The following is a 68,255-nucleotide window of genomic DNA, read 5'->3' on the forward strand; positions in this document are numbered from 1 at the left end:
CGCAGGATTGAAGAGGAAGAACTTCACTAATCATTAAACTATCCAGCAAGATCATTACAGCAGTCATGAGTTTCTAACCTTAGACTCTGTGGTCAGAACAACCTCCAACCCTTAACCAACCTTGCAACCCTTGACCAACAGCATTGCCCTCCTACAGCGAACAAACCTCCAACCCACCTGTCCTCGTTACCTCGTTTCATCCACATCCTGCTGTCTCCAGAAGCATCATCTCTGTCTCTCCTAACACCCCTGTGTTCTGTGTCCCCTGGGAGGGCTCCCCCACCTCCTGGGACTGGGACACACCTGTCACAGTGTCCCCCACCTCCTGGGACTGGGACACACCTGTCACAGTGTCCCCCACCTCCTGGGACTGGGACACACCTGTCACAGTGTCCCCCACCTCCTGGGACTGGGACACACCTGTCACAGTGTCCCCCACCTCCTGGGACTGGGACACACCTGTCACAGTGTCCCCCACCTCCTGAGACTGGGACACACCTGTCACAGTGTCTCCCATACCGAGTCCGCAGACATGAGGAGAAAAGGAGGTCTGGCTCGCTCTCATGAAGAACTAAACACTACAGCTCGTACTTCAGAAGAACTGAATGAAGCCCTAACAAAGCCCCCGATACAAAGCACGCCGTGCAAACACAAATAACTACAGATATGCGATGTCCAAGTTAAATAGACAATCGTCATGACACCGCCGCCGACCCCTGATGAGAGCCACAGCCTGGGGAGCGGTTAGGTCACATGACCCCAGCCGGGACACCTGTTCCTACCTGACTTCTTGGCTTCAGGCATGTCTGTGTCTGTCGGTCTCTGTCTCTTTCTCCGACTGTGGATCCCTCCCTCCTTGTCCGTAGGTCTGTCCGCTTCCTCTCCTTCATCCCTTTTTATCCGCCCCCCCCCCTCACCGGCCACCTCGCCCCCTCCCTGGAGAGAGAGAGAGGGGGGGGGTGTGACAGAGGGACTGTCACATGAACTCTTGAGGGAATCCGGGCGCTCTGAGGAGAGAGGGAAGGAAGGGGTGGAAGAGGGGGGAGGAGGAAGACACCAGAGGTGAAAGAGGTGTAATGCAGTAACGAAGAGAGAGTGGCCCTCTGGCAGACTTGTTAATTGGTTAACTCGTTAGGCCCAGGAACTGGACCGTTAGCTAATTGATTGACAGACTGATCAAGTTCACCTTTTTCACTATTACCTGACTGAAGCTCTCGGCTCTTCGGAGGATCATTACTGGAAGTCCTGACCGCGACCCTGAGCACGTGCTGACAGGAGGGAGCAAAGGGAGAATCTACAAGACCAGAAACTGGGACTTTAGTGTACGCAACAGTTTTATGTTCTTGGGCAATGACAATCAGTGTTTAGCCCCATAGGCAGCTCTCATTGTGAGGTGACACGGATGCAGTCACAGATGGTGGAAAAAGTCGCTTAACACTTGACACACTCCTCTCCCACACAGATAGGCTACGCACTCTCACTCTCTCTCTCTCTTTCACACACACACACACACACACACGCACATACACACACAATGACACAAATGATCAGAAAGCTAAAGTGACAGCTAAACGACCAGTTCTGTGTTTTCACAGGCTACCAAGGTAAACAGTATGCTTGCATGTGCCTCTCGAACACCGTGTTGTGTCAACACTGTTCACCACCACTTGTGATATCTTTCAAGTTTTAACTCGTGCCCCAACTTGTCTGAGCAGCGTAACCTTTCCATACCAATAAACACTCTTTTGAACTTTAATTTGGGAGAGAGAACTTAAGTCAGAAAGATGGACAGAGCTTGAAGACCAGCTATTAATAGCTGCAGCTATTTGAGAATCAGACGTCCAAGGAGAGAGAGAGAGAGAGAGAGAGAGAGAGAGAGAGAGAGAGAGAGAGAGAGAGAGAGAGAGAGAGAGAGAGAGAGAGAGAGAGCGTATGAACAAGCCACACACCGATCTCGGGTGGTCTACCGTACACTTTCTCTAAAAGGCCTACCGTGTTATAGTAGCCTGTGTTGCCTTAACATACCTCGCTCAGTCACAATTACTATACCGAGAGGCAGTTTAACAGAACTCCAAAACTAGGCTAAAGAGTCCGAAAATGAAGCAAAGCAGAGCGTCCGCGAGGACCCAGTAGAGGTTGACACCTGACTCTGCTCCCCCTTGCGTTTGTCTGCGTTCGATACGAAGCACGTTCTAATTTGAGCCGCAGGTTAAGAATGCTAATCCGACCGCTGCACCCGCACACTCCATCTTCCAAGGTTTGGCGCCTGTCGCTATCGGCTCACAAGTTATTAACAGTTTATTCTTTCCAATTGAAGGTCATCCTGCAGTCTCAAAAGAAGAGATGTGCCTTCTGTGGGTGGGGTGTGTGTCTGTGTGTGTGTGTGTGTGTGTGTGCGTGTGTGTGTGTGTGTGTGTGTGTGTGTGGGTGGGTGTGGATGTGTGTGTGTGTGTGTGTGTGTGTGTGTGTGTGTGTGTGTGTGTGTGTGTGTGTGTGTGTGTGTGTGTGTGTGTGTGTGTGTGTGTGTGTGTGTGTGTAGAGCCTGTGATGTACAGAGAAGTGGATTATGCTTACAGTAATAAAGCAAGCAAGACGGTACTTTTGTCCGGGTGGAGATAGTCTGGTGGGTTGTCCTAGCTAGGGGGTGAAAAGTATATTTCCAATCTGGGAATCAGTGTGTATTACATGGCACGAAATCACTCCAAACAAACTCCCTGGCTGTACCCCTCTGTCTTAATATCTCTCTGCCTATAGCCTAGCCTACCTATCACTATATATATCGAAAACACAATAATTTTGCTATAAAGTCTCAACAACCACTTGAGGAGCACTCCATTATTTCCACTTATTTTCGCTCGCGCTTTCTCTACGTTACAACATTACAACATCGCCACCTGTTGTCTATTTTGAGTTACTGCTCGTTCTTTCCATGGTGCAACGTTGTGGTAGAGATGGTAGTTGTAGTTTTTAGCGGTTTCCTTAATACAGTCAACATGGCCCCTTCACGTTTGTTGCCTGTAATACTGTCAATTCTTCCAGCAACTGTCATTTTATTGTGCACAGACTTAGCATGCGGAAATACCGGCAGGAGGGTAAGTTGACATGTTCTGGTATATCATATAATTGGTAAATTCGACACCTTTCTATGATTCTTTGCAAAAGCAAGAAATTGATCTGACTGTATTGCTAGCTCTAGCTAGCTAGCACTGAAGCTAATACTAACTAGCTAGATGTAAACTAGCTAGGAAATCTTGACTTAGTACGCAAACTAAATAATCGAATGACAACAAATTGGTTACGCGTTTGTTTATAGGATGAACACTATCCCAACTTTTGATAATGGGTTTAATGTTTTCAAATTTAGAGGTTTGAACAGCTTATGTGTCATTTGTTCATTCGGTGCGTTCGTTTAAAGGGACACTCGGGAAATATCAGTTCCTTCCTGCGCAACCAGTAAAATTAAATTAATGAACAGTTTCATGTGTGAATGCCTTACAGTGCTGTTTGTATATTACTGTAGACTGGCGATGTGCAGGACACAGACTTCAGTGGTTTCTCCGTGCCTCTAGAGCACTCATTCGAAGTTGGTAAGTTGGTTCCACACCCTAGGTGAGTTCGACTTCATGCAGCGCCGGCGCCGCCTGCAGCCGCCTGCAGCCCGGCTGACTTGAAGCAGCCAATGGCATTCTCAGCTTTAAGTCGCTGCATGAAGTCGAATACACCTATCATTTACATCCAGTCTGATCTCCAGTTCAACACCGCGACATTTGCGGATGAAATATCTTAGAGTTTTCTCGTCTTTTCAGATGACATGCCTCTGTTCCGGACGCGTGGAGCGCTGCTGTTAAAAGCTGCGAGGGAACCCAGTGTGTCCCTCTCTCAGAACCAGCTGTCTGAGGAGGACAGGACCAAACTGAAGGTGCTGTTTAACAGGCGGATACGATTTGTACGACATATTTCTTGGGTCTTTTCAAGGCCTTGATCTTCCGTTTGTGATTTACATTTACATTTAGTCATTTAGCAGACGCTCTTATCCAGAGCGACTTACAGTAAGTACAGGGACATTCCCCCGAGGCAAGTAGGGTGAAGTGCCTTGACCAAGGACACAACGTCATTTGTGCACGGCCGAGAATCTAACCAGCGACCTTCTGATTACTAGCCCGATTCTTTAACCGCTCCGCCACCTGACTCCCCTCTGATTTGCAGGAGGTGGCAGCTGTGAATGGTCTGTACAGGATCAGGGTCCCCAGAGTGTCTCTGCAGGTCGACAGGCAGACAGACAGACAGATGGAAGGATACCTCACAGCATTCGTCAGAGCAGTACGTCGCTCCTGTTCTTACAGACAAACATTGCGTTAAACAGTCATTGTACGACATGATTATGCCTGTAACTGCTGTAACTCTCTCTCTCTCAGTGTTCCTTGGTTGAGTCCCACCTCAGTGACGTCATAAGCCTTCACACCGACGTGTCTGGATACTTGATTGGGGTTTCCATAGTGACCATCCCGGGGGCGTGTCGGGGGGCAGAGGTGGAGGAGGAAGTGGACCTGGAGTCTTTTAATACAACACTGAGTGTCCTGGGACCAGTTAACGCTCCTCCGTGAGTCTGCCCCAGGACTACAGGCCCCTGTCTCCTCTCCTGTCTCCTCTCCTGTCTCCTCTCCTGCCTCCTCTCCTGTCTCCTCTCCTGTCTCCTCTCCTGTCTCCTGTCTCCTCTCCTGTAATACATTCTTTTTATGACAAGCAGTGTCACAGAGGGCTTCTCATACACTCATAGAACAAACCCTCCTGTGTAATAAGTGATGTTTCACGTTATTGTGACATACTATTTCACTGTCTCTTCAGTGCACTCTTACTTGGCTTTATTTTCTCTCTCTCCCTCCCTCCCTCTCTCCCCCTCCCTCCTTCCCTCCCTCTCTCTCTCTCTCTCTCTCTCTCTCTCTCTCTCTCCCTCCCTCTCTCCCCCTCCCTCCCTCTCTCCCTCCCTCTCTCTCTCCCTCCCTCTCTCTCCCTCCCTCTCTCCCTCCCTCTCTCCCCCTCCCTCCCTCCCTCCCTCCCTCTCTCTCTCTCCCCCTCCCTCCCTCCCTCCCTCTCCCCCAGGCCAGAGACCGATCTCTTTATCAAGCGCTTGGACCAGGAAATGGAGAAGAGAGGGAAAACCCCCCAGGAGCAGAAGTCCTTCTTTGCCAAATATGTAAGAGAACCCACCGTCACACCCTTTCCAGTCTGTCCTCTCTATTCTCCTGTGTCCCGTGCTGCCCAGCAGGTTAGGGATGCGTGGGGGTGAACAGCTGTGTAGACTGTTCAGCCTGTCGCCTCTCTCTCCTGTCCTCTGGCATGTTTAGAGACTCTCCGGTTGGTTCATCCTCACTCGAGTGTCTCCCTCTGTTTGTTCCTGAGTGTATGTGGCTGGCTGTGCGCTCGTGGCGCTCCTCTCGTCTCTGAGCGGGTGTGTTTCTGCGTGCTGACTGTGGAAGGGAGTTCTGTCTGTCTCCACTACAACCAACGGGACTCAGGTTCTGGGTTAAAAGTGTCCGACAACCGGCTGACTGGAGAGAGAGTTTAACAAACACTTTGACATCAAAATGACTAGTTCAGACACAGAGGTGCTAGCGGAGTCTCTCTAAGAAAGGATGGTGTTCATTCGAGGAAATCCTTAATAACACACAGACAATCGATTCGTTTTTATTGGCCGGCAGACGCTGCGACAGTCACAGTGAGAACACAGTATGTGAAGATTAACAGCACAGAGGACATGACCAGAGAATTACACACTAGCTGATCTACTGGTTGTGATCACCACAAGCACAGAAGAACCCCAGATGTCTTCCACATCCCATGCACACTGTTCTAGTAGATTTGCACGTCTGTCCTGAAGACCAGTCCATGTATTTTCCTGCTGTTTAGTACTCATGCTGTGCATGCAAGTGCTGTGTGTTGACTGTCCTGTGCGTGTGCTGTGCTGTGTGTTGACTCTGTGCTGTGCTGTGTACTGACTCTGTGCTGTGTGTTGACTCTGTGCTGTGCTGTGTACTGACTCTGTGCTGTGTGCTGACTGTGCTGTGTATGTGTTGTGTGCTGATTTGTGCTGTGTGCTGACTCTGTGCAGTGCGTGTGCTGTGCTGTGTGTTGACTGTGCTGTGTGCTGACTCTGTGCTGTGTGTGTGCTGTGCTGTGTGTTGACTCTGTGCTGTGCGTGTGCTGTGTGCTGACTGCTGTGTATGTGCTGTGTGCTGATTCTGTGCTGTGTGTGTGCTGTGTTCCAGTGGTATTTGATTCTTGGAGGCGCAGTGTTCCTCATGGCCACCAGTGCAGCACAGCCCCCAGCAGGGGGAGACAGGGAGCAGAGCTGATTCACTCAAGTACTGTTCTCCTTCAGTCTGTTTAGCTTAATCACCAGGACACCAGTCCATGCTGCCTTCTGGGCCTCCTTCTGTGTGTGTGTGTGTGTGTTGTGAATGTTTTCCACTGAAATCCTCATCTTGGATTAACCCCTGCCCCGCCCTCGTGACGGCCGTGTCACGGCGTGCTCCGTCCTTCACCAGCTTTCTTCCTTCTCTGTCGCTCCTCCAAGCTGCGACCGCGTTCCTCCGGTCAGCGCTGACGCCTGCTCCCGCTCCCCGTCTAACCACCTCCTCTCTCAGCTAACATCTCTGTCGTCCTGGGGTGGAAATGATCTAGGATGAAAGAATGGTGTCAGTGAGCCTGTTGGACCAGAGACCCTGTAATCACAGCTGGTTTAGCCGTGTGGTTGTGTGACAGTCTGCCTCACAGTAGATGCTGTTCCTGGGGGGGGGGGGTCGCCGAGGCGATGCTAATCTCTTCTTCTTCTGCAGTGGATGTACATCGTGCCACTGGTCCTCTTCCTGATGATGTCAGGAGCCCAGGACCAGTCCGGGGGCGGAGCCGGGGGCGGGGCAGCCAATGGAGGAGGCCGATGATCACCATGCCAACCTGCATTTCTACATGTACATGTTAATGTTGAGATACATGCTCACTGTCCTGAATTAGACTGGTCCCAGACAAGCTGGTGAATAAGCTTCTGTACTGATGTCATTGCATTGCTGTTTTTAAAACTTAAAAGTAAAGTATTTATTACTATCTGGGATTTGTTGATTTGACTGCTTCTTGTCATTTTGCTTCTGTATTAGTTCAGTGTGCTGAATAGCTGGGCGTTACTCAGTATAATGTCACCAGGACAGCATACCGCATTGTCACTGTGTTTGTTGACTGTGTGTGTGTGTTTGGGAGGGGGGGGGGTGTGAAGTGTGACTTAGAGGTTCTGTCACATCGACCGCACACCCTTTCCTGCCTCGTACAAGTCGGGATGATTTGCAGCGTGACTGGACCCCAGGGTGTTCAGGCACGTTAAGCTGGGTCCACACAGATGCATCCTAGCGGAGAGAGAGAGCAGAGCTAACAGAGACGTGAAGAGAGCCCAGCGTGACTCGACCCTCCCCTGAGCATCACATCCCTCCTCCGCTCTCTCTCTCCGCGCTCGGGTCTCTCTGGAGGCTGCCCTCTCTGGCCTCCTGACTCCATGTCCTGTCTCTGTATTTATAAGTGTGAGTCAGTAGGATCATTGATTCCCTGCTGTTTAACTATAGCTTTAGTTACAGAATGTTCAGAACCCCTGTGTCAACAAAGCGCCCTGCGTCTCCACCCACAGCCTCTCGTCCGTCTGTTTTTAGTCGCTGCGACCAACTGTGAGAAATAGTCCCTTATTTTCAGAGGCTCAGTGTCGAGCTTCATCACTGCAATGACCTCTAGCCCTCCCCATCACCAGCTACCACTTTCTCAAAATATCTGGCTGGTTGGACAAACGCACAGCCTTCTCTCGTGCGATTCTTACCCCCCTCCTCGCTCCTGTCCTCTCGTCTCACTTGAGAAAGTAGAGGATGACACGAGAACAGCTGGGCGAAAGAGGAGAGTTTCAATGGAAGAAGGGCGAGAGAGAGAGAGTCATTTGTTTGTAAAGAGATAGTCTCGTCTGTCAGATGACTTCAGGGTAGAAGAGGAGCGAGGAGGAGAGGGAGGGCGGGTGATTCCATGTGTTAATCATTCGTCATCAAGCAACCAAACCAGATGGGACGTTAGAAACGATGTTAGGAAGATCTGACTTTCAGGATTCTCACCTCAAACCAGACCAAAACCTGGAGCCAAATCCCAACTATCCTAATTCCTTGTTTACCAACCTGTAGCCTTGGAGGATTAGGTCACATTCTACTTTCCCCACAAATAGCAGTCAGTCAGAACAGGCTTATCAGCGCCTCGGCTGACGGATGTCCATCTACCAAGAAGGTGCAAGCGGACACTGAGCAGACTGTTGCAAAGTTCAGGAATGCAGTCTTAGTGTCCTCTCACAGGGCCTGTGGTGAATCACACAGGTAAACAGGACCTCCCACCGGCTCAAGATCAAACCCTGTCAACAGAGGGATTTTGCAGCATTACTACGGTGGTGAGATAAGTGGTTGCGTACACCTCGCTGCGTGCATTTCCTGTTTCTTTGCAGGGGGCGGGTCGCGGTGTGTCAGGTGGTCTGCAGGGGGTGGGTCGCGGTGTGTCAGGTGGTCTGCAGGGGGCGGGTCGCGGTGTGTCAGGTGGTCTGCGGGGGGGCGGGTCACGGTGTGTCAGGTGGTCTGCAGGGGGCGGGTCGCGGTGTGTCAGGTGGTCTGCGGGGGGCGGGTCGCGGTGTGTCAGGTGGTCTGCGGGGGGCGGGTCGCGGTGTGTCAGGTGGTCTGCGGGGGGCGGGTCACGGTGTGTCAGGTGGTCTGCGGGGGGCGGGTGGCGGTGTGTCAGGTGGTCTGCGGGGGGCGGGTCACGGTGTGTCAGGTGGTCTGCGGGGGGCGGGTCACGGTGTGTCAGGTGGTCTGCGGGGGGGCGGGTCACGGTGTGTCAGGTGGTCTGCGGGGGGCGGGTCGCGGTGTGTCAGGTGGTCTGCGGGGGGCGGGTCACGGTGTGTCAGGTGGTCTGCGGGGGGCGGGTCGCGGTGTGTCAGGTGGTCTGCGGGGGGGCGGGTCGCGGTGTGTCAGGTGGTCTGCAGGTAGCACACACACGTGGAGGAGGGAGCAGCTGAAACAGGAACGTCACGGAATATCAGTAAACAGGAAGCCAGAGGATCAGGAAAACAGGAAGCCAGAGGATCCGGTAAACAGGAAAACAGGAAGCCAGAGGATCCGGTAAACAGGAAAACAGGAAGTCAGAGGATCTGGATGAAGAAATGAGAAATGAAAAGATGAAGATGTTAGAGAGGAGATCTCTGGCCTTGCTTGCTACAGCGACACGATCTTAGTTCCCTCTTCCATAGTATTATTAAACAAAACAAAAGAACGGTAACTAGCAAGTGGAAAAAAATTGTCAAGCCAAAAGGTTTTAAGAAAGAATTAAATGAGAAGACTAAAACAAGATATGTCGCAACAATGCACTTCTACACTGCCACACAAACACAGAGGACAACAAATACATATTTGAGGAAAGAATCTTGGGTGCCCTAACACTTTTGCACTGTAGTGTAAGTGTGCTGTCATGCAGTCATGTTGTGTTATGTGTTTATTGTATCTATGTGGCCCTGAACTGATCGTGGCAACACATTTCCTTGGATACGGGAAACATAGAATCTCTATGTAAGAAACCATACAGACCAAACAGGCTGCTGTGTGCATGCCGGTGGTCAACCATAAATCTATGAGCTCTCCTGTCACTAAGAGACCAGCAAGGTCGCCATGACACCAGGGGCAGGCCGCAGGAGTGCTTTGAATCCAGGAGTATTATGGGGGATTATGATGGTCTGGGGCTACTAGGCCTAGCAGGTTTATTGCCACTGTTTTCACACTGTAAATTGCAACAATCCGACAGGAGAGTCTTGATCTGACAGCTTCAGCACGCACAGACAGGAGTGCTTTCTCTTCCTCCGTGAAAACACGTCCACACACACCTCCTCACTCCACACACACCTCCTCACTCCACACACCTCCTCACTCCACACACACCTCCTCACTCCACACACCTCCTCACTCCACACACACCTCCTCACTCCACACACACCTCCTCACTCCACACACCTCCTCACTCCACACACACCTCCTCACTCCACACACCTCCTCACTCCACACACCTCCTCACTCCACACACCTCCTCACTCCACACACCTCCTCACTCCACACACACCTCCTCACTCCACACACCTCCTCACTCCACACACCTCCTCACTCCACACACCTCCTCACTCCACACACCTCCTCACTCCACACACACCTCCTCACTCCACACACCTCCTCACTCCACACACACCTCCTCACTCCACACACCTCCTCACTCCACACACCTCCTCACTCCACACACCTCCTCACTCCACACACACCTCCTCACTCCACACACACCTCCTCACTCCACACACCTCCTCACTCCACACACACCTCCTCACTCCACACACCTCCTCACTCCACACACACCTCCTCACTCCACACACCTCCTCACTCCACACACCTCCTCACTCCACACACACCTCCTCACTCCACACACCTCCTCACTCCACACACACCTCCTCACTCCACACACCTCCTCACTCCACACACCTCCTCACTCCACACACCTCCTCACTCCACACACACCTCCTCACTCCACACACCTCCTCACTCCACACACCTCCTCACTCCACACACACCTCCTCACTCCACACACCTCCTCACTCCACACACACCTCCTCACTCCACACACCTCCTCACTCCACACACACCTCCTCACTCCACACACCTCCTCACTCCACACACCTCCTCACTCCACACACACCTCCTCACTCCACACACCTCCTCACTCCACACACCTCCTCACTCCCCACACACCTCCTCACTCCACACACCTCCTCACTCCACACACCTCCTCACTCCCCACACACCTCCTCACTCCGCCGGCGCTGACCTGTCTACACACACAGCAAAACACCCAGGTTGAGGCCAGGGAGTGGCCAGGGAGAGGCCAGGGAGAGGCCAGGGAGAGGCCAGGGAGAGGCCAGGGAGAGTCCAGGGAGAGGCCAGGGAGAGGCCAGGGAGAGTCCAGGGAGAGGCCAGGGAGAGGCCGGGGGGGGGGGGGGGGGGGGGGGGGGGGGGGGCATTTGGCTTGTCAATCAGCTGGCGACAGGCACCCAGGTGGGTGTCAAAGCCACCAGGAGGGTCGGGGTCACTGGGGCCTGGGAAGCATCACAGCAGATCCCGGCTGAAGGACATGGATATTCTGCTATGCGTACTGTACTAGCATGAGGCTAACTAGGAGTTCAAATTTCTGATTCAGTTCCTTGATGAGCTGTTGATTGGGTGTCCTCAGAGCAGTGTGGCGTGGTAGTGACTCCCACAGCACTGCACTTAGACCCCCACCACTGCACTGAAAGGTCGCGGCATCATTTACTTGAGCCTGCACTCTGACAGTCTTAAGCTGCCACAGGGAATTTAGTAGCATCCTGCACGCTAAACACAGGACAGTGCCTTGGTGGGACAGGGTTCCGTGACAGGAAGCTATTTCCTGTGAAACATAAATATACACCTGGTCAGCTCTGGGCCCTGCTGTGGATCAGGACGCAGGTAGGCCTGATTTACCCTGGTTACAGGGGCCCTGGTTCACTGGCCCCCTGGTTAAAGGGGCCCTGGTTCCCTGGCCCCCTGTTTCACTGGCCCCCTGGTTCACTGGCCCCCTGGTTCACTGGCCCCTGGTTTACTGGCCCCCTGGTTCACTGGCCCCCTGGTTCACTGGCCCCCTGGTTCACTGGTTCACTGGCCCCTGGTTCACTGGCCCCCTGGTTCACTGGCTCCTGGTTCACTGGCCCCTGGTTCACTGGCCCCCTGGTTCACTGGCCCCTGGTTCACTGGCCCCCTGGTTCACTGGCCCCCTGGTTCACTGGCCCCCTGGTTCACTGGCCCCTGTTTCAGCTGTGAGGCAGGGCTGTTGCCTCACGTTGAAGAGAACTACAGCATTCCTGTTCCGTGAGTTACAGTACAGCTTAGTTTAGCTCCTTCACACTGAGCCTGGACTCTGAGGACGTCCAGGTGACACGCTGGACACGACCACGACCCCACCACGTCCCTGTGGTGGGGTCGTTCACTGTCACGTCCCTGTGGTGGGGTCGTTCACTGTCACGTCCCTGTGCTGGGGTCGTTCACTGTCACGTCCCTGTGGTGGGGTCGTTCACAGTCACGTCCCTGTGCTGGGGGTCGTTCACAGTCACGTCCCTGTGGTGGGGTCGTTCACAGTCACGTCCCTGTGGTGGGGTCGTTCACAGTCACGTCCCTGTGGTGGGGTCGTTCACAGTCACGTCCCTGTGGTGGGGTCGTTCACAGTCACGTCCCTGTGCTGGGGGTCGTTCAAAGTCATGTTAACGTCACTGTTCATACAAAGTCGAGTGCTAACCCCAAGGTTAGGAAAGATTTGTTGGATCAGATGTTTGTTTATTTCCTCCAGGAACACAATGACACATTGAGGGACTTGTTGCACTTGTTGGTTAGTTGTAACTGAGTTAACTACTTGTACTCGCTGTGAATTATATGATTGTTGCTTGCTTTCCTACAGGTACACTCTTGTACTTTGGAGGATCATGTTGTTTAATTGTAACTTGTTTAACTACATGCTCTTCTGGTTCTTCCCATTGGCTCTTATCAGCCTTTCACAACGTATGCTTCATGTTTTGGGTCTCTCGTTGGCATCTTGTTGATTATGATCATTGACCTATGCACCTTTTTCTCTTTCTTGTAAGTCGCTTTGGATAAATGCATCTGCTAAATGACTAAATGTAAATGTAACTTTATCCCCTTCTAAGTATTTTGGTGTTGCCTCGGTTACGTAACATGGGCTGGAGTGTGGGTGTGGTGTATTACGAAAGCCGTGTAGGAATTTCATGTGGAAGATTCTGGAAACCCGTCAGAGCCGTCTCTGGCCCCCGACGCCGTGGAGACAGCCAAGTGTGGTCTCTCTCTCCTCCATCCCTCTCTCCTCCTCTCTCTCTCTTTCATTTCAAAGATTTCTTCAGTTAACCTCAAGCTGGCGTGCGTGTGTGCGTGCGTGCGTGCGTGTGCGTGCGTGCGTGCGTGTGCGTGTGTGCGTGCGTGTGCGTGTGTGCGTGTGTGCGTGTGTGTGTGTGTGTGTGTGTGTGTGTGTGTGTGTGTGTGTGTGTGTGACCCGTCCCCGAAGTGTGTGCATGCCTCAAGTTCATCTTTGTGCTCTGAGAGAGGATCACTAGTTACAGACAGATAGGAGTATCCGGTGTCAGAGTCAGTCCTTTCGTCATCATTACCCCCTCGCCCCCCGCCCCCCCCCCCCCCCCCCTGCCCCCCCACCCTTACCTCCCTCGGGGCCCCCCTGGCCTTGCCCCCTAAACCCCTCCCCACTTTTTTAAAGGACATAAGAGCGTTCCTTCATCGGGGTAGAAGTCCCAGTCTTGGTTGGAAACGCCTGAGCACGATGCCGAACACCACTCCCACCACCAACGGAGTCCCGCTCGGGGCCAGGAAAGCAGGTAGAGCCTCATCCCTCCACGCTGCATGTCTAGCATGTTCACCCATGTGTGTTCACAGCATCACAACATCTGTGATCTGTGACAAGATCAGCCGAGCGGTTAGGGAATCGGGCTAGTAATCCGAAGGTTGCCGGTTCGATTCCCGGCCATGCAAAAATCTGTTGTGTCCTTGGGCAAGGTACTTCACCCTACTTACCTCGGGGGGGAATGTCCCTGTACTTACTGTAAGTCGCTCTGGATAAGAGCGTCTGCTAAATGTAAATGTGAGATCAAGACAACGTGTTGATTGTAAATGCATGCAACTGATTCACGTGTGTGCTGTCAACTGTGTTCTTATTAGACTAGCTGTTAGACTGTCTGGTGGGTTTAAATCTCCATGTATTTCATGCCTTGTTTTAAACTGATCCGGTTTTTTTTATCACAAATGTGTTTTTCTTGGTATCCTGGGAAGTACTTGTAGTCTAGAAGCACTACTTGTAGTCTAGAAGCAGTGCTTGTATGTTTGTTGCCTGTTTACTACATGTCAAAACACTTCAGCTGTCAACATGTTCTGAGACAGTTTTCACATTGTAAACCCATACCAATGCCACCCACATGGAAACTCAGTCTACAAGATTCCCCTGGTACACATGCATACTTTCATGATTGAATGCTACATAAATAATCACATACTTTGTACATACAGGGCAAATAGTACAGTGCACACCTACATACACGCATACATACCTACATACACACCTACATACATGGATACCTACAAAAATCTTTACTGTCATACATCACATAAGAAACCTCAGTGCTCATCACAGAGTCATTTATGATCAGTGTAGGACGTGTCCAACATGCTGTTTATAGTCCCTCATTAAAGCTTTCTCAATACTTCATTCCTTTGAGGGCTCCTTTGAGCCAAAAGTCAGCTGCCAGGTGTCTCTGCCGCCCATCAGTCATCTAAATATCCCAACGAGACTCTCTCTTTCTCTCTCTCTCTCTCTCTCTCTCTCTCTCTCTCTCTCTCTCTCTCTCTCTCTCCGTGTCTCGTGTCAAACAGCGTGCCAGCCCGCCTCCTCCTCCTCTCTCCCTGCTCCTCCTCTCTCCCTCCTCCTCCTCTCTCCCTGCTCCTCCTCCTCTCCCTCCTCCTCTCTCCCTGCTCCTCCTCCCCTCCCTCCTCCTCCTCTCCCTCCTCTCTCCCTGCTCCTCCTCTCTCCCTCCCGGTGGAACCTCACACACACGGCCCGATGACCGTCTGTCTCCTCCTGACTTGATCTCGTTCTTCACCCCCTCCACCTACCCTCCTCCCTCCCCTTACCCCTCCATCTCCTCCTGCCGCTCCCCCCCCCCCTCATCACCTCCATCTCCCCCTCACCTTTCCCCTCCACCTCCACCTCCCCTGCCCTTCTCTCTCCACCTCCACCTTCAGACTTCCTTTCTCTGGGTCTGGAACTTTCCTGTTCTCTGTCCTCCCAAAGTCCTCGTCTGGCTCGGACAGTAATGAAGTGTGAAGCTTTGCTTGGTAATTCAAGTCCCTGGCTGTGAAACTCCTACTTTATTTATGGCTGTTCGACTCTGCCATTAAGCCCCTCGAAGATGATAGATAAGATTGACTGCCAGTTCTAATGTACACTGATCATGCTGTCACTTGCTTAAAATCCTCACCTGCTTAAAAGTCAGCAAGTTTAATAGTTTATATCTGAGGATATTTTTTAACTACTCTACTTGTACGAGGCCTTAATCTTTTAATATCTTTGTATAATAGTAACTGACAACAAAGTTGAAAAGCATTTGACTCCAGTACTTTGATTCTAGATTCCTCATAAGGATGCAACAGATCCCCTCCTTTTTATCTGTTCTTCTGTCACTCTGGGCTGTTTATCTGTTCTTCTGTCACCCTGGGCTGTTTATCTGTTCTTCTGTCACCCTGGGCTGTTTATCTGTTCTTCTGTCACTCTGGGCTGTTTCCCTCCATCTCTATTACATGTCCACACTTGGTGTTGGCAGGACTCACAGCCAGGGGTTTGACACACCACCTAACAGGGCTGGAAGGGTGGTTCATCTCTGGCCAACCTCCCCCTCCCCTCCCCACCTATCCTCCCCTCCCCTCCCTCCCCTCCCCGCCCAGATCTCTGTCTCTGATGTTCTGAACCTGATCTGTGCAGACGGCTCCGCCCCCTGCTGGGGTGCTCCGCCTCCCAGCAGGGGGCAGAGCACCCCAGCCACGCTCCACCCTCCAAAACAAACAGCTTCTTTTCCATGGAGTCATGGAGGCCTTGCAGCGCTGGCCTCCGACTGACATCCCCGGCCCGGCCCGGCCCGGCCCGGCCCGGCCGCACGCCAGGACCCCTGAGGAGAGAGAGAGAAGATCGTTTTCTCCCTCTCCCAGCTCACTCCCCTGTTGACACACACTGCAGGGAGAGAGGGTGATCAGCATGGACATGGCAGAACACGTGGGAATCTTTCCCTGGATTTCCTGGGATGGTGTTGCTCCTCCACATAGCCCCCCCTCCCCCCCCCTCACAGCCCCGACCCCCCTCTCTCCCTCGCCTCCCTCAAACCATCAATCTTTCTGAGTGTCTGTTTGTCCATCTGCCGATCTGCATGCGGCTCTGCTGTTGATCCCGGAGAGCGTGGATGGGATTCAGCCAGAGGGCTTATCTTCCACGGGACAGGGAGTGTTCTGGGCTACCCCCTGGGTCCTACACCCCCACCCCCACTCCGCCCTCCGCCTGGCTGGTGATGTCTCACTCCAAGGTGACTGTGGAGGTGTTTACACTAACGACCTGACAGACCACCACCGACCTCAAAATCCTCCACATTTCACGATTTCTATCACACAGAAGCTTCAGAAGCTTTGCTTCTCTGAGAGGGACTCCCTCCTGTCTGGCCTGGAACCCCTCGACCACCCCTTGACTCCCTCCTGCCTCGAACCCCTCGACCACCCCCTGACTCCCTCCTGCCTCGAACCCCTCGACCACCCCCTGACTCCCTCCTGTCTGGCCTGGAACCCCTCGACCACTCCCCTGACTCCCTCCTGTCTGGCCTGGAACCCCTCGACCACCCCCCTGACTCCCTCCTGTCTGGCCTGGAACCCCTCGACCACCCCCTGACTCCCTCCTGTCTGGCCTGGAACCCCTCGACCACTCCCTGACTCCCTCCTGTCTGGAACCCCTCGACCACCCCCTGACTCCCTCCTGTCTGGCCTCGAACCCCTCGACCACTCCCTGACTCCCTCCTGTCTGGAACCCCTCGACCACCCCCTGACTCCCTCCTGTCTGGAACCCCTCGACCACCCCCTGACTCCCTCCTGTCTGGCCTGGAACCCCTTGACCATCGCCTTCATGTCGACCTGCCCTGCTCCATACAGCTCCAGTTCAGCTGGTGTGGTCATCAAAGTCATCCTCCCTTTCTGTGAATGTCCCTCCCTGTCCTTATAAGGCCGTGTCCTGGGAGAGCGTGGGTGGAGGGGGGGTGGGGGGGATGACTGATGGAGTGACCTGTCACCATCTTATTTTCTTCCTGCAGCACATGTTACAGGTTACCTGATGACTCCTGCCTCTTGCCAAGCACCTCCTCACACAGCCAGCCTACATCTGTGGTCCAGGACAGTCTGAATCAGAGCAAGTTGTTTGTGATTTATTTAGGTGAAAAAGCTTTTAGTACACATGGAGGTACCAGGACGTATAGAACGGAGCCAAGCTGAAATATGTGCTGTAACCAGACCCTAAGCTCCAGTAGTGTCCGGTTAATTGTTCTGCATACCGAGAGAATTATCTCATTTACTTGTCTTAGCGACCGCAGTAAATGTAAAGTCCGTTCAGCCCCACACAGCTTTTAGGTAAATTGAGATTCTATAATTACACGTCCTAATGACACTGGGTAAGTCAGGATGAACAGCCCACATTCAGAGCACGGCTCTTAGCCAGCCTTTCAGCCAGCCAGCCAGCCAGCCTGCCATCCAGCCATCCATCCAGCCATCCAGCCTGCCATCCATCCATCCAGCCATCCAGCCATCCAGCCATCCAGCCAGCCATCCATCCATCCAACCTGCCATCCATCCAGCCATCCAGCCATCCATCCAGCCATCCAGCCAGCCAGCCATCCATCCAGCCTGCCATCCAGCCATCCAGCCATCCATCCAACCATCCAGCCTGCCATCCAGCCTGCCATCCAGCCTGCCATCCAGCCATCCAGCCTGCCATCCAGCCTGCCATCCATCCAGCCATCCAGCCATCCAGCCAGCCAGCCTCCGTCCATCAGCCTGGTTCTGGTCTGACATCTCGTCCTCCTCGTCCTGCTTGCTTCTCTGCCGTACCTTCCTCCAGCAGGGAGCCCAGGGAGAAAGGCCAGGGCAGGCAGGTCGGGGCAGGTTGGGGCAGGCAGGCAGGAGGTGATCAGTGACCAGCCGTCCTCTGGTGTCAGCGGCCGGCCGGGCTCCCTGGAATGGAGCACTCCGTCAGGAAGAGGCTGATCTCACGGCCTCTCCTCTCTTCCATCACCACGAGCTATCGAGTGACACGCTCCAACACTCACCCTGCAGAAGGACGTGGAGATATTTCCGGGGGAACGGGGAACATTCCCTTCACGGCTGCTGCTCACATGGTCCGGTGTGTGTGGGGACCATGTGTGTGTGTCTTTGGGGACCATGTGTGTGTGTCTTTGGGGACCATGTGTGTGTGTCCCCTCACCAGGGGCACCAAGACGTCCTTATATGGATCTGGTGTGTGTCTGGGTATCACCAGGTCCATGAGGCTGGTATGTTGTGTTATGCTGTTATGATGAAATGTTAAGGCCGGTACATGCAACACTTCCATAAAGAATCAACATTTGTCCAGTCACATTGCAAACGCAGTATTTAGCTCCTAACCCAACATGGATGACATCCACGTCAGTGTCATGGCCCCAGCAGAGGCACGGATGCAGCAAACCTGTCGTGTCACGTCTGGACCAGAACGGGGGGGGGGGCTTCGCTCAGCTTGTGTTCGGAGCTGGAATCAGAGTCCTGTCCCCCCTGCACGCTGACGGCATGAGCCAGAGAGGGGAGGATTCTGGGAAATCTGGAAATCTGGCTGAGAAAGGGAGGGGCGAGAGCGAAGCATGGATTCACTAGAAGAAGACGGAGACAGAGACACAGCATCCTGCCAGCGGTGGTGGGAAATAACAGACACAAATGTATTCTCGGAATAGGGTGCCCCCCCACCCTCAACCCCCCCCCCCCCACCCCCACACCCACCCCCCCACCCCCACCCTTGACCCCTGTCAGTAAATGTGATGTGAGTCCTTAGCCAGTGTATGTTTAGTCCAGGCATGCTTTTAAGCTGTAACCAAACCTGGGTTGGCATGGACAAACTACATGAATCAGTTCAGGGAGAAAAAAAGACTCAGCATAGCAGACATGCAGCGATGAGAGGGGAGGACAGGGGGGCAGGGGTGGGTGGTGTAGGGGGCTGGGGGGGCGGGGGGACAGGGGGGCCGGGGGACAGGGGGGACAGGGGGGCCGGGGGGATAGAGGGACCGGAGGGACAATGATCGTGGGCCACAAGATCTGTGATCCTCCATTAGCTCCACAGGCTGGTTTGTCACATCGGGTAACAATCTTTCACAACAACCCCAAACGATCCATCCGATGACTGAATGTCTGAGACTCCTTTACTGACAGGATGTCTCTCTCTGAGAATCCTTTGCTGACAGGATGTGTCTCTCTCTAATACTCTTTTACTGACAGGATATGTCACTTTCTGAGAATCCTTTATTGACAAGATGTGTCTCTCTGAGACTCCTTTACTGACAGGATGTGTCTCTCTGAGAATCCTTTATTGAAAAGATGTGTCTCTCTGAGACTCCTTTACTGACAGGATGTGTCTCTCTGAGACTCCTTTACTGACAGGATGTGTCTCTCTCTGGGACTCCTTTTACTGACAGGATGTGTCTCTCTGAGAATCCTTTACTGACAGGATGTGTCTCTCTCTGAGACTCCTTTACTGACAGGATGTGTCTCTCGTTCACAGGGAGGAAGACCAAGACGGCTCCAGCAGGTAAGAACACCAGGCTCACAGACTTACTGTACCACACAGGCTTTAAAGCAGGGCCCGGGTTCGATTCCAGCCCGGGCCATTGTCCTGGCATGTCCTCCCCTCTCTCCCCTATATTTCCTGTCTCTCTCCACTGTCTCATGAAAGTTGAAAATAAAGTCTTTAAAAAACGTGTTCTGTCCAGGGGGAAGCCATGGAAGATTCTGGAATGACAGTAGACAGGTGGTGTCATGATGTGGTTTAACAGGGATTATCCAATCAGCAGATCATTATTGGATTTTTCTCTTCTTCTCCACCTCCCTACCTCTCTCTCTCATCTCTCTCTCTCTCTCTCTCCTCTCTCTCTCTCTCTCTCTCCTCTCTCTCTCTCTCTCTCTCTCTCTCTCTCTCTCATCTCTCTCTACCCTCCCTCCTCTCTCTTTCTCTACCTCTCCCTCCTCTCCTCTCTCTACCTCCCTCCCTCCCTCTCTCTCTCTCTCTCTCCCTCTCTGTCTCTCTACCTCCCTCCCTCTCTCTCTCTCTACCTCCCCTCTCTCTCTCTCTACCTCCCTCCCTCTCTCTCTCTACCTCCCTCCCTCTCTCTCTCTACCTCCCTCCTCTCTCTCTCTACCTCCCTCCCCTCTCTCTACCCTCCCTCCCTCCCTCTCTCTCTCTCTACCTCCCTCCTCTCTCTCTCTACCTCCCTCCCTCTCTCTCTCTACCTCCCTCTCTCTCTCTACCTCCCTACCTCTCTCTCTCTACCTCCCTCTCTCTCTCTCTACCTCCCTCCCCTCTCTCTCTCTACCTCCCTCCCTCTCTCTCTCTCTACCTCCCTCTCTCTCTCTCTACCTCCCTCGCCTCCCCTCTTTTCATCACAGAAAAGCCTCCAATGTACGAGCCTGGTATTCCAGAACCTACCACCAGGGCAGAGCTCATGAAATGTAAGGCTGCGGATACCTCTATCACTTGAGGGCTCTCCCTCTGAGCTGGGGTTCGTGCTAGATCCTGCTCTTCAGACACCGTGGGGCTCTCTTGGTGTCTCCAGATACTGCACATATCTCTCTCCCCCTCCTTGTGTCCCCCCAGACTGGCTGCCCCTCACCCTGGACGATAAGACGGCCCAGAAGCTGCTGTGGCTGTCGGAGGGTGGCTCCAAGGTGTCCCGCATGTCGGAGGAGGTGTGTCCGTACCCCAACAGACCCGAGCGCTACGAGCACTCGCCTCAGGTGGGACAGCACACACACACACACACACACACACGCACACACACACACACACACACAGCACACACACACACACAGCACACACACGCACACACAGCACAGCACACACACACACACAGCACACACACACACACAGCCACACACACACAGCACAGCACACACAACACAACACACCAGCACACACACACACAGCACAGCACACACACACAGTACACACACACACACACACAGCACACACACACACAGCACACACACACAGCACAGCACACACACACACACACACAGCACACACACACACAGCACAGCACACACACACAGTACACACACACACACACAGCACACACACAGCACACACACACACACACACACAGCACAACACACAGCACACACACACACACACACACAGCACACACACACACACAGCACACACACACACACACAGCACACACACACACATACAGCACACACACACACACAGCACACACACACACACACACTTTCTCACGTTCGAAGTAAAGCAAAGACACTTTCAGAAATAAGGACATGAAAAGACACAACGAAGATGTTTCACTATTTATAGTGCCCCACAGAAGACAATAAATATTTAAGATGATATTTATATGAAAATAAATCGTGGGTGCCTAAGAGTTACGCACAGTACTGCATGTGTGTAGACTTCATGATGATTCGACACTTCTTCATCCTGACCCATCAACAATCCACCCTCCTCTTCTCCTCCACCCTCCTCCTCCTCCCAGGTGCTGTGTAAGGAGGGTGTGCTGCAGGCTCGAGGGTACTGGGAGGTGGACTACGAGGGCTGGGTGGTGATCGGCGCCACCTATGAGAGCGTGTGCCACAAGGGGCTGACGGGGCCCTGTGGCCTGGGGGAAAACGCCACGTCCTGGGGCGTGGGCTGGGCAGGTTCCTGCTACCACGTGTGGCACGACAGCACCAACGTGGAGGTGCAGCTGCCGCAGTGCCGGACCCTGGGCGTGTACGCCGACCAGCCCGCCGGCGTGCTGCGCTTCTACCTGGTGGAGGGAGACGGGGAGAGGGAGGTGCGCCCGCTGCACCGGTTCAAAACCACCCTGAAGGAGAAGATCATGCCCGGGTTCTGGATCGGAACCAACTCCTCCTGCTCCATCAGGAAGAAGGACTGTTAGGAGGGGCGAGGGAGGGAGGGAGACCGTTAGCAGGGATAAGAGAGAGATGAGGGAAGGAGAGAGATTGTTAGGAGGGATGAGAGAAGGACTGTTCGGAGGGGTGAGGGAGGGACAGAGCTAACAGGGAGGACCGAGGGAGGGCAGCAGAACCAGGGGAAGGTGTGTCGGGTACAGAGGCAGAGAGAAGGGGTAAAGGAGACAGCGGAAGAGGAGAGTTTTGCAATTATTGTTGATTCGGTTTCTAGTATCTCTTGCATGAGAACTGACATGTAGTTTTTCCTTCCAAATCTTATCCATTAGGATGTTTAATAATTGATCACTATTAAGTGTCCTTTTAGTTTTAAAGTAGTTCAGCTGGTGGCTGCTTACAGCACTTCAATGTGTTAGATTACTTTTGTGTTTTTAGAACTCATTTTGTATTTAATTGACCTTTGTTATGAATCTGAATGTAGTGAATAAATACTAATATACACAATAGCCGTTGGTCTGCCTGCTTTAATCCCAACCCCTTCAATTAACTTTCTATTTGCTACTTAGAGGATTAGCACATACATGGTGATGCTGTCATCTGAATGGTGGCTGTTTACAGACAACCACAAAGGGAACAAAAACAAACCTCAAGCCATCCAAACCTGCAGCACCCTGCCTTCTGCAGGACCAGCACAGTACTGCCCTCTGCAGGACCAGCACAGTACTGCCCTCTGCAGGACCAGCACAGTACTGCCCTCTGCAGGACCAGCACAGTACTGCCCTCTGCAGGACCAGCACAGTACTGCATCTACACCTGCTATTTCTAACTCAACCAAATCAAATCTAATTTATTTTATAGCCCTTTTTACACGCAAGCATGTCACAGAGGGCTTCACATATGCCCATATAACTGCCCCTCAACCAACCTAAACCCTCAAGGAAGACAAGGAAAAACTCCCAAAAAACTCTCAACAGGAGAAAAAAATGGAAGAAACCTTGGGAGGAGCAATTCAGAGAGGGATCCCCTCCTCCAGAGACGGTTGGTGAGAGAGAGGAGCAGAACACAGGCTAAACATAGTCATACAGTGTTGATGGGTTTTTAAAACACCAAAATCCATTGTTCAACTTTATAGATGTAGGACAGGACCGGGAGACTCGCGACCAGGTCCAGCGTTGGCTGACCGACGACCAGGCAGGTGCTGACAACTCAAACCCCCCACACCACAAGGGATGTGTGTGTGTGGGGGGGGGGGGGGGACAGAGAGAGGAGAGCAGGGATTAGAGCATGCCAGGAGCAGCTAACAGTTACAGTCATAATAGAATGAGATCCCCACCGGTCAAGTGTGGACTGGTGCAGCAATTTAACAGAGCAAAAAAGGGGAATTTGATGCAGCCCCACACACCAAGACAGCGACAGCCCCCCTCATTTGGAACATGAAATCTGTTCCAGGGGAAGAGAACTCTAAAATAAGTTATACTTATAGAATATGGATGGAAACAACCCGTCCCCCGTTGCCTCCAACTAGTAACATACTTACCTTTAACAGTCGTAGAATTGACTAAACAATAACGTTTTTAACCTAATTTTAAATGTCAAAACAGTATCAGACTCCTTAATTGAGACAGGTAATTTGTTCCAGAGAAGAGGTGCTCTATATGAGAACGCCCTACCTCCAGCTGTTTTTTTCTTAACTTTGGGAACCACCAGATAGCCGGCATCTTGAGATCTAAGTGTCCTTGCGGGGCAATAGGGTGCAAGGAGACCGGAGAGAAACCCTACCCAAGAAAACAAGTGGGCGCAGACAACATAGTCCTCAATTCTCTCCTTTATTTCAAACAAAAATAGTAACTTAAACATTGTTTAAGATGCACGCATCTCTGTTCCACCACTTCCCACGTCGAACTCTCTCGTGCTCATTCATTCAGTCAATATTTGGAACATAATATAGTACTGTCACTCAGATAGTATCCACGTCCTTTTAGCAGTCATTCATTCATTGGCAAAGTAGAAGTACAAATAGGCATGTTTGTAGAGGCATGGGCCTGTCCACTCCCATTCTGAAAAGCTACAAGCACAACATTAGCTTAGTTTCCTTCCTTTAGTCTTCTCTACGCAGTTTCACTCCACAAAGTACTAAAAGCTACCAACTGTATAAGTGAGAACATGTCCTGTGTTAGTGTTGTACCGGGGCGGTGCAGCGCGCCGGTAGCGTTTCTGGTGACGGTGTGTGAGGAGGTGTCGTGGCAGAGCTGATGATGTCAGTGTCAGTTAGTCGTCTCCCAGCGGCTGCTGTTACTGATAAAGCAACTAGAGGAGCTCATCACGGGTAGGAGCACAGACTGCAGGTCTGCCGGACAGTCACAATCTCCACTCATTCATTCACAGTCGCCGACCCTTTAACGGATTCCTGTCTCTCCTTCTGATTCATTCTCTCCTCTCTCTCTCTCCCCTCTCCTTTCCTCCCCCCTCTCTATTCCCTACCTCTCCTCTCCTCCCCCCTCTCCTCCCCCTTTCTCCCCTCTCTCCTCTCCTCCTCCCTCTCTCCCCTCTCCCCTCTCTCCTCTCTCCTCTCTCCCCTCTCCCCTCTCTCCCCTCTCTCCCCCTCTCTCCTCTCTCCTCTCCCCTCTCTCCTCCCTCCTCTCTCCCCTCCCCCCCTCTCCCCTCTCTCTTCCCTCCTCTCTCCCCTCCCCCCTCTCCCCTCTCTCCTCCCTCCTCCCTCCTCCCTCCTCTCTCCTCTCCCCCCTCTCTCAGTGTTTGAGGGAGAAGTCTCCCGTGTTGAGGCGGGGTCGGGGCAGGGCTCCGAACATCTCCGTCCCGTCGGTGGCTCCCGGGGCCAGCAGGGCCTTCATGCTGGCGGCGATGTGGTCCAGGTCTGCACAGCCCGCCTGTGGGCCAATCAAAACCCTTTACTGTCCCCGTATACATCTCTGCAGTCAACGACATCACACAGAAGCCCAAGAAAAACTAACATTTCAGACAATATGTAATGAATCCTGGGTGCCTAAGACTGTTCCACAGTACTGTGTGTGTGTGTGTGTGTGACATGCTCGTCAGGGTGACTGACCCGCTCCCCGCTGTTGCCGTCTCCGGGCGCCCCGCGGCTGCCCTTGTAGCCCCAGACAGGCACACTGACGGGCAGGGAGCGCGCCATGGCCAGGGCCTGCTGGTGGCGGGAGGAGAAGGAGGGCTGCCCCATGGCCATGCTGCGTGGAGGGGGAGGAGCCTCCTCGCTCAGGGACCCTGGGGGGCACAACACACGTTAACACTCAGGTCAGGAGCAGCGGTGTCTCGCCACTGGGGGCACGCGGGGCAGCGGTGCCTCTCCACTGGGGGCACAGGTGTCACTCCACTGGGGGCACGAGGAGCAGCGGTGTCTCTCCACTGGGGGCACGGGGGGCAGCGGTGCCTCTCCACTGGGGGCACAGGTGTCACTCCACTGGGGGCACGAGGAGCAGCGGTGTCTCTCCACTGGGGGCACGGGGGGCAGCGGTGCCTCTCCACTGGGGGCACGCGGGGCAGCGGTGCCTCTCCACTGGGGGCACGCGGGGCAGCGGTGCCTCTCCACTGGGGGCACGGGGGGCAGTGGTGCCTCTCCACTGGGGGCACAGGGGGCAGCGGTGCCTCTCCACTGGGGGCACGGAGGCACCACAGTGGGGTATGTGAGATTAAGTGGGCAATGAACAAATATGAGATTGAATCATGAGATTGAATCATGAAAATATGGATGTAAATATGTGTGACGGCCTGCGGAAACCCGTCGGATGTTGCGGCCGCTCATTGTTGGCTATAAGCCATGAAAGATCGAAAATCGTTTTCTGTCAAATTTGAGATTTTTGATGTTTTGTATAGTTAACACCCTAAACTTCATTGTAATGTACAAAAGGTATATGATTACTTATGAAAAACAGTTCATTTTAACGGTTTTTGGACATGTTAGCTAGCAAGATTTTCCAGCCATGTCAAATCGAATTATGAAACAGAGTGGAATCTTTGAATCCAGTTCTCTCTCTTATTACTTTTTGACACAGGTCAACTTTAAAATGATGTAACTTAAGTTGTGATAAAAAATATCTGAGTGATTTAAACAGATTTGTATTTGGGAGAGTTTGTAGTTTCCAAACATGTATAATACCCAGAAAGTCAAATTTTCACAATGAGAAGGGTTTCCGCAGGCCGCCACACATGTGTTTATGCCATATGGGTATAGGGGGGTAGATGGATTCAGAAATCAGGAAAAGAGGGTACTGAACAGAAAAGTTTGAGAAGCAATGAGTTAGAGGAAGCAGGGACAAAAACCAATACAAACAGGAAACACGTCTCAAACAGGAAACACAACGTCTCAAACAGGAAACACAATGTCCCCCTTACCGTCTGTGCTCTCCTCCTCCCCGTCAGACTCAAAGAACGGCTCACAGTCGCGGGACAGCGAGTCTTCATCCATGGAGAACACGCCTGCCAGAGGAGGAACAGTTAGGGTTCTCACGTCTGAGGAACAGTTAGGGTTCTCACGTCTGAGGAACAGTTAGGGCTCTCACGTCTGAGGAACAGTTAGGGCTCTCACGTCTGAGGAACAGTTAGGGCTCTCACGTCTGAGGAACAGTTAGGGTTCTCACGTCTGAAGAACAGTTAGGGTTCTCACGTCTGAGGAACAGTTAGGGCTCTCACGTCTGAGGAACAGTTAGGGTTCTCACGTCTGAGGAACAGTTAGGGCTCTCACGTCTGAGGAACAGTTAGGGTTCTCACGTCTGAGGAACAGTTAGGGCTCTCACGTCTGAGGAACAGTTAGGGTTCTCACGTCTGAGGAACAGTTAGGGCTCTCACGTCTGAGGAACAGTTAGGGCTCTCACGTCTGAGGAACAGTTAGGGTTCTCACGTCTGAGGAACAGTTAGGGTTCTCACGTCTGAGGAACAGTTAGGGCTCTCACGTCTGAGGAACAGTTAGGGTTCTCACGTCTGAGGAACAGTTAGGGCTCTCACGTCTGAGGAACAGTTAGGGCTCTCACGTCTGAGGAACAGTTAGGGTTCTCACGTCTGAGGAACAGTTAGGGCTCTCACGTCTGAGGAACAGTTAGGGCTCTCACGTCTGAGGAACAGTTAGGGTTCTCACGTCTGAGGAACGGGCCGACCGCCACAGAACAGAATCGAGGTCACTGCTCACCGGCTGATTCGTTCAAGTTGCGTCTCCGTTCCTCCATGTCTTCCTCCTCCTCCTCTTCCTCTTCCTCACACTCCTCCTCGACTATCCCCGCCCTCTCTCTCCCTCGCTCCACCTCCACCAGGGCGTTCATCTCCCGCTCCCGCTCCCCATTGGCCTGCTGCCCACCAGCTTGGCCAATCACAGCCCCCGAACTGTAGATGGACGGATAACTCTGCGAATAAAGTCTGCTGTTGGGACTTGCGGTCCCCGCCTCCAGCTCACTTCCAACGCCCTGCGAGGAGGAAAGAGGGAAAAACTGCTTGCATTCAACAACACAAGCATAGCAGGAATTAATATCAGAAATACGGGGTTTAACATCATTCAACACCACAAGCGTGGCAGTATTATTAGACAGTTTGCCAGAGTGGCAGGCCTGCCTCACCGGCCTGGACGCGGTCTCCGTGGACGTGTCCAGCAGCAGCTTGGCTCCTCCTGTGGGGAGGCGTGCCTGGCGGTGAGCCGTCAGCATGGAGGTGGAGTGCAGCACTGCAATGTCGTCCACGTACCGCCTGGAGGCCTCCGCCAGCGCCCCCTGGCCCCACACGTGGTAAACAAAATCCCACTTCCTGTCGCCCGCGGGCGAGGCACCCCCGCTCTCACGCCTCCTCCCCCCGTCTCCCGCCGCACCGGACGGACGGAACTTCTTACAGGCTGTGAGGATGGCCAGGTCGCAGCCGGATTTTTGGCAGTATGCTTCCGCCGCCGCAAGGAGAGCCAGCCAGCTCTCCTTGTGGTTGTCAGGGATGTCCAGGTCGCTGGACTGGGAGATGGAGGCCATGATGGGAGGACTGGTCGTGGAGGGGGTTTTCTAGACGTCTAGTTTATCAGGACTTGGAATGTAAAGATTGCTGTAATGTTGTTTCAGTAGATGAGGGTGTGGTCTAACCAGGGATCTGTGTGACTAGCTGACGGAACCCCTGAGAGGTGTTTAATGTTGGAGATTACTATTGTTTCTGAATTATTTTTCTCAATGTTTTTTTATTGATTGATTTTTTTACAAACTGCTCGTACCAAAATATCTCTAAGTTGCTCTCACACTTTAGTCTCTCTTGCTGGTTTAGTTGTAAAGGTAAGGAAAAAAAATCTATAGTCAGTTGAAAAATCAGGCACGAGGTGGTATGTTGATGGTCTGTGTGTGAGTGTCAGAGAGCTAGGGGAGAGGTGGAGGAACTTCAGACGCTGGTGAACCTGTGAAGAAGAAGGAGAAGAAGGAGAGACAAATAGAGACAGTGATTTAACAAGCCTCGGAATAAAATAACCATATAAAACATCACGTGCTAAATGTTGGCTAAAGGCGAAATGAATGTTTTGTTTGTGTTTTTCTACAATGTCAAGGATCCTCTCGGTGTTGCACAACATTAAGTAGGATTGAAAATAAACACGATTGCGCTGGCGACCTACCCAGAAATTATTTGCCTCCTCTAGCGCATGCTGCCTTCACTGTCGCAGTCTAGGTTTGTCCCCCCCCCCCCCACCTCCTCGAGCGCCCCCCCCCCTCCTCCTCTAGCGGCCCCCCCCCCACACACCTCCTCGAGCGCCCCCCCCCCCCTCCACCACCACCTCCTCCTCGAGCATTTGTTACAGTACTTAGCACAACAACTGACACCGCCGTTTCTGACGCTATCTGCTCTAGACTTAACCCACTTTATAATACCATGACATGCGCACCTAACATTGCCAAGACAACCTTGTAATAATTTGATAATCAATCCCTTCAGCATGATATCGACTGTGCTTTCAGCGTGTTTGTTTGTTTGTTAGCTTGTGTGCAGAGAATTATGCACCCTTCTCCGAACATGACCACATTTTTCACCTCCATTTTCAGCTGTTCAGCAGCACAGACACACAGGCGCAAATGAACATCGCGAGATTAGTAATTCACTTACACATTCACGTTCTTCCTTTCTGGGTTTTGCAGGCTTCAAGCTTGTTATAATTTCGTTTCTTTAATCTCTCATTGTCTGATCCTTCTGCCAGTGTGACTCTCCCCTAGACTCCACCGACGTAGCTGTTTACAGACGCTTGTGTCAGGGGCACGTCGCACACGTGATGGGGGACAGTTGGACGGGCTCGTACCCCTGGGTTGAAGACGTGGACGTGCGCGCTCTTACTCACATGACTCTCGCGCCCGGACGTCAGAGGTTCCGGGCCGAACCACCGTCTATCTCTGATTGGTTGATATACTTGACTGACGTAATGTAAGGCGGAAGTCTGACGTAGCTAAGATTTGTTTTGGAAAACAACGAAAAACAGATGATAAGAATGGAAGCGAAGGCGGACAGTCCCAAGGTAAACTAAAACTATTATATGTGCTCAAATTGAACACAGGGTTTGACATCAAGGTACGCAGATATTTTAGTGTATATTGCTACCTAGAAACGTGATTGTCACCTTTTGTGACTCACTTGACAGTCAAAGTCGTCTGGTTTGACGCAGTTACAACAGTTAGCTACAGTAGTAGTAGCTAGCAAAGGCATACAGTCAGATAGTACAGTACGTTACATATAACTTCAGCGTAAGTAGTCATAAACTTGTCATTGTTATACGGTATTTGATTAAATCGACGTGTCTGAGTCTAAAGCTTTTCAGGTAGTTAAACCAGCTGCCTAGCTTTAAACTTTGGCAGTGCTCAGTCAAGACCAGCTGTCATGTGCGCTTGTGAGTCAGACCTTTCTATTCTATTTTGTCTTGACGCCAAATAAGCCATTGAGATATTTAGAGCTTAAATCATGTTGCTTCCAAGTTTAGGGTTAGGGCTAACCCTACCCATTTCCTAAAATAGTTAGGTATTCACTGCTGGAATCTTGTTGAACTGGAAATAAGTAATTAGTGGGGGACTCTCTCTGTCCTAAGCTGGTGTTTGAGAAGGAGGGTGTGTACCTCCACACCAACGCCACCAGAAGCAACCAAGACACAACCCTCCCCGGCTTCATCAGGATCGTGGAACGAGTAAGTTCAGGATGCAGAGTCTGCCCGGCTTGCTTCTTCTGGGGTCAGGTGGCTGAGCGGTGAGGGAATCGGGCTACCAATCAGAAGGTTGCTGGTTCGATTCCCGGCCGTGCAAAATTATGTTGTGTCCTTGGGCAAGGCACTTCACCCTACTTGCCTCGGGGAGAATGTCCCTGTACAAGTTGCTCTGGATAAGAGCCTCTGCTAAATGACTAAATGTAAATGTAACTTCGGAGGGTTTGAGTCCCCTGGTTGTGTGTCATTCCTGACCGGCGGTCTCTGTTGGGTGCTGCCTAACGAGGTGATGGTTGTGTTGCAGGGGGGAGAGCCAGCGTTGGAGTGGAGCCCCCTAGAGGATCAGGGTCGAAGTGCTCCGGCCGTCTTCTACACCAAAAAGGTGCGGGAGACAGAATATTTAGTTTGACCACAGCAGAGAACACTGTAAATGCAGGATCATTCCCACTCCGTGCACTTTTCACATTCTCTCCTCTGATATTGGTTTTAGAACTCCTGTGAGCAAAACAAATCGGTTTAGATATGAATTTATCCCCTCAGCTATGAAGCTGTAAAATACTTGCTAATGTTAGTAGGAATAAATAAAATGTCTTTAGACAGGTCTTATGTTTTATGTGCATGTGTAGGCTGTATGGAGTGGCTGTGTATGTTATATACTTGTAACGCTGCAACCAAACCGCCCTCGGGAAATCAAATAACTGAATTGAACTTACTCTAGCATTAATACATGCTTTCTAAACCAAACGGAAGGTTCATGGCTGACTTGTGATTCCTTTCTGACTTGTGACTCCCTGATGTTGTCATGACTCCCTGGTGTTGTCATGACTCCTTGGTGTTGTCATGACTCCTTGGTGTTGTCATGACTCCCTGGTGTTGTCGCCGTACTAGGATGGGGAGGGAGGACAGGAGGACACTAACTTCGACCCCGGCTACGAGCCGGACTGGGCCGTGATCAGCACCGTGAAGAGAGACCGGGAGCCCGTCGGCCCCGTCAGAGAGACAGGTACAGCCCGTCGGCCCCGGCCACGCTCCTGGTTCTCTCTGTTGCCGTGGTTACCAGAGTCTGTGTGAGCCCAGCATGCGGTGAGTGTGACAGTGACCCCAGGGTGTGGTCTGTGTGCGTGGGTCCCCAGGCCAGTGGTCCTTCTCCCTGCCCCTGTCGGAGCTGTACTCCCTGCGCAGGGCTCGCTTCTCCCTGGGACGCAACTTCCTGGTGCTGACCAGCAGGGGGGGCCACCCGCTGCCCCCGCTTCACTTCCACAGGGGGGGCACCAGGGACCTGCTGAGGGCCCTGCAGCGCTACATCATCCTGTCCCCGTAAGTACCAGCCACCACCCCCTGGCCCCCCCAACCCCCAGCCCCCCCCAGTTCCTCAGCTTGTAACAAAGGCCCCGATGGATCTTGCTGCTATTTTCTTGAAACAGCCTTGATGCTTGTCTACTTGGTCTATGATACTACTACGCTCACTGTAACAGATGTGTCAAAGGCCTGTTATGACTGTAAAACAGCTGATCACCACCCACCCACACAGACACACACACACACACACACACACACACACACACACAGGCTCACATGACTGGAACCTTCTGTCTCCTGCTGTTTGATCCCTCTGCTGACACAGTTTGTGTGTCTGTGGTGGTCAGCTCCCCAGTGGACGGGCGGCTCTACCTGGCCTATCCCCACGACTCCGGGGCGCTGTCCCAGTCCTTCGACGAGCTGCAGCTGTTCGACGACGGCGGCGCCGACCTGGTCTCGGTAAGCACTCGTTCACCTGGCGGAGCAGAGGGGCGGTGGGCAGGCGTGTGAGTGTGTACTGGTGGGGCGGAGGGCAGGCGTGTGAGTGTGTACTGGTGGGGCAGAGGGGCGGTGGGCAGGCGTGTGAGTGTGTACTGGTGGAGCGGAGGGCAGGCGTGTGAGTGTGTACTGGTAGAGCGGAGGGGCGGTGGGCAGGCAGGCATGTGAGTGTGTACTGGTGGAGCGGAGGGGCGGTGGGCAGGCAGGCATGTGAGTGTGTACTGGTGGAGCGGAGGGCAGGCGTGTGAGTGTGTACTGGTGGAGCGGAGGGGCGGTGGGCAGGTGTGTGAGTGTGTACTGGTGGAGCGGTGGGCAGGCGTGTGAGTGTGTACTGGTGGGGCGGAGGGGCGGTGGGCAGGCGTGTGAGTGTGTACTGGTGGGGCGGAGGGGCGGTGGGCAGGCGTGTGAGTGTGTAACCGTCCTGCCTGGCTGTGTTTACAGAGGTTCATCCAGGACCCTTACGCCACCACCTTCGGGGGCTTCTCCAAGGTGACCAACTTCTTCCGGGGAGCCCTCCGGCCTCCCGGGGGGCCCCTCCACCCTCGTGACCCCCAGGACCCCCACGGGCACCCGTCCACGGACGACGAGCCGGGCTTTGAGCTCATCACCTGTGTAAGAGACGAGAGGACAAGCAGAGTGTGTACTGGCTGATTAGACAGAGGGACTGTGTTTTGGAACGTTGTTTTGGCGTGTGGAAACATGGAAGTTGAAGAGAAGCTGATGTTTGTGCTTGTCTCTGCCACCAGGGGGCGGAGCTGGGCCCCAGACCAGAGGTCAGGAGAGGTCTTCCCCTGGATAAGTGGGAGGAGCTCCTGGACTCTGATGGACGTGTACAGGACCCACAGAGGATCAAGGATCTGGTGTTCAGAGGGGTAAGGATCAAATCCTGCTCTTGTTTGAAAACATTTGACTGTACCTGTCTGCCGGACGAGTTGTGCTCTTAACTCCTCTCTTCCTCCTCATCCCCCTCTCCTCCTCCTCCTCTCCCTCTACTCCTCTCCCTCCCTCTCCTCTCCTCCTCCCTCTCCTCTCCTCCTCCCTCTCTCCCTCCAGGGTATCCTTCCCTCCCTGAGGAAGGAGGTGTGGAAGTTCCTGTTGGGGTTCTACCCGTGGAACAGCACGGCCCTGGAGCGAGAAGACATCCTGAGGAAGAAGACGTAGGTCTCTCTGGCGTGTCTGTGTGTGGAAACTGGAGTCACTGCGGAGTCTCTCTCCTAGAGCGAGTACCACATGGTCTTACTTTAACAGGCCTGCCCGGCCTGGGATTTTTGCTGAATGTCTTCCCCTCTCTCGATTTTCCTGTCACACTTCACTTTCGCTGTCAAATAAACCATGAAAATGGCCAAATATTTATATAAAAAGACTCTCTCTCTCTCTCTCTCTCTCTCATATTCCCCCCAGGGATGAGTACTTCAGGATGAAGGTTCAGTGGAAGTCCGTCAGCGAGGAGCAGGAGATGAGAAACTCCCTCCTCCGGGGATACCGCAGTCTGATAGGTCAGTACCACTGTCAAGTCTCAGACACACTGACGCCTGATTTGTGCTCTGCTGCTGAATGTACTGATCTGTGTGTGTGATTGGCTGGGGCAGAGAGAGACGTGAACAGGACGGACAGACAGAACACCTTCTTCTCTGGGAACGACAACCCCGGCCTGGTCCTGCTGCACGACGTGCTGATGACCTACTGCATGTTCAACTTTGACCTGGGTGAGCCTCTGGACACGTCTCTGCACACACACGCGGCTTGTTGTGGGGTTTTGGTTCCACGCAATCATTGCTGAATGCAATTAAATAGTAATCAGACTCTCTTCCTCTCTCTCCTCTACCCTCCTCCTCTCTCTCTCCCTCCCTCCCCCTCTCCTCTGGTCCTGGGTCTCCAGGCTATGTTCAGGGCATGAGTGACCTGCTGGCTCCCATCCTGTTTGTGACCCAGAACGAGGTGGAGTCCTTCTGGTGTCTGACCGGCTTCATGGAGCTTGTGGTGAGAAGAGCCTCCTCCTCTCTCCTCCTCTCCTCTCTCCTCCTGGGCTGTACTGAGGTGTGTGTGTGTGTGTGTGTGTGTCTCAGCACCAGAACTTTGAGGAGTCCCAGGAGGCCATGAAGCAACAGCTGCTGCAGCTGAGCCTCCTGCTCCGTGCCCTGGACCCGGAGCTCTGCGACTACCTGGGTGACTACCACACAAACACACGTACCAACATTCACACACGCACACACTCACACTCACACACACGTACACACAAACACACCATGTTGTCTCCAATTGTGCTTCATCCTCGTCAACATCATCCTCTCCCCTTCCCTCCCCCTCCCTCTCTCTGCCCTTCCCTCCCCCTCCCTCTCTCTGCCCTTCCCTCTCTCCCCTCCCTCTCTCTGCCCTTCCCTCCCCCTCTCTCCCCCCCTCTCTCTGCCCTTCCCTCCCCCTCTCTCCCCCCCTCTCTCTGCCCTTCCCTCCCCCTCCCTCTCTCTCCCCCCTCTCTCTGCCCTTCCCCCTCCCTCCCTCTCTCTGCCCTTCCCTCCCCCTCCCTCTCTCTCCCCCCCCTCTCTCTTCCTCCCCTTCTCTCTCCCCCCTCTCTCTCCCCTTCCTCTCTCTCCCCCGCCCCTCTCTCTCCCCCGCCCCTCTCTCTCTTCCTCCCTTCCCCCCTCCCCTTCTCTCTCCCCTTCCCTCCCTCCCCGCCTCCCTCTCTCTCTCTTCCCCCTCCCTCTCTCCCCCAGACTCTCAGGACAGTGGCTCTCTGTGTTTCTGTTTCCGCTGGTTACTGATCTGGTTCAAGAGAGAGTTCTCCTTCGAGGACATCCTGACGCTCTGGGAGGTGAGGACACATTTACACATCACATTTATGTACCAGGTAGCATCATCACCGTCACTACCACACCACTACTGCCCCCTGGTGGTCCAGTAATGACCACACAGGGAGAGGAACTGTAGTCATCAAGCAATCAATATATTTCTAAAGCACATTTAAAGACGACACATAAAACCGTACACGGACACACGTCCAGTCCCCCCCGGTGGTGCTGTGGGTGAAGATGCCCTGCTCTGCCACAGGTGATGTGGACCCGCCTGCCCTGTGAGAACTTCCACCTGCTCATGGCCTGTTCCATCCTGGAGTCCCAGCGGGGGGAGCTGATCGGGTCGGACCACGACTTCAACACTATTCTTAAGGTTTGGCTTTTCGTGTCGGGCTTCGACACTTGTCTGTCGTTTCTGTGTGTGCGTGTTTGTTCAGTGACTGTGTGTGTGTGTGTGCCTTGTTGGACTAAATGTCCTCACAAGTATAGTGAAATGTGAAAAACATGACCTTGTGGGGCCCCTTTGCTTGGCACCATAACTAGGGCCCCAGCAGAGGGCCCCTAGGGCCCCAGCAGAGGGCCCCTAGGGCCCCAGCAGAGGGCCCCTAGGGCACCAGCAGAGGGCCCCTAGGGCCTCAGCAGAGGGCCCCTAGGGCCTCAGCAGAGGGCCCCTAGGGCCCCAGCAGAGGGCCCCTAGGGCACCAGCAGAGGGCCCCTAGGGCCTCAGCAGAGGGCCCCTAGGGCCCCAGCAGAGGGCCCCTAGGGCACCAGCAGAGGGTCCCTAGGGCCCCAGCAGAGGGCACCAGCAGAGGGTCCCTAGGGCCCCAGCAGAGGGTCCCTAGGGCACCAGCAGAGGGCCCCTAGGGCCTCAGCAGAGGGCCCCTAGGGCCTCAGCAGAGGGCCCCTAGGGCCCCAGCAGAGGGCCCCTAGGGCACCAGCAGAGGGTCCCTAGGGCCCCAGCAGAGGGCACCAGCAGAGGGTCCCTAGGGCACCAGCAGAGGGTCCCTAGGGCACCAGCAGAGGGTCCCTAGGGCACCAGCAGAGGGCCCCTAGGGCCTCAGCAGAGGGTCCCTAGGGCACCAGCAGAGGGCCCCTAGGGCCTCAGCAGAGGGCCCCTAGGGCCCCAGCAGAGGGTCCCTAGGGCACCAGCAGAGGGCCCCTAGGGCCTCAGCAGAGGGCCCCTAGGGCCCCAGCAGAGGGCCCCTAGGGCACCAGCAGAGGGTCCCTAGGGCCCCAGCAGAGGGCACCAGCAGAGGGCCCCTAGGGCCCCAGCAGAGGGTCCCTAGGGCCTCAGCAGAGGGCCCCTAGGGCCCCAGCAGAGGGCCCCTAGGGCACCAGCAGAGGGCACCAGCAGAGGGCCCCTAGGGCCCCAGCAGAGGGCACCAGCAGAGGGCCCCTAGGGCACCAGCAGAGGGCCCCTAGGGCACCAGCAGAGGGCACCAGCAGAGGGCCCCTAGGGCCCCAGCAGAGGGCACCAGCAGAGGGCCCCTAGGGCACCAGCAGAGGGCCCCTAGGGCACCAGCAGAGGGCCCCTAGGGCACCAGCAGAGGGCCCCAGCAGAGGGCCCCTAGGGCACCAGCAGAGGGCCCCAGCAGAGGGCCCCTAGGGCACCAGCAGAGGGCCCCTAGGGCCCCAGCAGAGGGCCCCAGCAGAGGGCCCCTAGGGCACCAGCAGAGGGCCCCTAGGGCCCCAGCAGAGGGCCCCTAGGGCACCAGCAGAGGGCACCAGCAGAGGGTCCCTAGGGCCCCAGCAGAGGGTCCCTAGGGCCCCAGCAGAGGGTCCCTAGGGCCCCAGCAGAGGGTCCCTAGGGCCCCAGCAGAGGGCCCCTAGGGCCCCAGCAGAGGGCCCCTAGGGCACCAGCAGAGGGCCCCTAGGGTTTCTGGGTCAGAATGACAATTGAAGGGTTATGGATAGAGTTAGGGGTTAGTGGTGAGAGATAACACAACTTTTAATGGACCCCACGGTCCCCACTAGGATAGATAAACAAACTGTGTGTGTGTTTGTTTTCAGCACATCAATGAGCTGAACATGAGGCTGGACCTACAGGCGGTGCTGACAGGATCAGAGGCCATCTACCTCCAGCTAAGCAGCTGCAAGGTTGGACACCAACATCACCATAGCAACTCTCTGTCCACAACATCACCATAGTAACATTCTCTCCACTGTCTACTCAGCATTCTTAATACACCCGCTGCAACATTTCTCGATATTTCTCGATCAATTTACTGCCATCCTTGTCTATATTTCCTCTATATATAGACTGCAATTATATAATACCCTACAATAGTTGCCCATATGTCTCCGTCTACATACCCTGCGATAGATAGTATGAGTAAAGATCTAAGCTGACGTGTGTGGGTGTGTGTGTGTGTGTGTGTGTGCGCGCGTGCGTGCGTGCGCACGCGTGTGCGTGCGTGGGTGCGTGTGTGTGCAGGAGCTGCCAGGGAAAGTGAAGCAGGTCCTGGGTGTGTACGTTCCCTCCAGCTCTGAGGAACCCAGCCCGGACTCCGACCCCACCGAGACACAGCACCTTCTCTGCCAATCACAGCCAGGAACGTCCGCAGCCAGCCAATCACGTAGCGGCGGAGCAGCAGTGCGCCCGCCCCCTACCTACCCCTGAACCTGACAGAGCGGAGGATTGACACGACGAGATAAAGGAATGATGCGATGTGTTTATATAGGCATGCAGACGTGCTGCAGTATACTGAAGGACTTGGTGTGAAAACTGACTATTCTGTACTGTGCTTTGGACTATGAATAATGCAAACTGACATGGCTGAAAGGAGGCATTACTGCGTTTGAGAGGAGGCGGTTTTAACTTGTACTGTTTATGAATGTAATTTAGCCAAGATATGTAAACACCAGTGCGTTGTCTTTATATGTGCTGAGGATAGAGAGAAGATACTGTCTCCCCTGTTTAGGCTTGTGTCCGTTTGTCCCCTGTCTGACTCGGGCCTGTCTGACTCGGGCCTGTCTGACTCGGGCCTGTCTGACTCGGGCCTGTCTGACTCCGGCCTGTCTGACTCGGGCCTGTCTGACTCGGGCCTGTCTGACTCGGGCCTGTCTGACTCGTTATTTTGATATCTCGTTTCTCTCTTGATTGCATCAGTCTGCCACTGCTGTCCTTAGATGCTCACCAGCTTCTCTGCCTTATCCTCCCTCTCTCTCCATCCTCCTTCCTCTCTCTCCTTCCTCTCTCTCCATTCTCCTTCCTCTCTCTTTCCATTCCTCTCTTTCTCCAAGAATGAATATGAAGTGTAATCTCACTGACAGTAAATAACCCTGTACAGTATGATGTCATTCCAGCCCCCTGCATGCCTTATAGAGTGTTAATAATAAGTCATGTAATGTTTTATGTTTTTAACTACCGGAATTATGTTATTGCAATATTTTCACCTTCTAAATCTGTCTGTGTAAAACGACAGAACGTTCCCAAATAAAGGTGTAAAACAGTACATATCCATCTGGTCCTGTCGGCCTCTCCTGCCAGCTGTCACAACCTCACACACACTTCACACACACCATCCTAGACAAGACGCAACTTAACCCTGTTCAAATCTGTGATGCTTTAACACGTTACGTTTCTCTGTTGTCAAAGTGTGTCGGCAGAGTGATTGTTTTCACCCCCCTCCCCTCCCCCTGGGCTGCCAGCAGGTTAGTGTGTGTGTGACAGAGAAAGGCTTCTCTGTTCTCCTCGGTTTGGGGAAATGAGCTGGAAAATGAGGGGCTGGACGACCCTCCCCTTCATGGCTGTTCTTTCTCTGCTCCCTGAGTACCTCTCCTCGCTCACAACCGCTTTGAATACAGCTGCCACGGATGAATTTAGCAGGGCACTTAAACAGGCGGGCGATCTGTCAATCCGTTCCTCATTGCCACGCCTCTCTCCCTCTCTCCCCCCTGCCCTGACCTCGCCTGACACCCAGAGACTACTCTCTCATTCAGACTCAATCTGTTTTTACTGAGGCTCAAATCACTGTTTTATGTTGATGGCTCTCTCAACAGCTTTAAGCCGCATGTCTTCTCTCTAATTCCAGAATGATCCCAGTGTTGGAGGGTGATAATCTCTCTTGTGATTGTGTAGCGTTCAAGAGGGGCTCTCTCAGCTAACACAGACTACAGCCTCCTGCCCTGTTCCTGGAGAGATCACTCCACTAATCAACACCAAATCTAATCTAGATCTTTTCTAATAATGAGCTGGTTGATCAGGTAACTAGTGTTGAATCAGGTCAGAAAAGGTGTGGGTGGAGCAAAGACCTACAGGCAGGTAGCTCTCCAGGAACAGTTAGCCCTTGTGCTGCCTTCGGGTCACATGACCCAAAGGTTCATAACGAACCATCGTTGTGTTTACCCAATTTTACCCAACAAAAAACAAATACAAATAATTTTATTTTAACGTTCACAATGTGGAGGGTCTGAGACAGCCCGACGGTTAAAAGAAAATGCTTCACTTTGTTTTTGTATGCAGTAAAGTTGTCCCAATACGACGGTGGGTAACAATGACTGACGGGTCAGAATGACCCGAAGATAACACAAGGGTTAAAGACCCCTGTGCTGGATTAGTACCCCTGTAATCATCTAAATCTCAAAACACAAGACTGGAGCAGTGGTCATTGAGGATCTGTAATCTGGACCTCAGCAGGGTGGATGTGGGGAAGGTTCCTCACAGTATGACTCACCTTGTCTTCCAGCAGTTTGTTTACATTTACATTTAGGCCCAGCTTCCCAGACTTGGATTAAGCCTAGTCCTAGACTAAAAATCAGGAGATCTTCATTGAATTTGTCTCTTACTTTAGGACTAGGCTTAATCCATGTCTGGGAAACTGGGCCTTAGTCATTTAGCAGACGCTCTTATCCAGAGCGACTTACAGTAAGTAAGTGCCTTGCCCAAGGACACGTCATTTTGCACGGCCGGGAATCGAACCAGCAACTTTCTGATTAATAGCCCGATTCCCTAACCGCTCAGCCATCTGACTCCCCTGTTTAGAACAGAAGTCCGTACGGAGAACGTGTCAGTGTTCATTTGATCTCTGACCAGGCCACGAGTGACTGAAACATGAGTCCGTGTTCAACCATGACATGTGTGAGAAGCCACCTGTAATGACTGTGTCAAATACAATCTGCGTTCTCCTCTACTGAGTGTGACCCCATTGTGACCAGCAGAGGACTCCCTGAGGAGCAAGTGTGTGTCTGCCCCATGAATGTGTAAACGGAGTGTGTGTGTGTGTCTGTGTGTAAGGAGAGGGAGAGACAGAGAGAGGATGGCAGCAGGCAGAAGGCAGGGAGCTGGTGTCTGACACTGATTTGTAAAGGGAGACAATCCGGCTCATTGACCTGCCTGTGTCTGTTGTCTGCTGTCCTCCCTGTGGAGCGGCTGCTCTTTAAACAGCAGACTGCCCCAGGCAGGGGTGGGGGCAAACAGCAGACTGCCCCAGGCAGGCCACAGGTTGCTTTGACAATGAGATTCCTCTGAGAATACAAGGTGCAAAAGTGGTGCTTCGTGCCAAAGTTTGTAAAAAGTTACAGTAATTGAAAATATCTATGTATATCTATCTATATATATAGAAATATATGAATAGATTTAATATATATAGAGATAGATGGATACATACATATATAGGTAGATATGTATATATACATATATATATTTATTTATTTTATTGATAAAATTGTTCAGGATTAGTATGTTCCTGGTGGAACAGAGGCCACATTTAGGAAGGTTGTTATTTTGCTCTAAACTCCAAGGCCTTAAGGATTTCTAGGGCAATCTTGTGGTAAACGTGTGGTTCTAATGTTGGAGACGTGACTGTGGGTCACATGTTGGAGACGTGACTGTGGGTCACATCTGATACGTTCTGTCCACTCCTCCTTCTCCCTCTTCGGTTGTCAACAAACTATCTTCTCCTTTCTTCTCCATTCCCATTGTCAGAGTTTGGAGATGACCTTTTCTCTCCTCCTCTCGTTCTCCACTTCTTTTCACTGCGACGACAAGCTGTTGCTCGATCCCTGAGGGCCACTCCCTCTCTTGTCTGCTCCCTCCTCCCCTCCCCCCTCCTCTCCCCCCTCATCTCCCCTCCCCTCTCTCTCCCCTTCTCATTCTGCCTCTCTCCACCTGTTGATGCCATTGTTGCACAGACAGCATTGTTGTGCTTTTATTATTCTCTGTCACTCACTATGTCACCTCCCCTCTCTCTTTCAGTCCTCCCCCGTCCCGCCCTCCCCGCCCCTCTCCCTGCATGACGGGTATAAGACCCCAGGGGGTAGAAGTGCAGGGTGAAATTCACCACCAGAGCTCCACAGAGTCCCCACAGTCCTGAAGAGTGAGGAGTGAGGAGGAGCACCAGGACACCACCGAGGTCTGGAGTAGCTGCAGATTCCACTGATCCCACTTCTCTGCTCCTGTAACCAGGCCTGCCACAGCTGGGCCTCTGCTCCTGTAACCAGGCCTGCCACAGCTGGGTCTCTCCTCCTGTAACCAGGCCTGCCACAGCTGGGTCTCTCCTCCTGTAACCAGGCCTGCCACAGCTGGGCCTCTCCTCCTGTAACCAGGCCTGCCACAGCTGGGTCTCTCCTCCTGTAACCAGGCCTGCCACAGCTGGGTCTCTGCTCCTGTAACCAGGCCTGCCACAGCTGGGTCTCTCCTCCTGTAACCAGGCCTGCCACAGCTGGGTCTCTGCTCCTGTAACCAGGCCTGCCACAGCTGGGCCTCTGCTCCTGTAACCAGGCCTGCCACAGCTGGGTCTCTGCTCCTGTAACCAGGCCTGCCACAGCTGGGCCTCTCTCCGTCTCTCTGAGCAGCAGGAGAAGCACTCCCACCTCTGGGAGGCCGTGTGTAAAGCATGTCTGTGTCTCTGTGGTGCGAGGAGGAGGAGGGCCAGAGCCAGGCCCAGGAGCAGGACTCAGCCAGGGGGGAGGCCACGCTCCGAGCCCGCTGGGACCCCAGCGTGTCTGGGCAGCGTGTCGTCCAGAGACTGCTCCAGCTGGAGGAGAGGTACCTGCCTTCCCCCCTCTACATCGCCCTCGTTCAGAGAGACCCCCAGCGCAGAGAGGAGCTTGCCAAGTGGGCCATGGAGGTAGAAACCTTCCCTGTATCAGTCTTTATATTTCAGTTTCAGTTTCCCCGGTCGTGTCATATCCTGTCATGGTCGCTTTCAAACCCTGTGACTCTCCTTGGCAGGTGTGCTGCGACTGCAGCCTGGACGAGGCGGTTTTCCCCCTGTGTGTCTCTCTGCTGGACCGCTATCTCTCAGCCACCCTGTCGCTGCCCGTGTCTCCCTACTGCCTGGCTGCCGCCTGCGTCCTCATCGCCTCCAAACTCACGGAGAGCCACAACGTCAGCGCCGACGCCCTCTGCGCCGCGGCGGACCACAGCTTCCTGCCGTCCAGCCTGCGGGTGAGTCGGACGCTAGCCATGTGTACGGACCCCAGGGCTCACCACGGTGACACCCTGGTGGCCATGGGTACGGACCCCAGGGTCGCCACGGTGACACCCTGGTGGCCATGTGTACGGACCCCAGGGTCGCCACGGTGACACCCTGGTGGCCATGGGTACGGACCCCAGGGGTCCAGCTCCCAGTTTCCGCCCGGCTTGTTTCCATGTTTTGATGTGGATCCTTCTCCTGTGGAAAACAGCCACGATGAAGCCTGTGTGTCTCTTCCCACCGTCAGGAGATGGAGCGGGTGGTTCTGGGGACCCTCCGCTGGGACACGGCAGCCGTCACCCCTCAGGACTTCATCCCTCACTTCCTCCCCGCTTTCGAGCAGAGGACGGAAGGAGACACCGGGGCGTTGGTCTCCACGCTGCGTCGCCACGGTGACACCCTGGTTGCCATGTGTGTTTGCGACTCCCGTTTCCTGGGAGCCCCTCCATCCCTGCTGGCTGCCGCTGCTCTAGACTCCGCCCTCCGGGGGCTGGGTCACCAGGGAGCGGAGCGGACAGCTCACTCCACACTGGCACGGCTCTGCCAGGCTGACGAGGTGAGTCCTCTGAACCGCTTCCAGGAGAGAAAACCACAAACTAGCAACATTTCACTAGGATCGAATGAAACCTTATATTATTATGTTAGTAAGTGGGTATTTTAAGTGTTTCTAACCGGTTTGGGAACGATAATGTTTAGGTGGAACGTAAAACCAGAAACGTTTAAAAAAATACAGATTGTGTTCGGAACGAAGCGACTGAATAAGAGATGGTGGTTTGAAGTCCTGAGCCTCAGCTTGTGCCTGTGTGTGCTGCATCAGTACTGGACCGGCTCAACTAGAAACTTGTGTTGGTGGATTTGGTGCATGCGATTTGAAGCAGGTTGAGATGGTGAGATGGATGAGGTGACTGAGCTGGGAACAGTCTCAGCATGATGGTTAGAGCTGGGAACAGTGTCAGCATGATGGTTAGAGCTGGGAACAGTGTCAGCATGATGGTTAGGGCTGGTAGATGCTGTTTATCTTTGTGTGTGTGTTGTACAGTCATGAGTTTTGAATTCAACCCTGGATCTTGTTTTCCACCGCAGGTGGTTCTGCAGTGTTACAGTGAGCTGATAGACGCTGCCCTCACACAGCGTCTGGGAAGCGGACCTCAGAGCAACAGAGAGGAGAAGGAGGGAGAGATGGAAGATGAGAGAGCAGGCACTCCAACTGATATGAGAGAGGTCGATTTTTAAACATTGAAATACATGTAGCAGTTGATGTGCAGATCAACCAAAATGTACTTGAGTTCATCAGTCAGACTGATGTAAATTCACAATTGTGACCTCAATGTAGCTGTACGACTTTTTGATGTTTTGAAATGACTTTATTGTTATTTAATTGTTCTTTATTTATCATCGATATTTCTTGTTGTAATTGCCATATTTATTATCTTTTTACAATTCTGATTTGACATTTTTGCAATGTGTTTCATGCTATTTATTGATTAATTTATGATGTGCAATTACACTGTGTTAAATTATTTAAATTCATTATTATTTATGTGTTTGTGTGACAAGGCATCAATTTAAGAGTTATATACAAATCTATTTTTCAAAATAATTAAAGATATTCACTCTACATGTGTAAAATAATTTCTACAAGAAGAAGTGTCTAAAACAAATGGGAGTCAGATGGCTGAGCGGTGAGGGAGTCGGGCTAGTAATCTGAAGGTTGCCAGTTCGATTCCCGGTCATGCAAACTGACATTGTGTCCTTGGGCAAGTCACTTCACCCTACTTGCCTCGGGGGAATGTCCCTGTACTTACTGTAAGTCGCTCTGGATAAGAGCGTCTGCTAAATGACTAAATGTAATGTAAATGTAAAACGGCAGGTATATAACACTCATCTCCTACCAGACCATTTCTGTTTCAGAACGTTGTTCCATCCAAGTCTATTTGTTAGTTTGTACCACAAATCTATATGCAAAGCAGAAAAATCCCTGCCTACCTAAATGCCTCAGAAACGATCAAGTCTGTGACAGGGTGAAGAGGAGGTATCGTAGACCTCGTACCCCTTCATAGGGACATTGCCCTGGATAAACCCACAAACACGTCATTTCTGTGTATCGCCAACCTGTTACTTAATATGGTAAATATATATATAATGTAATATTTACGATTACAGGTAAGAACGATATATATATGGTAAATATATATATAATGTAATATTTATGATTACAGGTAAGAACGATATATAAATGTATCGATCCCCCGACCTGTAGTTTTTACCTCTTTTGGGGGGGTCCGAGCCTTAATCGGGAGGGGGGGGGGGATTTGTGAATCGATGCGAATCACTAGAAGATTGAATCGTGATTCATATGTGAATCGATTTTTCCCCCACCCCTACTATGTACATTCAACTCATCAGAAGGGAATTAAGAGGAAGTTTGATGCAATAATGTTACACACATACTTAAGATGGCAGACACACAGTTAGTTGGATGAGCACAAGGTACATTCTATGCTCAGAAAAACATGCCTCTGGAAACAAACATGTTCAAAATGTCATGAAATACAGTTGTAAAAGCTTTAGTCAGTAACTTCTGTTCCATGCTGATAAGAAACGTGGAAAAAATCTCTTCCCCATTAAGGTGAATTGTCACAAATAAATTATCCACCAAGACAGAGTAGGCAAGATAACGTTATTTGTATATCATCTTTCTAATCAGTCCAAGGCCTTTACATTGATAAAATACAACAAAGCTAACAGTGATTGGAACCAAACTGTAGGGGGTTTAATAGTGGCCAAAACCAATTCCCCTATGATTTAAAGGAAGAGGGGAAACTGAACAGTGTTTTAACATTAACCACATTATGTCAATACCAATGGAAATTACAGTTATTTAACTCTATGGGTTAAATCAGAGCAAGAATGGTCAAAGTATGGTTAAATGAAATATACATTTAATAACATTTTAAATGAATGAAATCAATTACAAGGCAAACATGTTACAATATAAAGGTTTTAAATCTTACCAACTCTACCTTGATTATTGTAAATAAGAGAGAGTGAGTAAGAGTTGAGCAAGGAGAATGAGAAGGACAAGCCATTGCTGAGGAGAAGTTCTCATGAGATCAAGAATCCACAGAACAATGCTTCACAATTCCCTTTAAGCACAAGAACCTATCCAACCACATCTTGACCCTTATCAACATATGACTAGCAATGCTACAGTAAAAAGCGACAACAAAGCGATTATAAGGAACGATGCAAATCAATGAAAACACTCAAAGCATCATGAAACTATCAGCACTACAATGTAGTAAACAACAATAAAAAAATAATGTGTGTGTACTGTCATGTTGGACTGTAGATCTGGTGTTACTGCATGTGCTGTCATGTTGGATTGTAGATCTGGTGTTACTGCATGTGCTGTCCCAGTAGGTGTAGGCCAGTAGTTCTTCCAGCTGTGGGTCATACAGAAGTTCTCTTAGGTGGTGACTGCTGGGACAGCTTGGCCCTAGACATCACTGCTTTGGTTTGTTTTTATTGTGGATACGCAGGTGACTCTTCAGATGGTCATTTCTTTTACATGAATAGTCACAGTGAGAGCAGCTGTAGGGCTTCTCTCCAGTGTGGGTTCTTCGGTGAACTGTGAAATGGCCAACCTGGCCAAAGGTTTTACCACAGAGGTCACAGCTGTAAGGCTTCTCTCCAGTGTGGATTCTGCTGTGAACTTTTAATTGGCCAGATTGACTAAAGGTTTTCCCACAGAGGTCACAGCTGTAGGGCTTCTCCCCAGTGTGGATCTTGCGGTGAAGGCTGAGAATACTAGCCTGGCTAAAGATTTTATCACAGAGGTCACAGCTGTAGGGCTTCTCTCCAGTGTGGATCCTGCTGTGAAGAGTGAGAGTACCTGCCTGGCTAAAGGTTTTATCACAGAGGTCACAGCTGTAGGGGTTCTTTCCAGTGTGGGTCTTGCGGTGATATCTTAAATGGCCAGCCTGGCTAAAGGTTTGACCACAGAGGTCACAGCTGTAGGGCTTCTCTCCAGTGTGGGTCTTGCAGTGAGATCTTAAATTGCCAGCATGGCTAAAGGTTTTATCACAGAAGTCACAGCTGTAGGGCTTCTCTCCTGTGTGGGTCTTGCGGTGAGATCTTAAATTGCCAGCATGGCTAAAGGTTTGACCACAGAGGTCACAGCTGTAGGGCTTCTCTCCAGTGTGGATCCTGCTGTGAAGAGTGAGAGTATCTGCCCGACTAAATTTTTTCCCACAGAGGTCACAGCTGTAGGGCTTTTCTCCAGAGTGGATCCTGCTGTGAAGGCTGAGAGTACCAGCCAGCCTAAAGGTTTTACCACAGAGTTCACAGCTGTAGGGCTTTTCTCCAGTGTGGATCCTGCTGTGAAGGCTGAGATTACCAGCAAGGCTAAAGGTTTTCCCACAGAGGTCACAGCTGTAGGGCTTCTCTCCAGTGTGGATCCTGCTGTGAAGAGTGAGAGTATCTGCCCGACTAAATGTTTTCCCACAGAGGTCACAGCTGTAGGGCTTCTCTCCAGTGTGGGTCCTGCTGTGAAGAGTGAGAGAATCTGCCCGACTAAATGTTTTCCCACAGAGGTCACAGCTGTAGGACTTCTCTCCAGTGTGGATCCTGCTGTGATTTCTGAAAGTAGAAGAGTCCCTAAAGGTTTTCCCACAGAGGTCACAGCTGTAGGGCTTCTCTCCAGTGTGGATCCTGCTGTGAAGAATGAGAGAATCTGCCCGACTAAATGTTTTCCCACAGTGGTCACAGCTGTAGGGCTTCTCTCCAGTGTGGATCATCATGTGCTGCTTGAGGTTACTGGATGAGGAAAGGCTCTTCCCACAGGTGTCACACTGATGTGTCTCCATAACTCAGGTCTCTTTGTTCTCTGTCTGGTCTCTCTGGGTCCTGTCTGGTGTCTAGTCTCTGGAAGCTTGTTTCTCTCTGGTTGAGTCTCTCTGTAGTCTCTCTGCTGTTCTCTGGAAGAAGAAAACAGCAGACATATATTTAAAAGGTAATTATACGTTTTTTTCATTCAAGTTTGAAGCAAGTTACAATTGGTGTAAAGCAAAGCAGAAGCAAAACAGAAGCAAGCAGAAGCTGATATCATTTCATACTGGATCATTTATATAGAAGCAGAAGCTCATATTTCATATTGGATCCTTAATATTGAAGCAGAAGCTCATATCATTTTATATGGGATCATTTGGCTGAAATATTGAAAAACATTTAACAGCTGATCTTAACCTTCCTATCATTTATTTTATTCTGATACACAAATCTATCCCTGGATAATTGAGTCTAGTTAATTGTAGTTGAGCGCACGGACAAAATCGTTTCACGGTTTGGTTAGAGCTAAACCTTCATCAGTGGAGCTCCTCGGGGGAGGAAGAGGAGGAATCGAATTCACCTCCCTGGCACAGTAAATTTGTTTGTGTAAACTTACTTGGCGAATAAAGCTGATTCTAAGAAATGGATGAACTTATCAAACGTAGTTTTACCTACAATGACCCTAATACGCAGTCGTCCTCCTCAGTCGCATTTCATGAAATTAAAAATAGTGAAACTTTTGAAAAGTTTATCTAAAAAAATGTTACAGTTTTTCTCCATTGCTTTGGCTCAATTCTTGAAACAGAAATTACATTCTCTCAGCTCTAAGTGCATTGGGCAATATAGCCTATATGGTTCAGCACAACTACATAGATCACCTTCAAAAGGTCATATCTCATCCAAAACAGTTAACTCATGCTTCAAAACCAAATCATTTTCTCATATAAATAGTCAGTGCCCCCAAAATGAAAAGTTCCTTCTCGATTGCTTTGGCCCATCTCTCAAGAAAAAAGAGGACATTCTCAAAGCTTTAAATACATTTGCCAAAATAACCTAGATGGTTCAGCAAAACACCATGGCACACCTACAAAGGGTCATCTCTCTCCTAAAACAGACCACTCATCAGTCAAAACTAAATCCTTTTCTCATACAAATAGTCAGTGCCCCCAAAATGAAAAGTCCCTTTGGCATTGTGTAAACACTGCAGGTCAAAATGTTTAGATGTTTTGTCAGTATGGCAGTGGACCTTAGAAATATCCCTTGTGCACTGTGCTACAGTTACTGTAGTAGATGTTTTCTTTCCAGAATACTATGTGTCTTCAATCTACCCAGACGCTCCCATGTTACCCCGCTCCTCATCTCTCTCCACTGGCTTCCCATCACGGCCCGTATCAGATTCAAGACCCTGGTACTGACCTTCCGAGCGGTGAACGGGACTGCACCCTCCTCTAGCCTTACACCCCCACCCGATTCTGTGCATTCTATGTTTGAACATGTCCAGATACTGTATTTAAGCACTCTTGTAAGAGAGAGTCTTCACTCATGCTAGCCACTCTGTTGAGGATTGGTGGCATGAGCCGACGTCGAGCTAATAAAACCGAGTCAACCCTTTTTATAATTGTCGTGACTCTTTCCGGCCTGCCTGCTGAGATATGTCATCCTTACAGGGAGTACAAAGGTACTTAGGATTGATTTGCTGGACCTGATGTTAGTTTCCTCCAGGAACACAATGACACTTATTGAGGGACTTGTTGCTCTTGTTGGTTAGTTCTAACTGATTTACTGTAACTTGTTGTACTCGCTGTGAATTATATTACGTATTGTTGCTTGCTTTCCTACAGGTACACTCTTGCACTTGTGAGGTTCATGTTGCTTACATGTAATTGTAACTTGTTTAGTAACTACATGCTCTTATGTTTCTTCCCATTGGCACTTATTTGCTTTTCACAATGTATGCTTCATGTTTTGGCTACCCACAATGTTTTTTGGGCTAACTCGTTGTTTATGATCATTGACCTATGCACTTTTGTAAAGCTCTCTCTTGGAAGTCACTTTGGATAAAAGCGTCTGCTAAATGAATACATATAAAATGTAAATGTGTATCAAACAGAAAAAAGATTACAGTAATTCAAGAGTAGCCTACAAGGTTTCACATCACATATTGCACTCACACTGCTATGGAAATTATTACTGTAATTGCCATACATCGTGGTTACTGTAACAGGAAACTTGTACAGCACAATATACTGTCATACAATAAGAACATCAAAACTAACATTATGTATAACCTACACTAACAACACATACAGTAAGAAAGTAAAGCAAAGCTGGAGTTTCACTAGTTGTCGTCCTCACTCCTGCAACAGGGGAAGAATCGTTGTGCATGCTGCAACCATCCCCTACACTGATCTGCTGTGACATCATCACAAGCAGCATCCATTGCCTGGAGCAGGGACCTCTGGTTTTGAGCCCGATGCTCATAGACCCTCCACCTCCATGCAAAAAAAAACTTCTCGATAGGATTGAGGAATGGGGAGTAAGGTGATAAGAGCACCATCAGCATTCTTGGATGGGCAGTGAACCCTGATGAGTGGGCCACGGTGGAAGCTTACATTGTCCCACACAATGACAAATGTATGCAAGTGAGGCCCTACCAAACCCCTCTTATGTAGAGGGATAAGATCGGAGTGCAGGCGGTCCAAGAACACCAGGTGCTTCTGGGTATTGTATGGGCCAAGACTGGGAATGTGGGTGACTACACCTTTCTCTGAAAGCATGGCAGCACACATGGTGATGTTGCCCCTGAGCTGGCCTGGGACAAGCTCTATATATTTGATGGCTGCATTTATACTCCTGGATAGCTCCTGTCAGCTAACTAAACTTACTGTGTGATTGGTGATCGGATGTGTCTCCTTGTTTAGTAAAGTTCTAGTTGCACCTGACAAAGACTGTAAGCAGATCCAAGAGATCCATATTACAGTATATACCATGATGTTTTTCATGGTATTATGTGCCTGAAAGATTTTGACAGTGGAGTGAACTATTGTGCAGGTGATGATGTACACAAGGAAATTATGCCAACATGTTTTGCAGAGAATAACCACTTGACTGAGAAGCAACAGTCAGTTTATACCAGCAAGATATATTCAATTGGTAATTGGCCTAACTGAAGGCAATTGTACTTAACCGTTTCAAAGATGTGCTAAATCATTTGAAATTTGTGCAAACTGTAGGCAATTGCACTTGTCATTTACGAGGATGTGCTAATACAATTGCAATTTGATTAAAGGAATGAAAAATTCCAATCGGTTGTGAACAAGTGCCCAGTGGTTTGGAGGTTTGCACGTGTTGTTTTGAGAATGTCATTTCTGTTTCGTGAAATGAGCCAAAGCAATGGGGAAAAACTGTAAACTAAAATGACAGAATAAGATGTATAGTGTTATGGAGACTAGCTATGTTCTCTGGTAAGAAATTCTTAGAAGCCACTGTGGTGCATCTGATTAAAATGCCTGAGACATGTACAATCCAAAGTTGAGGTTTAAAGTTGAGAGCGTATTAGGTTATATTTGCTTGTGTGTGTGTGTGTGTGTGTGGTTCTGCAAAGAAACAGAATACAACAGAGATACTTAGCAACCATACTAATAGGCATCTCACAATAAGGCTAGTGACAACCTAACATTAATAATAGCAATATTCTCACATTAAGTTCTAACATTACTGAAGTGACACTACTTCCTACATTATTCACGTAGTCTATCATATTCTAGCTGCTAAACAGCACAGGTAATCGTTAAACGTCACTAGTTAGCTAACAAAGATTACGTCCGGATTTATAATGTAACCGCGACACCGGCATCAATTGAATATACACCCGCGATTATAAAACTTCAATGGCGTGTCTAACAAGCACAGACCGATAACAGCATAAGTAAACATAACAAATGAGCATTATAAATACATACAGGTATCTGAACGCACACAATTCCAACACTCTCACTCAAATCCTTAAACTGAAAGTCAACACCATATACTTCTGTATAGTCAGTCCACTGATCTGCTATTCATAGATGCCACTTACGTCACTTCCAAACAGACCGCCGCCATATGCACTACCGATCTCGCCCAGTATGGCCGCCCACACTGCCGATTTCAATGAGAAAGTCAGACAGAGATATGTTGGAAAAAAATCAACTTGAAGCTCCGATCCTTAGCCTATTTGTTACCCACAGTTTTCTTTGGTTCCTTATTATCTGCCCCAGGCTTGTCCCAATTGGCTTTCCATGACAGAGCTAGCTATAAACACTTACCTTGTACATAACCCTCCCCATACAGTGGGGATTGCTTGAAGGCTTTCAAGAGTACGGATGTTTATCAGTATGCTGTGGCTGGATGGGTGAATGACGTGAAAGTGCGGCACATGGCCACCAAGGACTTATATTTAATCATGGGAAAGTTATTTATTATTTGAAAGAAATCAAATGTATGTTTTTGGTCGTAGTTTACTCTGACTAGGTAGCGAGTTGTTAGCTAAGTGGCTAAGAGCTAGCTAGCACTCATCTTAGTGCCACTTAAGCTCACGGCTAGCTGTCATTAATCTTGACAATGTTCTTTAATTTCAGATGCAGGGCTTGAAATTTTGAGGCACTTTGAGGCACTTACGTTCTATGCACAAAAGTCATTTGTCCGAAACCTTTAAATAGCCTGACCTAGTGAAACGGTCAAAACTAGCCTGGCTAACGGAGGTCGCTTTCTCAGGCAAATGACGAATGAAACAGGCTCGGTTAAAGAAATCCAATATTCTGGCTATCTTCGATAGGCTCGTATCTACCAAAAGCAGTCCTCCCTGACGTTTGTGGTGTAGAATGGAGTGAAATACAACATTGTGAACACTGCCAGTGAGCGCCCGAGTCTGACTCTGAGGCTAACGTCAAAACCGGGGGACCAAGGCATGGCTGCCGCCTACTACTATGCGGGCGACGCATTCTCACTCAAATTGCAAGACTTTCGTGACCCAAATCAAAATTCTGATGCGACAGATCAATGGGGAATCGCGTTCTCTCTTAAAGGCTGTCCTCCTCGACCTGAGCAGAATTCACCGAGATGAACTTCACCGAAACAGAGGGAAAAAGCAGGCATATTGCAGGAATTTCTAAGGCCGAGTAGGTAGGTAAGATGGCTGCGCAAAGCTACAGTGACGTCATGTGAATCAAATCAATTCCCGCCACTGGGTACCATCAGCGCGAGCATCCCCAGACTGCACTCTGATTGGCTGTACAAGTGGAGCCATAAGGGGGGCATGCATAGATATATACAAAGGCTAGATCAGAGCCTGTTTAAGGATATATTAGACATTCTCTGGCTATATGTCTTACGGCGGAGTCTAGAACGTCCGCACATGGCGGCCATCTTGCTACAGTCAACTCGCTCACCCATAACATTGTGTTGGTGCTACAACACAATGTCCTGATAGGCTGCGGTCTATCAGGACCAATACCTCACGCCACAAAAACAGTTTCTTCCCTTCCGCTGTTGGCCTCTTCAACAAGGCTAAGGGACCACACTGACTCAAATGACTTATTGCTTAAAACACTCTGCTTTTGCACTGCACCACAACATGGTATCTTGTACATTTGTATTTTTTGTAATATTTGTATTTTTGTATTGTAATTTACGGCAACTTATATTTATCCCACTTAGTACTGCTAGTTTATGTACCCTTAGTATAGTTAGTCCACATATTTAAATTTTAGGTATATGTTTATTGTATGCACCTTCCTGCCAAAGCAAATTCCTTGTCTGTGCAAACTTTCATGGCGAATAAATCCCTTTCTGATTCTGATTCTGACATGTACTTTTTAAATAACCATAACTTACTAAATTTTCAACCGATTTTTTTACGGTTTGGTTTGTTATCAACGTCAGAGATGTCGATATGCCACTGCATACTTATGAATAATTGTTTTTTTTTATATAGAATATAAGTATGCAGTGGCATATGACCCAGCACCAGCGAAAGGGCTGTTCACGTGCAGTCTAAGGGGCAAACCATCAGTCCTTTGCAACATGTAGCCTAATCATAATGAGAAAAGGTAGAAACCCAATAGGTGGCTTTTAACTTGAAAAACAGATCAAATGTAAAGCACCACACATTTCCCGTTACATACCTCCAGCTTGATTCCAAACTTTGCCTGCAGTGGTGAGAAAACTAGGGAGGTAAACAGACACCGTCGCTTATTTTTGACGTCACTTTTTACCCCCACCGCAAACGAGCCTCATCGAACCAACACACAAATATACAGCAGCTGAACGGAAGAATTGAAATCGACTAGGTAGGGTAAGAAAAATTACGACAACAACATCGATTAGTAATACTGTTGATGGTAACTTGTTGAAAGAAACATCTTGCCCAATAGACCAGCAAACAGATTGTTTTATGACACTGTGATTGGGTCCGTGTACTTTGCGGTCAATGGATTTTCGTTTTGAAATTTGAAAACCAAAATCCCGATTACCATTTAGAAATAGGAAAACAAAAAACGCAGACCCGTTATCTGATTGTATTTGATGTGCTTAAACATGGGAAATCGGGAATTAAAAGTGTGTGGAAATCTTCTTTCTCAATTTTGTTATTTTACCTTTCCTTTGTATATTGTGTGACACTGTGTGTGTTAATCAATAGGTGTGTTCGACTTCATGCAGCACCGGCAGCCGGCTGCCTTGAAGTTGAGAATGCCATTGGCTGTTTCAAGTCAGCCGGGCTGCAGGCGACGCCGGCGCTGCATGAAGTCGAACGCACCTATTGTTTGTGGTTGTGTTATGCAGCAACACAACCAGCTGCCCCATGTTGGGACAATAGAGTTCTACTTGCTTGGTTACACACACACACACACACGATTGTGATAGTAGAGTTGTACCACATTGTCCTCCAGGGGCTGCTGGGTGCCCGGGGAGAACTTGTGGTCTCAACTGCAGACTGCTCACTCTATTGTTATCTGATCAGTTTTAGAACTGCTCCTTGCTGCAAGAACAAAAGATAAAGACAAGCTTTCCTGAACTCAGACCTTCATTTAATAACAATACAGTAAAGAATAAGATTCCACAATATCACCACAAACATCGAGACATTACTTCATAACAGAGGTCCTTACATGCACAATGGTTTAGCCAGGTGTCATGATTGTAGGCCTCAGAGTGCGAATTATACAATAACAATCGGGGGAGGGTCAACTTCAGGACGTAAAGTAATATTTACGATTACAGGTAAGAACGATATATAAATGTATCAACACCCCCAACCTGTTGTTTTTATCTCTTTTGGGGGGGTCCAAGTCTTAATTAGGGTGGCAAAAACCCCCCTTAATTCGAACCCTGGTAGGCCTAAGTCACCATAGAGCGTTTACCGGGATTCTACTAGAGCCCGACCGATAAAGGATTTTTAAGGCAGATACCGATACAAATATTTGGTGATTTAAAAATCCGATATTCCGATATCGGCCGATATAAAAAAATATTTAAAAAATCCAGAAACGCGTAACAAAACAAACTGATTTCCCTAACAGTAGTTATTTGTAGTTTACATTTAGTCACTTTTAGCAGAAGTTCTTATCCAGAGCAACTAAGTACAGGGACATTCCCCAAGGCAAGGGTGACTGCTGGGACATCTTGGCCCCAGACTTCACTGCTTTGGTTTGTTTTCTATTGTGGATACGCAGATGCCTCTTCAGATTGCCATTTGTTTTACATGAAAAGTCACAGTGTGGGCAGCTGTAGGGCTTCTCTCCAGTGTGGGTCCTGCGGTGAAGGCTGAGATTACCAGCCTGGCTAAAGGTTTTACCACAGAGGTCACAGCTATAGGGCATCTGTCCAGAGTGGATCCTGCTGTGAACTGTTAATTGGCCAGCCTGGCTAAAGGTTTTCCCACAGAGGTCACAGCTGTAGGGCTTCTCCCCTGTGTGGATACTGCGGTGAGACCTTAAACTTCCAGCCTGGCTAAAGGTTTGACCACAGAGGTCACAGCTGTAGGGCTTCTCCCCAGTGTGGGTACTGCGGTGAGACCTTAAACTGCCAGCCTGGCTAAAGGTTTTATCACAGAGGTCACAGCTGTAGGGCTTCTCCCCAGTGTGGGTACTGCGGTGAGTCCTTAAACTGCCAGTCTGGCTAAAGGTTTTATCACAGAGGTCACAGCTGTAGGGCTTCTCTCCAGTGTGGGTCCTGCTGTGAAGAGTGAGAGTATCTGCCCGGCTAAAGGATTTACCACAGAGGTCACAGCTGTAGGGCATCTCTCCAGTGTGGATCCTGCTGTGAACTGTTAATTGGCTAGCCTGGCTAAAGGTTTTCCCACAGAGGTCACAGCTGTAAGGCTTCTCTCCAGTGTGGATCCTACTGTGAACTGTTAATTGGCCAGAGTGCGTAAAGGTTTTACCACAGAGGTCACAGCTGTAAGGCTTCTCCCCAGTGTGGATCCTTCTGTGAACTGTTAATTGGCCAGAGTGACTAAAGGTTTTACCACAGAGGTCACAGCTGAAGCGTTTTTCTCCAGAGTGGATATACATGTGGCTTTTCAGATGGCTGTTTGTTGTACAACTATACCCACAGAGGTCACAGCTGTAGGGCTTCTCTCCTGTGTGGATCTTGCGGTGAGATTTTAAATGGTTAGTCCGGCTAAAAGTTTGAGCACAGATGTCACAGCTGTAGGGCTTCTCTCCTGTGTGGATCCTGCTGTGAGCTTTTAAGTTGCAAGAATGGTTAAAGGATTTATCACAGAGGTCACAGCTGTAGGGCTTCTCTCCTTTGTGGATCCTGCTGTGACGTTTTAAACTGCCAAGATGTCTAAAGTTTTTACCACAGAGGTCACAGCTGTAGGGCTTCTCTCCTGAGTGGATCCTGCTGTGCTCTCTGAAACTGCGAGCCTGGCTAAAGCTTTGACCACAGAGGTCACAGCTGTAGGGCTTCTCTCCTGTGTGGATCGTCATGTGCTCTCTGAAACTGCGAGCCTGGTTAAAGGTTTTACCACAGAGGTCACAGCTGTAGGGCTTCTTTTCAGTGTGGATCATCATGTGCTGCTTGAGGGTCCTGGATGAGGCAAGGCTCTTCCCACAGGTGTCACACTGATGTGTCTCCATAACTCAGGTCTCTCTTTGTTCTCTGTCTGGTCTCTCTGGGTCCTGTCTGGTGTCTAGTCTCTGGAAGCTTGTTTCTCTCTGGTTGAGTCTCTCTGTAGTCTCTCTGCTGTTCTGTAGAAGAACAGAACAGCAGGCTAAGTTCTGTAGAAGAACAGAACAGCAGAGATATATATATATATATTTTAGTTAATTATACGTTTTTGTATTTAAGCTTGAAGCCAGTTACAATTGGTGTGAAGCAAAGCAGAAGCAAAACATAAGCAAGCAGAAGCTCATATAATTTCATAAGGGATCATTTATATGGCTGAAATATTGTGAAACACTTCCCTCTCCCCCAATTCATTTCAACAGCTGATCTTAACCTTCCTATCATTTGATGTATTCTGATAGACAAATCTATTCAGTGCCTAGCTCTCCTCATACAACCTTTCCATGCTTAGATTCTGTGGGTCTCTAGTTCCTTAGTTGGAGGTATTATTCTGACTTCCTCCCCCCTTACAGAGAGAGCGAAAGGGAGAACTTACCAGTTGTCTTTTCTTGGGAGAATATATCCTAACTATGGGCCTCATTCACCAAATGTTCTTAAGAACAAATTTGTTCTTAAACCCCATTTACGCAGTTTTCACGAAGATTCTGGCATTCCCCAATGTTTTCTTGTTTGGGATTTGTTCTTAGGTAAGAACAGAATTTACACACACCCAAGAGCACTCTTACACACAATTGAGAGCTGACATGTTTGTGCAAAATAAGTAGTTATATCGTTTTAGTCCATTCTAATTTAAAATTGAATATTTCTCTCCTTTATAATTTTGCAACTAATAATTGTCATTATTTTACACAATTCTTTTTTTTGTTTGTTGTAATAAATACACACTACGCTTACACTTCTGCTAATTTGTAAAGCACTTTGAATTACCATTGTGTATGAATTGTGCTAGGCCTATTATAGGCCTACACTGAGCTACCTCAGCTACACTGAGGTGATTGAACCAGCACACTGCCTGGTCACTCGCGCTGTTTCTTGAGTTGTATTGGGCACTTGTCACTCGCGCTGTGTTTATTGAGTGAATTTTGACTAGATGGCAGTCATTGTAATACTGTGTGTGATATTACCTGCCATAAAGTCAACATTTATGTGTATCGCCAACCTGTTACTGAATGAATATGAAATATATTGTAATATTTACGATTACAGGTAAGAACGATATATTAATGTATAGACCCCCCCCGACCTGTGGTTTTTACCTCTTTTGGGGGGGGGGGGGGGGGGGGTCCGAGCCTTAATCGGGGGGGGTCAAACCCCCCGTAATTCGCACACTGTCTCATGGTACTCTGATGGATACGTCACAGTGACCTAGCCTCGGCGCAATCTCAAATTGGACAAAAAGTCTAACCAATTCACTGCTTCATGTCAGCCGGCTGAGGCGATGCATGAAGTCAAACACCTAATCAAAAGCATGTCGACTTTCGTATCGCGTCCCTGTAGTGGACACGCACTGTAGGGCCATTGTAGGTTAAAAATAAATCTGAGCCGGATGAGGGCGGGTAATATTCTGAATATTTGTAAATTCCGAAGAAAAACTTCGGAATTTCTCCAAGAACATAAAGTCAGCAATTTGCAAGAAATAAGTAGCCTAGCCTTTGTGTCAAGTCACTTTGCATGTTCAACCTCATCACACCACAGACGCCGCCGATTGCCATAGGCTACTATGTCTGAATAATATAATGTAATGTATCGAATTCACCTCCCTGGCACAGTAAATTCCTTGTTTGTGTAAACTTAGCCTACTTGGCGAATAAAGTTGATTCTAAGAAATGGATGAACTTATCAAACTTAGTTTTACCTACGATGACCAAATACGCAGTCGTCCTCAGTCACATGTCATGAAAATAAAAATAGTGAAACTTTTCAAAAGTTGTTTAGATTAAATGACAGAATAAGATGTGTAGCCTAATCATAATGAGAAAAGGTAGAAACCCAATAGGTGTCTTTAAACTTGAAAAACAGCTCAAATGTAAAGCACCACAGTTCAGTGTACATACCTCTAGCTTGATTCACAACGTGGTGAGAAAACTAGGGAGGTAAACAGACACTGTCGCTTAATTTTGACGTCACTTTTTACCCCCACCCCAAACAAGCCTCATCGAACAGACAAACATACAGCAGCTGAACAGAAGACTTGAAATTGACTTGGTAGGGTAAGAAACATGACCATAACAACATTGATTTGTAATACTGTTGAGGGTAACTTGTTGAAAGAAACATCTTGGCCAGTAGACCAGCAAACAGTTTTATGACACTGCGATTGACTATCCAACGTAGGCTAGCTGCTTACACACAGTAGGCCTAGATATTTTACTGACTGCAGCTTCCTTTTCACCGCAATGCTGAAGAAACACATATACTCTTTGTGCAGTTTAACGTCAGTTTTCGTCAGACAAAAGAAAGTGTTTGTCATGGTGCGTCTTTTGATTGTGAGATTTTCGTACAACAATGATCGTTATGTGAAATACATGTGCTGAAATGTTGAGGGCATTGGTAACTCGTGAGGTGTCCTTTCAATTAAATTATATTTAATATATTATTCCCAAAATGTCTAAGCAAGACAGAACTTGCATGATCAATGTGGGATGATACCTTAGCTCCATCATTGTCGATTACAGCCAAGTAGTTAAGGAGTCTGTTATTCCTGTAGCGCCTAGCGGTGATTTGCTTTCAGCATGCAAGTAGAACACTGGGCTTTGTGAAATGCACCCCCCTCTATTGTCTGTTCTGTATATCCCAGCATCAAATGATTTTTAGTGTACACTGAGGGCACAAGTATGAGTAACCACAGTAAGTTTCAGGCATGTAACACTTTCCTAGTCAGTGTTAGCAGGGAGTGCATTGCACTTACATCAAATGGAAAACAAGGCCTGTCTTGAGGCCCCCTGCATACGTTTCTTCCCTTCTACTCCAGCATTATGTACATTTTAATAGCGTACATTTAATACCAATACATTTGTATGTAGGCTATAGGGTGACAGGTCTGAAATCAGAATAGTCCATGGTAGGTGTGGGATTATTATGTTTTATTTCTTCATTTATTTCATTGACTTAAACAATAAGAGTAATATTTCCTATCTTAAAAAAGGATTTGATGGTGAGAAAATTTCTTTTGATGTTGATAGTTGATACATCGTTTTTAGTACTTGTCTTTTGTAGGCTATAGGCATGTGAACCTTTGGTCCCTTTTCAGGACAGCTGATAGCCTATTCTGGATCAGAAGGCTGTTGTTTTCGACCTGTCTGAGTAACCCACCCTACGCGCAGGTTAACTGCATTAAAATCGCAGGCCTTTGAACCTATACATTAGTATGAAGAGCCATGTGAAATACTTTGAACCAGCTACACAAAATACATTTCCTTTGGTAATCATACTTTCCTCAGAATGCGATGTCGTGGAGCAAGAATGTTGGTTCGCGTTCGTTACTATACGGTTTGAATGACGAATTTTAAGGATTTTGTGTTGAAAATAGCATCTGATATTTACACAGATAACCAACATTCTTCTCTAGAATTCTATAACAAAGACAGTATAATGTGAGACTTCTGTCTCCCCTTCGTTTGGTTGCGATATCAAGACGAAATCCTTCACTCTTTGATTCGCGCGCGCTCCCGCGAGGGGGTGCCAATCCAGTCATGCATCGGGTGATACAACACCGGAAGTTTCCCGAGAGTGGCAGTTCTTCCCATATTAGACATTCTCTGCCTTTACCTTATCCCTAACATTGTCAAGACATGAGAACAGTGTCCCCTGGTCACAGTTTTCGATACTTCACCGCTTTCGGTACAACACCAGGGGGTGTTCCATAGAGCCTGACCGATATATCGGCTATAACTATCGGTATCGGCATTTATAATGGCCGATAAATGAATATTGTTTTATTTTATTTATTTTATTGTGTTTTTGTTCAAAGGACTTTAAGTTTCATATCTTAAGTTTGTATTTTTATACTTGCATTTATGAATAATTTTGGCACATATCTCTCCATATTTATTCACCAAGTAAATTTACACAAACAGAGAATTTACTGTGTTATTATAGGAGCAAAGTCCAAATTCATATTCCTTGATCCTATGTATGGTGCAAGAGAATGGGATTGTACACATGGAAAAACACTAGGCCAGAAGTCCTTACAAAACGTGCACGTTTTATTGCCCCAAAAAATTAAAGGCAGGGTAGGCAATGTCGTTCAGAAGCACTTTTTGTCATATTTGCAAAAATTAACAATTCCAAAATCTGTAGGCTTTGCAATACTGTAATAAACACGACCAATCATAAAGGGGTACCCTGACTATTGATTGGACGGGCTACCTGTCTGTCAACCTACGTACCTGCGTGCACTAGTTTTGTGGGAGTGGCTTTGAAGGGAGGAGGTGGGATATACAGAAAATAACAGGCAATTTATATTAATTTCCATAACTCAAACACACAAATCATTGAATTGGCTCTTACAAATAGTATATATCATTATATTATTCAGGCATAGTAGCCTATGGCAAGCGGTGACGTCTGGTGTGATGAGGTTGACCATGCTAAGTGACTTGAGCCCCAAAAAAACACAAAGGCTATTTTCCCACTTTTTTCTTGCAAATATTCGGAACATTACCCCCCCCCGGCTCCAAAGAGAAGGAAGTTCCTCCACCGAGGAGCTCCACTGATGCAGGTTTAACTCTAATAAAACCATGACATGATTTTGTCCGTGAGCTCAACTACAGTTAATTGAAGACTCAACTAACCAGGAATAGATTTGTGTATCAGAATAGAAACAATTAAAGGAAGGTTAAGATCAGCTGTTGGAATTCATTGGGGGAGAGGGAAATGTTTCACAATATTTCAGCTATATAAATTATCCCATATGAAATTATATGAGCTTCTGCTTGCTTCTGCTTTGCTTCACACCAATTGTAACTCATTCAAGCTTGAATCCAAAAACGTATGATTAACTCAAAATATATTTGATTCAAGAGCGTTTGACTTTCCTTAGGCCTTAAGATTCTAGAAACAACATTATAAAGAGGAGTTGTTCGCTGCATGCAGTTGTCATCACAGTGTTGTGTGTTTCTCCAGACAAAATACACGGGAGAAACACACTGCTGACCAAATGATCAACAATACATGTGCAGAGTGGATATTATGACGCAAAAAATATTCCCTTTTTGTGAAGGCTGAATGTTCACTAACTTGGAACTGTTTCCTCCAGATCCTCTGTTGGCCAGTAATACTTGATCGTGGGCGGAGACTAGACAGTGGGAGACTTCTTGCAGAGAGACTCAACCAGAGAGAAACAAGCTTCCAGAGACTAAACACCAGACAGGACCCTGAGAGACCAGACAGAGGACAAGGAGTGACCTAAGTTATGAAGACACATCAGTGTGACACCTGTGGGAAGATCCTTTCCTCATCCAGTAGCCTCAAGCAGCACATGATGATCCACACTGGAGAGAAGCCCTACAGCTGTGACCACTGTGGGAAAACCTTTAGAGACTCTTCTTGTTTCAGAGGTCACAGCAGGATCCACACTGGGGAGAAGCCATACAGCTGTGACCTCTGTGATAAAACCTTTAGCCAGACAAGTACTCTCACCCTTCACCGCAGGATCCACACTGGAGAAAAGCCCTACATTTGTGAACTCTGTGGTCAAACCTTTAGAAAGGCAAGTATTCTCACCCTTCACTGCAGAACCCACACAGGAGAGAAGCCCTACAGCTGTGACCTCTGTGGTAAAACCTTTAGACAATCTTGCCAATTAACAGTTCACAGCAGGACCCACACAGGAGAGAAGCCCTACAGATGTGACCTCTGTGATAAAACCTTTAGCCAGGCTAGCCATTTAAGATCTCACCGCAGGACACACACTGGAGAGAAGCCCTACAGCTGTGACCTCTGTGGTAAAACATTTAGTAAATCTAGCCAATTAACAGCTCACAGTAGGATCCACACTGGAGAGAAGCCCTACAGGTGTGACCACTGTGGAAAAACCTTTAGCCAGGCTGGTACACTCAGGCTTCACAGCAGGATCCACACTGGAGAAAAGCCCTACAGCTGTGACCTCTGTGGGAAAACCTTTAGCCAGGCTGGTACTCTCAGGCTTCACTGCAGTTTCCACACTGGGAAGAAGCCCTACAGTTGTGACCTCTGTGATAAAACCTTTAGACATGCTAGCAATTTAAGATCTCACCGCAAGACCCACACTGGGGAGAAGCCCTACAGCTGTGACCTCTGTGATAAAACCTTTAGACAATCTGGCCAATTAACAGTTCACAGCAGGACCCACACTGGGGAGAAGCCCTACAGCTGTGACCTCTGTGATAAAACCTTTAGACAATCTGGCCAATTAAAAGCTCACAGTAGAATCCACACTGGAGAGAAGCCCGACAGCTCTGACCTCTGTGATAAAACCTTAAGCCAGGCAGATACCCTCACCCTTCACAAAGGGATCCACACTGGGGAGAAGCCCTACAGCTGTGACCTCTGTGGGAAAACCTTTAGCCGGGCTGGCCGTTTAAGATCTCACAGCAGGATCCACACTGGGGAGAAGCCCTACAGCTGTGACCTCTGTGATAAAACCTTTAGCCAAACTGACAGTTTAAGATCTCACCGCAGGACCCACACTGAGGAGAAGCCCTACAGCTGTGACCTCTGTGGGAAAACCTTTATCCGGAAGGCTAATCTCAGCCTTCACCATAAGATCCACACTGGGAAGAAACCCTACAGCTGTGACCTCTGTGATAAAACCTTTAGCCAAGCTGACAGTTTAAGATCTCACCGCAGGACCCACACTGGGGAGAAGCCCTACAGCTGTGACCTCTGTGGGAAAACCTTTAGTCATGCTTCCAGTTTCAGATATCACAGCAGGCTCCACACTGGGGAGAAGCCCTACAGCTGTGACCTCTGTGATAAAACCTTTAGCCATGCTTCCGGTTTCAGAGTTCACAGCAGGATCCACACTGGAGAGAAGCCCTACAGCTGTGACCTCTGTGGTAAAACCTTTACCCAGAGTGGGGTTTTCAAAGCTCACCGCAGGACCCACACTGGAGAGAAGCCCTACAGCTGTGACTCCTGTGGGAAAACCTTTAGCCGGGCGTCCTATTTCAGAGTTCACAGCAGGATCCACACTGGAGAGAAGCCCTACAGCTGTGACCTCTGTGGGAAAACCTTTATCCGGAAGACTAATCTCAGCCGTCACCGCAAGATCCACACAGCCACACATGTAAGGACTTCTGTTATGAATTAATGTCTAGATGTTTGTGGTGGTGTTGTGGAATCTTATTCTTTACTGTATTTTTATTAAAGGAAGGTCTGAGGTGAGAAAAGCTTGTCTTTATCTTTTGTTCTTGCAGCAAAAAGGAGTTCTAAAACAGATCAGATAACAATCTAGTCTGAGTGAGCAGTCTGCAGTTGGGTACTGTTGGACGATGAGAACACTGTGCACTATCTATAGTTCAAGTCATCTGTATTTGTGTGTTTCACTGACATTTTAAGCACCAACTGCATCACAGGCACTGTGCACTAGTCTCTGCCAGGAATATGTTTGTGTACACATTAGAATGGGTTTAGTTGTGTGGTGTGCAATGTATAAATCTGTGTTGTACGATATTTGAGATGATTAACTGAACTCCTTCACATACATGTCCATGTGGACATGTATGTGAAGGGTTAAGGAACAGTGTGAAATACCCCCCAAAAATCATTCTATGACCCCTTTAAAATGGGAGAGGCCCCGGTGACTTGAAGTTCTCTGAAGGGAGGCTCACTGTCTTACACTTTGAAAACCCTGGTTTAAAGGAAGAGGGGAAACTTTATGGGTTAAATCAGAGCAAGAATGGTCAAAGTATGGTTAAACGAAATAGACATTTAATAACATAAAATGAATGAAATCAATTACAAGGCAAACATGTTCACAATGGCAAGAGTCTTTGGCAATCACACTTTGCCAGAGAAGCAGCACCTCAAACCCACACGTCTCCAGGCATCGCTCCAGTTTCTTCCATCGGTCATTATGATTTAGCCTAATCCGTATTGTGATCATTATAATCCAGAAAACAAATGTTGATTCTTCATCAACATTGTCAACAGTAATAATAATTAGTAACTAGAGAGTACAATTCAAAATACAAAAAGTGAAGTGTAGCATGTCCCTGTACTTACTGTAAGTCGCTCTGGATCCAGCCTCTGTTAAAATGACTAAATGTACTGTACATGTAGAATGAACCTATATGACTTAAACGTCACCTTAAGTTTTTCCCTTCTACAGTAGTGATATTTCCAAGCATTTAGCCCACTCATATTGCATTCATTCATTAAGAACCACCTTTGAAACAAGCTGAACCCCCTTGAAACAAGCTTTTCTAAGTAACAACGTTCTCACCGGCAGTATTACTATTAACTAACTAAATTAGATGGAATTGCGATTGAAACAGTACCATCTGCTAACTGAAAATATGCCCCCAAAAAACGTAAATAAGCTTGACATTTATTTGGGCGGAAATGGCTAATTCAAAAGAAGTTTGCTGGAAGCGATCATTGTCAGTAACAATGCCAAATACGACCATTTGATCTTAGACTAGAGCCCTGCACGGTGGAGAAGCTGACCTCAGTAAATTGTGCTACGAGCAAGCTAGCCTACTGTAGCTGCTGTTGCTAGCCAAACTTAAGGGGATTGTTTGACTGCGCCGGAAATAAAAAAAACGTTTCTTTTGACATCAAGTTTAGGCTGTGGCATTGAAGACAGCTACGCACCACACAAGCTTGAGTTTAAATACATTATTTAATGTGACATTACTTACTGTACATGCAAGTTTTGATTTGCTTAAATGTAACCATGTGCTGCTAGTACACCACGGCACGATACTCGCTGTGCAACAGCATATCTATGCACACTGTAACCATGCTAACGTGTGCTGACGTTATGACGTAGGCTAGCACTGAGTACCCTTTGTTGACAAAAGGCACTTTTGTCAACAAAGGAGTTGGGAGTGTGACACACTCCCCCGTCCTGCAGGTGCAGACAATCCGCACACTGGTGGGGCCCCTGGGGGAGGGAGGGGGAGGGGGGGGGGGCAGGGTTAGAAGTACTCATAAACCATGAAAACAAGAGCTGAACACACACATGCACACACACACACTGGGCGTGGTCTTAGCGGGCCATGGCAGGAAGCGGAGCCATTGATTGGTCGACATTCTGAGTGACAGACGCCGCAGAGTTAGCCGTCCTGGTATTCCCGCACAGAGCTGAACACACACATGTAAACACACATGCAAACACACGCACACACACATGTAAACACACACCCACACACATGTAAACACACACACGGATACACATACACACAAAGTAAATACCAAGTTGTTAAAGTAGTGTGTTCCATTGCCTCATGATAACAAAACCTTTCAGCAGACTGGAGTGGGTCGGGAGTGTGGATCTGGAGAGCAGCACTTTCATGCCTCATCAACATTACTCACAGCCTTTCACTTTCACATTGATTTAACATAACATCCAAACAAACAAGACTAACGCACAGACAGACCGGCAGACAGAGACAGACAGACAGACAGGCAGGCTGTCTCACCCTTGGTAGAGGTGACACTCCTCCACACACTCCGCCCCTCGCTGGGAGGCCGAGCAGGAGACGCACTGTCGGGGTCCAGGGCCCCAGCACCCCCCCGAGCACAGGGGGTCACACACACGGCCCTGCTCCTCTGAGGACACACACACACAGACACTGGTCAAACACACTCACTAACTCTCACACACACACACACCCCTGACCCTCCTCCTCACCACAGAGCTGGGGGTCCTGGTTGCCGCTGACGATGCTGTGGGGGCCCTGTCTCACCTGTCAGGCTGCGGAGGCGCAGGGTCCTAAGCCCCGCCCCTGCGGCTGTGTTGTCCACCACGGCGAGGGCGTAGGAGTTATTGAACAGCTGGCTGCCCCTGATGATGCGAAGGCTGTCTAAGTGGATCATGCCCACTGACACATGAGCCACCAGCACATACCCCTGCACCTCCACGATGCCCTGGGGGGGAGACACAGTAAGGTGGACACCACTTCCACGTCAGTGTGTGAAGATGATGATGCACATAGATTACACACACACACACACACACACACATAGCTGACCTGCAGAAAGGATAGGTCTGGCTGGCCGTGCAGGTGTGTGATCTCCAGGTTGCCGTGGACGACCTGGCAGCCAGAGTAGAGCAGCTTCAGGGTCTGGTAGTGGTTCTCACTGGAGGGCTGGGCCAGCTTCATGTCAGTCCCCAGACACACTGGAGAAACACACACAAAGACACAGGCACAGAGGTATGCATGTTACAGTACAGTATGTGACCGCAGTCTCACGTCTTGTGAAGACATACTGCTTCTCCCTGGAACAGTCTTAAACTGTTTAAGTCTCTAACCAGTCTGTTGCTGCCTTCACTCTGCTCTGCTGGTCTGTTGCTGCCTTCACTCTGCTCTGACCTGCTGGTCTGTTGCTGCCTTCACTCTGCTCTGACCTGCTGGTCTGTGGCTGCTTTCACTCTGCTCTGCTGGTCTGTTGCTGCCTTCACTCTGCTCTGACCTGCTGGTCTGTGGCTGCTTTCACTCTGCTCTGCTGGTCTGTTGCTGCCTTCACTCTGCTCTGCTGGTCTGTTGCTGCCTTCACTCTGCTCTGACCTGCTGGTCTGTTGCTGCCTTCACTCTGTTCTGCTGGTCTGTGGCTGCCTTCACTCTGCTCTGACCTGCTGGTCTGTTGCTGCCTTCACTCTGCTCTGCTGGTCTGTTGCTGCCTTCACTCTGCTCTGACCTGCTTCCTCTAGTGGATTGAAGCTGTACAGTACAGCTGCCCACACTGTGACTTTTCAGGTAAAACAAATGGCAAATTGAAGAGTCACCTGCGTATCCACATTAAAAAAACAAACCAAAGCAGTGATGTCTGGGGCCAAGCTGTCCCAGCAGTCACCACCTGAGAGAACTTCTGTATGACCCACAGCTGGAAGAACTACTGGCCTGCACCTACTGGGACAGCACATGCAGTAACACCAGATCTACAGTCCAACATGACAGCACATGCAGTAACACCAGATCTACAGTCCAACATGACAGCACATGCAGTAACACCAGATATACAGTCCAACATGACAGCACATGCAGTAACACCAGATCTACAGTCCAACATGACAGCACATGCAGTAACACCAGATCTACAGTCCAACATGACAGCACATGCAGTAACACCAGATATACAGTCCAACATGACAGCACATGTAGTAACACCAGATCTACAGTCCAACATGACAGCACATGCAGTAACACCAGATATACAGTCCAACATGACAGCACATGCAGTAACACCAGATCTACAGTCCAACATGACAGCACATGCAGTGACACCAGATATACAGTCCAACATGACAGCACACACACATTCTTTTTTATTGTTGTTTACTACATTGCAATGCTGATAGTTTCATGATGTTTTGAGTGTTTTCATTGATTTGCATTACTCAATCATGACATCTTGCCATATTCCATTTGTTACACAATTTGTATTTTTTTGCAATTTGTATTTTTGGTACCCTTTTTTTATATTGTATATCTTATCGCTCTGGATAAGAGTGTCTGCTAAATGACTAAATGTATATGATGGCTATTTTATATTTCATATTTTTTATTCAAATTTGAAATTTTACATACTTTAGCCACTTAGGATTAGTGAGACTTTGTATCTTTAGTATAGTTAGACCACATATTTAAGTTAAGATTCCTATATGTTGAATGTATACACCTTCCTGCCAAAGTAAATTCCTTGTTTTTGCAAACTTTTATGGCGATTAAAACCCATTCTGATTCCTTATCATCGCTTTGAAAGGCTGGGTGTCACCCTGCCCCCACCTCTCATATGCTAAAATCTGGAGTTCTGGACGGAGTCTCTACTTGATGGCTCTCACACCTCATTGTGTTACTGTAGCCATGCTAGTCATATGTGGATAAGGGTCAAGATGTGGTTGATTGTTCTTGTGCATAAAGGGAATTGTGAAGCATTGTTCTGTGGATTCTTGATCTCCTGAGACCTCCTCAGCTCTGGCTGGTCCTTCTCATTCTCCTTGCTCACGTTTTACTAACCCCATTCTAATTTGTACACACAAACATATTCCTGCTATTATTAGAGAGACTAGTGCACAGTGCCTGTGATGCAGTTGAGGCTTAAGATGTCAGTGAAACACAAATACAGATGATTTGAACTATAGATA

General features: G+C 49.5%; 7 protein-coding genes across 10 annotated transcripts; 5 read left to right on the top strand and 2 right to left on the bottom strand.

Moving 5' to 3' along the window:
- Positions 1–2,993: 2,993 nt before the first annotated feature.
- emc10 (ER membrane protein complex subunit 10) lies at positions 2,994–7,106 on the top strand. Of its 2 annotated transcripts, XM_067232098.1 has the most exons (8): positions 2,994–3,092; positions 3,521–3,587; positions 3,807–3,919; positions 4,207–4,320; positions 4,416–4,600; positions 5,101–5,194; positions 6,267–6,362; positions 6,837–7,106. In XM_067232098.1, exons 1-7 carry the CDS (start codon positions 2,994–2,996, stop codon positions 6,351–6,353), a joined length of 759 nt encoding a protein of 252 aa, XP_067088199.1. In that variant the 3' UTR covers positions 6,354–6,362; positions 6,837–7,106. The 2 variants fall into 2 exon arrangements, with proteins under 2 accessions (XP_067088199.1, XP_067088198.1); XM_067232097.1 differs by lacking the exon at positions 6,267–6,362.
- Positions 7,107–13,428: 6,322 nt separating this feature from the next.
- zgc:195001 (uncharacterized protein LOC567531 homolog) lies at positions 13,429–22,363 on the top strand. Its single transcript, XM_067232109.1, has 5 exons — positions 13,429–13,498; positions 19,498–19,524; positions 20,379–20,441; positions 20,587–20,726; positions 21,482–22,363. The coding sequence occupies exons 1-5, from the start codon at positions 13,444–13,446 to the stop codon at positions 21,884–21,886; spliced, it is 690 nt and encodes a 229-aa protein (XP_067088210.1). The 5' UTR covers positions 13,429–13,443; the 3' UTR covers positions 21,887–22,363.
- Positions 22,364–24,579: 2,216 nt separating this feature from the next.
- akt1s1 (AKT1 substrate 1 (proline-rich)) lies at positions 24,580–29,083 on the bottom strand. Of its 2 annotated transcripts, none has more exons than XM_067232025.1 (6): positions 28,941–29,083; positions 27,437–28,242; positions 27,016–27,286; positions 26,226–26,309; positions 24,922–25,097; positions 24,580–24,742 (listed from the first exon to the last, which is right to left on the bottom strand). In XM_067232025.1, the coding sequence occupies exons 2-6, from the start codon at positions 27,830–27,832 to the stop codon at positions 24,605–24,607; spliced, it is 1,065 nt and encodes a 354-aa protein (XP_067088126.1). In that variant the 5' UTR covers positions 27,833–28,242; positions 28,941–29,083; the 3' UTR covers positions 24,580–24,604. The 2 variants fall into 2 exon arrangements, with proteins under 2 accessions (XP_067088126.1, XP_067088125.1); XM_067232024.1 differs by having other exon boundaries at positions 27,016–27,310.
- Positions 29,084–29,252: 169 nt separating this feature from the next.
- Positions 29,253–38,063, top strand: tbc1d17 (TBC1 domain family, member 17). Its single transcript, XM_067231829.1, has 17 exons — positions 29,253–29,343; positions 29,908–30,003; positions 30,323–30,400; positions 30,907–31,021; positions 31,152–31,335; positions 31,665–31,776; positions 32,257–32,427; positions 32,562–32,687; positions 32,869–32,972; positions 33,217–33,311; positions 33,405–33,521; positions 33,695–33,795; positions 33,882–33,981; positions 34,527–34,624; positions 34,861–34,977; positions 36,615–36,701; positions 37,039–38,063. The coding sequence occupies exons 1-17, from the start codon at positions 29,308–29,310 to the stop codon at positions 37,222–37,224; spliced, it is 1,923 nt and encodes a 640-aa protein (XP_067087930.1). The 5' UTR covers positions 29,253–29,307; the 3' UTR covers positions 37,225–38,063.
- Positions 38,064–41,440: 3,377 nt separating this feature from the next.
- Positions 41,441–43,255, top strand: ccndx (cyclin Dx). The gene is made up of 4 exons (XM_067232080.1): positions 41,441–41,674; positions 41,779–41,994; positions 42,270–42,578; positions 43,106–43,255. Exons 1-4 carry the CDS (start codon positions 41,441–41,443, stop codon positions 43,253–43,255), a joined length of 909 nt encoding a protein of 302 aa, XP_067088181.1.
- Positions 43,256–45,005: 1,750 nt separating this feature from the next.
- LOC136939626 (zinc finger protein 91-like) lies at positions 45,006–56,086 on the bottom strand. Of its 2 annotated transcripts, none has more exons than XM_067232201.1 (2): positions 54,618–56,086; positions 45,006–46,877 (listed from the first exon to the last, which is right to left on the bottom strand). In XM_067232201.1, exons 1-2 carry the CDS (start codon positions 55,972–55,974, stop codon positions 45,529–45,531), a joined length of 2,706 nt encoding a protein of 901 aa, XP_067088302.1. In that variant the 5' UTR covers positions 55,975–56,086; the 3' UTR covers positions 45,006–45,528. The 2 variants fall into 2 exon arrangements, with proteins under 2 accessions (XP_067088302.1, XP_067088306.1); XM_067232205.1 differs by having other exon boundaries at positions 45,006–46,570; positions 54,563–56,086.
- A 2,044-nt stretch (positions 56,087–58,130) lies between these two features.
- LOC136938939 (zinc finger protein 845-like) lies at positions 58,131–63,321 on the top strand. The gene is made up of 2 exons (XM_067231830.1): positions 58,131–58,168; positions 61,221–63,321. Exon 2 carries the CDS (start codon positions 61,377–61,379, stop codon positions 63,252–63,254), a length of 1,878 nt encoding a protein of 625 aa, XP_067087931.1. The 5' UTR covers positions 58,131–58,168; positions 61,221–61,376; the 3' UTR covers positions 63,255–63,321.
- Positions 63,322–68,255: the final 4,934 nt, after the last annotated feature.

This window comes from Osmerus mordax, chromosome 3, assembly GCF_038355195.1.
Source record: "Osmerus mordax isolate fOsmMor3 chromosome 3, fOsmMor3.pri, whole genome shotgun sequence".
Taxonomy (NCBI): Eukaryota; Metazoa; Chordata; class Actinopteri; order Osmeriformes; family Osmeridae; genus Osmerus; species Osmerus mordax.

Bases quoted from the DNA above. Each gene is read 5' to 3' on its own strand.
- emc10 (XM_067232097.1), top strand. From the start codon at position 2,994: ATGGCCCCTTCACGTTTGTTGCCTGTAATACTGTCAATTCTTCCAGCA. The intron at 3,920-4,206 runs GTGCTGTTTAAC...TCTGATTTGCAG, and splicing joins AGGACAGGACCAAACTGAAG to GAGGTGGCAGCTGTGAATGG. The intron at 5,195-6,836 runs GTAAGAGAACCC...CTTCTTCTGCAG, and splicing joins AGTCCTTCTTTGCCAAATAT to TGGATGTACATCGTGCCACT.
- zgc:195001 (XM_067232109.1), top strand. From the start codon at position 13,444: ATGCCGAACACCACTCCCACCACCAACGGAGTCCCGCTCGGGGCCAGG. The intron at 13,499-19,497 runs GTAGAGCCTCAT...TCTCGTTCACAG, and splicing joins GCTCGGGGCCAGGAAAGCAG to GGAGGAAGACCAAGACGGCT. The intron at 20,442-20,586 runs GTAAGGCTGCGG...GTGTCCCCCCAG, and splicing joins CAGGGCAGAGCTCATGAAAT to ACTGGCTGCCCCTCACCCTG.
- akt1s1 (XM_067232024.1), bottom strand. From the start codon at position 27,832: ATGGCCTCCATCTCCCAGTCCAGCGACCTGGACATCCCTGACAACCAC. The intron at 27,311-27,436 runs GTGAGGCAGGCC...GAATGCAAGCAG, and splicing joins CGGAGACCGCGTCCAGGCCG to TTTTTCCCTCTTTCCTCCTC. The intron at 25,098-26,225 runs GTAAGGGGGACA...TGTGCCCCCCAG, and splicing joins GGAGGAGGAGAGCACAGACG to GGTCCCTGAGCGAGGAGGCT.
- tbc1d17 (XM_067231829.1), top strand. From the start codon at position 29,308: ATGATAAGAATGGAAGCGAAGGCGGACAGTCCCAAG. The intron at 30,401-30,906 runs GTGCGGGAGACA...TCGCCGTACTAG, and splicing joins CCGTCTTCTACACCAAAAAG to GATGGGGAGGGAGGACAGGA. The intron at 34,625-34,860 runs GTGAGGACACAT...GCTCTGCCACAG, and splicing joins ACATCCTGACGCTCTGGGAG to GTGATGTGGACCCGCCTGCC.
- ccndx (XM_067232080.1), top strand. From the start codon at position 41,441: ATGTCTGTGTCTCTGTGGTGCGAGGAGGAGGAGGGCCAGAGCCAGGCC. The intron at 41,675-41,778 runs GTAGAAACCTTC...TCTCCTTGGCAG, and splicing joins TTGCCAAGTGGGCCATGGAG to GTGTGCTGCGACTGCAGCCT. The intron at 42,579-43,105 runs GTGAGTCCTCTG...TTTCCACCGCAG, and splicing joins GGCTCTGCCAGGCTGACGAG to GTGGTTCTGCAGTGTTACAG.
- LOC136939626 (XM_067232201.1), bottom strand. From the start codon at position 55,974: ATGGAGACACATCAGTGTGACACCTGTGGGAAGAGCCTTGCCTCATCC. The intron at 46,878-54,617 runs GCTGCCCACACT...TGGAGACACATC, and splicing joins CACTGGAGAGAAGCCCTACA to AGTGTGACACCTGTGGGAAG.
- LOC136938939 (XM_067231830.1), top strand. From the start codon at position 61,377: ATGAAGACACATCAGTGTGACACCTGTGGGAAGATCCTTTCCTCATCC.